Genomic DNA, 72,089 nt, shown 5'->3' with positions numbered 1-72,089 from the left:
TCATAATGAATTGAGGCATTCTAGGAGTTCTTCTTCCCTCTTTTTCTTCTTCATGAGTGTATGCCTGTGTGTGTATTTGTGTGTATGTGTGTTTTCTTTCTCTTTCCTTCTCTTGAATGAAGTTTAGCAGGATGCTTTCAAAAAGCCCTGAGGATAAATACTCTTTTCAAAAGTAAACAGAGTCACACTGACCTTGCCAAGAGAACACTACTGCTGACAAGCTGTGCTGTTTTAAGACTGCTTAGCAAGGGTCACATTATAACCAAACATTTTTTCCACCCTGAAAACTGCAACTCACGTGTACAAAGTCAGTGTAATTAATGAACCTCCTCAACAAAAACAATCTACTGTGTTTTAGCCCTTCAAAAACCAGTCTGAGTCGAGAAAAAAGCGCATGAGATGATGAAAATGGGTGGGGAGAGTAGAGGGGTGAAAAATTCCTCACCAGTTTATTTAAGGGCCGGATATGAGTAAGTTTAAAAGGCATCTGTTTTTGGTTTAACACAGGGGTTAGAGGTTAGCAGTCCTTGGCTTGGAGCGAGGTTGGTCAGCTCTTTAGACATACAACACGATAAGACTGCAAATAGCTCAGAGTGACTCCCTTGTGAGCACACACACACACACACACACACACCCTATGGGAATGCTGACTAGCAAGTCCAGAGACCTATGACTTCTCCTCTGACCTTGCCTGTTATTGGATCCAAGGGTTAGTAGCACATGAGGAACATTCTGGTGTGAAAAGGATACCTGAGCCATTAATAGTCGTGTACAGGAGGAGTGTGTTTTGGTACAGAAGAGCATATTTAGGTGTGTAGGTATACAATGAGTAGTTATCTGAGCTAGACGCAATTTGTCAACATCCTTACAACATCCATCAGTCGAAAGCATTAACAGATATTATTATTAAAAAAAAAAAAAAAGAGTAAAAATCTTCTCTTTTACTACAGCTATATCATCATGCATTTGACCCAGTCTCACACACACACACACACACACACACACACACACACTACAGAAATTGTTTCTCTAAAAACGTTGTGTAGTTTGCTTAAATTTTACTACATCTACATCATCATGCATCTGACACACACACACACATACACACACATTCTAGAGAAACTGATTCTCTAGAATCATGTAGTTTTATTAACTTTTACTACATCTACATCATCATGCATTTGATCCAGTCTCACACACACACACACACACACACACACACACTACAGAAATTGTTTCTCAAAAACGTTGTGTAGTTTGCTTAAATTTTACTACATCTACATCATCATGCATTTGACCCAGTTACACACACACACACATTCTACAGAAATTGTTTCTCTAGAAATGTTGTGTAGTTTGCTTAAGTTTTACTACATCTACATCAGCATGCATTTCACACACACACACACACATTCTCGAGAAATTGTTTCTCTGGAAACATTGTGTAGTTTGCTTAACTTTTACTACATCTACATCATCATGCAGTTCACAGATACACACATTCTCGAGAAACTGTTTCTCTGGAAACATTGTGTAGGTTGCTTAACTTTTACTACATCTACATCATCAAGCATTTGACCCAGTTACACACACACACACACACATACACACACACACACACACACTCATTCTACAGAAATTGTTTCTCTAGAATCTGTGTGTAGTTTGCGTAACTTTTACTACATCTACATCAACATGCATTTGACCCAGTTACACACACACACACACACACACTCACACACACTCACACATGCGTGCATGCCCAGATATGGTCAAAAAGTACGACTACAGCACACAATTCCAGTGACACTTGGTGAAGTTCAGAGGCTGCATTTTGTGAGATTCTCTCAGGAACGTCTTCTTCCTGCACCTCTTCCAAACATCTTATCGTCATGAAAGTGGAATTTAATAGTTTCATGGATGTGGAATCTTTTTGAAAACCCTAACTCTTCAGTTTGTTCTTCTTCTTATTATTCTTTTGCTTCCATCACCAGGGCTGGACAATACTTGAATAATTGTACTTCGTTACTATAATTAAGTGTTATTTTAGCATATTTATATTTTACCTGCGTATTAATGAAACTCACTGCTTGTACTCTTACTTAATTTTCCAAGAAAAAAATCCTTTTGACTTCTTACATTTTCATTTAGACCTTCAAAGTCCATGTTACAAATTACAGAGGCCTCTTCTTCTCTCATCCAGCTGATTTGCTATATATCAATCAAATGGGCTCAGTTTGGCATCCAATCATGTTCATCAATGTAGAAAATAACTGGTATCTGTAATCTGCTGTGACCTTCTCATGCTACACAATGTAGTTAGAGCTCGAGCTATCTGTGTGCATCTGAATATAGACTGCAGTGCGGAACTTGAGGATGAGCGTCCCTGCCTCGACCTCAGGAAAATGTTTCAACATGCTGGAGTAAGCAGACTTGTATAAAATAAGGCATGTCTTTACCTCCATCGAATTTGAAAAAGCATACTGAGGTAAGTTTCGCTAATTTGGTAACAGTAACTGGCTCTATTTAACAAAGTTAGCCTTTTCCTTTGCTAATGCCGGGTTAGCCTAGCACTGATTCCAGACATATCATTGGCATTAAAGCAAGAGAAATTCTAGCTAATGGTAAATATTGCAGACTTACAGAGTTCAGATGATGTGTTTAGGCAAACCAGAGTAGTGTGAGACAATTATAGATACATAATAAAAGTTACTTTTTGCATGCAAACGTGACCTTAACTTAATTTCATCTGTTAAAACATTTACTTTTTAAGAATACATTTAACAGTAGCAACATTTTTACTTCATTGGTGTACATTTTTTAGCTGGATACTTCCACTTTTAATTGAGTAAGACTCTGACATATTATCTATAATTATTACATTATCTTGAGTATAATTTCTCAGTAATTTGTCCACCCCAACATCCATCACATCTTCTGTGTGAGGGGTCATGGGTAGGTGTGTTCATGCTCTGCAGTTCCAGACTTTTGAAACTTAGTTATTACAGCCCTGCTTGTGTCTAATAGTAATTATATTTGTTAATTAAACATTTTTTAAATTTGCATTACTTGACTTGAGCAGGTCAATAGCCATCTCTGTTTTTTGTGTAGAAATCCTTTTGGTTTTTCCCATGATGATGAATGACGATTTTATCACTACAACCTCATATCTGGCAATAATAATAATAATAATAATAATAATTATTATTATTGTTGTTGTTGTTATTATTACTATTATATTTGTTACACATGTACTAGGAATTTGTCTTGGTAGTGTTGGTGTAACATAAAGGGACAAAACATACAAATATAAATAGAAACATATAAATAGTGCAAATAATACAATACCATGGTGCAAATACAAATAATTGAACCAGTATAAATAATACAGTACAACAATACTGTAAATACAAACAACATAAGATAATGCAACAATCCTGATACAGCTGTACAAATAACGCAAACTGTATAAATGATACAATTAAAACAAAGAAAGCGAAAAAGATGAATAAAGTAACTGCAGATATGTATGGAAAATGTACATACAGAGGCAGACTAATGGCAATTTCAAGTGTATTAACTGTATTGGAGTAGCAGTAAAAGTAATTTATTTATATTCTTTAGGAATAATGCTAATAAGTGCTTTAAATAATGCTTTGGAATTGCTAATAATTTTGATTAATAAAAATAGAAAATGATTTTTGTAAGAAGAAAGGTAAATCGTTTCTCTAACAGTTTGAGTGGGAAATATAGATTATATGTTTCGTCTAACTGTATCTGGCAAGTATTTGGTTCCAAATTTTAAACAATAAAAATTAAACATAACACCAAAAGACTCTAAATTTTGGTAAAAGCGGACTCATTGGTTATGTTGAGACGTTCAATGACGTTCAGTGTTTATGCAGTAAATATGAAATGAGTAATGTTGTAGCAATTATCAGGGAGTGCTGATAAAGAATACTACATTTTATTCTTCAGAGGTTTGTAGAGTTTTTAGAGAATCCTTATATACAGTAATACTGAAATGTGGATATTCAGTGCACGTTTAGGCTTCAAGAAAATTGTCAAAGTTCATTTCATAATAAAACATGCAAGCAGAAGAATGGTGACTGTCTTCTAACCAAGACCTAAACCTGGGTCATATTAATCTTTACAGATGTGTGTGTGTGTGTGTGTGTGTGTGTGTGAAGGGCATGGGGGCACATTTGCAGCCCCTCCAGCGAGAGGTCGGAGACTGCGTGTCCTGCGGGTGGTGTTTGTCACGTAGGAGAATCTTGTTATATACTCGCTGCTACTCACCACTGCGATAAGTCATCGTTATGGTGCTCCGACCTGGCAACCCAGTGATAAGGGAGCCATGTTCAATCACAGCAGCGGCTAATATTTCAAATTCTATATTGTCCGCCTCCAGCCGGACATACCGCTCTAACCTCTCTCACCTCTCTCTCTCTCTCTGCCACACAGTCACAGAGGAGGAGGTCTCTGTTTCTGATGAAGCTCTCTAGGGGCAGAGTGAACATTAACTACCCTGTAGTGTCACTGTCACTTCCAGAGACGGATGCTCACATCCTGTGTAGACTAGCACAGAGTGTGTGCCAAAGCATGACACACGTTCAGCTCAAATAGTGATATAAGTGAAGACCAACACTTTGGGTTGTGCTGTGCTAGGAAAAATAATTACTAATCCAGTGTGAAGTGGAGTTACCACCCTAAAGCTGATTGCTTTCCTACAACAGTGGATCCCAAAGTGTTTTATTCTTCTTATACCACAGCAATTTGCCAACAATTACAAATTTTCATTTATTTATGAATGACTTTTTATGCTATTATAGTTACATCTAATGTTGTGCAACATCCCTGAGACAGAAGCTAATAAAACAAAAAAACATCTTGTCGTGTTACAGAGAAACCGTAAAGCACAAAGTCCTTTACTGATAAACTTTCTGACTGTTACAAAGCACTGACACTGGAGACCAGAAATGTTAATCATTTCCATACAGAAAGCTTCACCATATCAATGGTTAGATATTTTTCATTGTTAAATAACTAAATATTTTTTAATCCATTTATTATCAGCCTTTGATTATGCGAGGCGTCCACCATACAAGTCTCTGTGCAAGATATTAATATAGAAATTATAACGTATTAATGTCTCGACGATAAAGCATCCCACTTCGTCAGAGCTGAGGAGATGCTGCAATTTGTCATGTGTGTGTACAGCTTTAGGAGACGGCAGTTTAGCAGGTGCATGGCGCTGTAAGTGCACCTGAAATCCAACACTAAGAGGATTAGAGTAAGAATTATATCTTTCTAGTAAATAATGCTACGTGAGCAAAGAAAGGGAGAGAGAGCAAAAGAAGAGAGACAACAGACACTAAATTAATGAGCTTTCATTCTGCAGATTCATCCTCAAAACACAAAATGAGAGTTTATATAAATATAAAAATCACAGGTGTTAAGTCCTCCACAAACAGGAACATTTAATAGGGTTCTGTTTGGAGGACAACGTTAGAGCAGATAAACACATTTCTAAATAAAATGGTATTTTTTTTATAACTCTAATCCACGAGTTCTGTAAACACATGAAAATTGGAGAGGTAATTTTTTTACCTCTTTCTTATAAAACATATCATGTCTCAGCCTGGAGGGAGCAGCAGATTCTTTTAAGCTGGTGGGCCATGTATTGTCACAACACAGGACACGAACAATCTCACTTGGACGGCAAGTGGAAGCAAAATGCTTCTTTTTATTACACCGACTCCTGAAGCATGAAAAAGCTCTCTCTTGCTTTCACTCAGGTCTGCTGAATGCCAAAGGTTATCGCGCTCACTTCATGAACACCTGGGCCCTGCTCTCGATAGCCTGGCCTTCTCTTCCTTCTCACCCCTCTCCATTTCCTCCGTCCCTGCCCCCTCTTTTTCCTCTTTTTAATTTCTTAATTCCTCGGAGGAGCCCTCCGTGACTACCTGGGGTCCTTAGCTGCCCACTCATGGGGAGCAAAGTGCTGGATGTTTACACCTGCTAGGCTGCATTCAATGCGTGGAGGCGGGTTTAGGGCGGCACAGCTGGCTCCGCCTCTCCTCCCCTCTCCCAAAGGAAACAATCAGACTGTAGCGGGCCATCAATGGGCCTCCCAGCTGGGTGCTGGGCTCATTGAGTGGAGAGGCGCTTGAGGAGAGTGAAGGGGATGGAGAGATGGGCGACTCCAGAGGCTGGAGAGTGACTGAGTTGGGTGTTCGGTTGATTTCAGCCAACAATCAGGGGCATTCCCAAACTGGTGAAGTGGACAGAGGGAGGGAGTGACGACAGGACTGATAGAGAAGCTCCAGCTGTGAATGTGTGTGAGCGACTCATGGGCTATAAAGAAGTTTGATATTGGAGTAAATCAAAAGCATTTATATTCATCTTCACTGTCAATCGAGTTTGATATTTACTGTTACACCACAGCACTGTTGAATTCTTGAATCTGATTGGTCAGATGGTGTTGATAAATTTTTTTAAATAATTTTTTAAATAATTTTCATTTAAAATTGGAAATAAACAGAAGATTTTTAGAATTTTCAAATATTTAAAACAAAGAAAGTAAATGCTCAATATCTTCAATTTTTAATATTCAAGATTCTGCACTAGGTTCCTATTTAAATGTAAGCAAATTTGTGATATTGATCATGTTAACTGCTTTGTGCAAATCTCAGATTTTCCTCATGCCTAATCTCTATTATTGAAGCATGAGCTCAGATGACACTCTGATGATGGTTTTGATCTAAAATGGATCATAAGGTTGTAGAGTCCATGCCAGCTCGAGTGCACACTATCAATAAAGCAGAAAGGAGACGTACCAAATACTAAGAACTCTGACATTCATGTAAATATTTCACTCTACTTTTCACTCAAATTGCTGTCAATAATATAATTTGTACGGAATAAATTAGAAAAGAATGCACAATAGAAGCATTTTCACTAGTCGTCTCAGACTTTTGGACTCCGCTGTATATTAAAATTAAAATATATTAATGTGGCCGTTCTAGAGTGTTATAGCTTCTATAGTAACAGCTAATTCACATGGACATTTATGGCAAGCACTCTACATAATTTAAGCCTTAAATTAAAAAAAAAAGTGCCATTATTTAATAAAGAAAAACATATGAGTGTTGGTGAAGCTTTCTGTAAGCAGATGTTTACTTAACATTTATGGAAGTGTCAGCACTTTGTAACAGTCTTCCACCTCATGAGAGTCTTCAGGACGGAGGACTTTTGTGTTTTGTGGTTTATTGCTAACATGATAAGCTACATATTTTGTCTTATTAACTTCGAGAGAGATAAAGTAGAGAGCATAGTGAGGGAACAACTGTGTACAGCTACTATAATGTAAGTGATTACATTAACATTAAATGTACAATTACAACATTAAATGTAACTATAAATTGTTAAAAAGTATGTTGTGTCCTTCATTAAATAAATCAAAAAAGTGAAAATGGTTAGCAACTTGCTGTGGTATAAGAGGAATAAAACACTTCAAGACATGCACAAAACACGTGTTTTTGGACAATCGACTTCAGGGTCATAAGAGAAACTCCACATCTCATCGGGCTGTATCACACCACCCTATCATTGATTATTTTCCTATACCAGCATGCCTTTGAACTGTTTTATTCCTTATATAACACTATCGCATGACTGAGGTTATGAGCAGAAAGACAGCTCAGTAACTATCGCTCCCACTCTTGTAATGTTACGTGATATAATAATTATAGGTGAGCTGATGTGTTCAGTCATCACAGTGTAATAGCTGCAAATCTGTCAGAAACCTCTCGAGGCTTGTCAAGATACATTTACTGTGGGACAAATGAAGGCACAGAGGGCAGCTTTCCAAAACCCCAGTCACCAGGGGAAATGTTTAGCTCAATCATGTTCTAATTCAACCGGATGGGTTCACGCAGAATCGCAGTAAAATGTAGGCACCCCACACAGGAGCCTGTGAAACAGGACAAGGTGTTTGTAGTGGAATACTGACAGATTCATGACTCTCTCTCTCTCTCTCTCTCTCTCTCTTGCCCTGGTGATGTCCCCCTACTGATACCTTCATCATGACACACACACATACACATATCTTTGTGAACTATAAGCCACACTCTCTCCTCTGCTTTAAAATGGACTGACAGTGCTCTTTAATCCAGAGGGTTTCAAAGGTTCACTCCTCCCTGAATACAAAATACACAGGTTTCTGAACTTTTGATCATGTTGAAGGGAGAGAGGAGCAAAAAAAAAAATCAAAACGTCTCTCAATAAAGTCTTCACATGATAGGTTCACCTATAGTTCACACCAGGCTTTTGTGCTTCCAGAAGAGTGATTCCTCAGGTCCTCTAAAAGACGGCAAAGTAACTACAATGCAACAGATTATCCTGCAGCCCATTAGACATTTCATTATATGTAAGCATACAAACATGTAAAACGTGAAGAATCTACCGATGCTGCCAAGCTTACATCTGTAAAATGCATCGTGATACATACATTTAATGCAAGATGAATAATAATTGCTTTATCTCAACATAACTCATATAAGAAACTTCTAGTCATAGCAAAGCATCGCCTCTATTTCTTCTACAGTAGAGTTCAGAAGTCTCAGGAAACTACTAAGAAGTGTTTTGTGTCCAGTAATTTGATCATTATTTCAAACGTAGTGAAAAGATTTACTCTTTTAGTGAATCTACTGACAGAGGAAGAGTTTGGCAAAAGCACTGCAGAACAGAAGATCACTGTTACATGGTAGAGCGAGCATCACATTAAACTCTCTCTCTCTCTCTCTCTCTCTCTCTCACTCTCTCTCACTCTCTCTCTCTCGCTCGCTCAGTTAAGAGGATCTTAATTTTGCTACACTTTTGGGAAACTCAACCCGAGTCAATTTATGACAATTATCTTGGCGTATTCGTGTGTTCCAATTTAAAATAAATATATTTAAAGCAACAATAAAAGAAAGTAAATAATACGTAAATGACGTGTGAACAGATTATTCTTAAATATTTTATAGATTCACTTTCAAAGGCTTGTCTTAAAGACAATTTTACATAATGTGTTTTTTAAATAAATTACAAATAAGCAGTTGTAGCTAGGGCACATATTGTATATTTCTTTAAAAAAATACAAATACTTTATATTAGGTATTAATACTAATGCCTAGATAATAGGATTCATTTATATATATATATGGATATATGTTCAGGTGCAGGAATTGTTTATTTGTTCATTGTTGGGGGGCTGAATTCACAGTAAACATTGTCTGTTAAACATATTCAAACCTGCCCCTCCATGGGAAAACAGCTGGGATGAGGATGGAAACACTTATCCTCCCCCCCTCCCATTCGCTTCTTGTTTATTTTTCCTCTCTCTTGACCGGTCAAGAACATCTCTTAGTTGGACACTCTTGTGGTATTTTTTTGTGACCCTCTCTCACTTTCTCATATTTGGTTTCCGTGAGAATTTTCAGGGGATGACAAGCAGTGTACAGTAGCAGGAATGTGGGATGCTTGGATAAAGAAAAAAAAAAAGAGTGAAGGACACTGGATTTTGCCGAGAGCTGGAGTTGGCTGAGCCTTGTGGATGTTGCCACAGTAGAGCAATCTGAACACTAATGATGCATGCTGGTTCCTCACTGTTTCCCCAAAAGTCTATTTTCACTCATTCTTTCACGCATTCATGTAACAGTGTGTTAATGAACGAAAGCTTGACATGCACCTGCTGTGAAATGAGAAGAAGGTTCATTAGCAAGTGACAAATAGGCATGAATATGATCTTGCATTGTCTGTTGCATTCCATTCCCCGAAGTCGAGTTGTATTTATACTGTGCAGAAGCTCTGTGCTATGAAGTCACACTAGTGTTACTACTGAGTAAGTAAAAAAAACATTATACTACGTACAAACCTTCATTAATCCCCAGCTAATGAAAGGATGGACTGATGAAAAACGAGCAACAACAAAATTCTGAAAATATACAAACGTCACACAACCTTCATATGATTTTTTTCACACAATACATTTATTCATGTGTACTTTTTACACCTTACAAATGATTCATTTACTTTCATTTATTTTCCAGATACGCTCAGTTTTCACCTGTGGTTTTATTTATCACATTTTATTGAAATGATATTATATGAGTTCACATATCATAATGAGAAATTGAGAAATGTATGTTATTGCAATTTTTAATTAAACCTATATATACACATACATACATACTTACATACATACATAAACTATTATATATATACATATATATTTTTATATATTATTTTATATATTATTTTATATTATATATATATATATATATATATATATATATATACATTTTTTTTTTCCTAACATCTCCATTTTTCCACCCCCTTTTTTCCATTACAGTTGGGGATAAAGTGCCATGTACACCACTCATCCAAACACTTCAAAAGATTACAACACTGAGTCCTGGAGGCATATTTTTTTAATAAACTAAAGAGTGAGAGTGTGTGTGGAATTTTACTAAACAAATGTTTATTAAGGTGGGTGTTGAAGAGGTGTTGAAACGTCTGAGAAGTGAGGGGGCGACGGAGTAAGTGAGGCTCCATGGCTCTGGAGCATGTGGGCAAAGCCTTGGTTTATTTGCAGATGTTATCAGGTCACTGCTCGAAGCGAAACCCAGATTCTCCCCAGAGACACACAAAAACACTGAAATGTTGAAGACACATCACACAAGGGGATCTTTAAGCTTGGAGATATTCCTAAAACTACAACTTTTTTCAGCAGGTTTTAGCGGGTGCCTCATTTAAATAGGACTACTGTGGCCAATCAGGGCAAAACACATTAACACACCAAAAATGACAGCAAATCAGAAAACGCAAGAAAACCAAAAACGCAATAGTAAATAAGAAACACAAAACAGAATGGGTAGATTCTTATCATTACTGAATATCACATGCTTATTGCCGATTGGACACAGACAAGTCTTGAAATTGATTGGTCAGAAGGTGTGCATTATTTTTATATAACCGTATAATCGCACGGCTCGGACAATAGTTCCGACTTCAACATAAATTATTTATATTAATATAAGATATATATTAATGCGCTCATTATTTTTTCAATAGTAACAGCTCATATACAAAGAGTTTTAAGGCGGATGTGCCACATAATCTCAGACTAATAATAAATGAATTAAAAAATATGTTGTTTAACAAAGAAAAACGTATAATCGTTGATGTGGTGAAGTTTTTGGTTTATTTAATATTTACAGAAGGAGACCGGGTGTCCGCGCTTTGTAACAGTCATGGTGCTTCAGGATAGAGGAGTTTATGCTTTTGGATTTCTCCGTAAAATGACAAGCAGCAGTTTTTAAGAGACAGAGAGAGAGAAAATGAGATGCTGGTAAAGGGATATATTACGGCTATAATGTAAGTGAGAACAGGAACTAACTTGTCTCTTGGAAGTTCCACAACATTAAATCTGACTATAAACTGTTAAAATGTGTTAAAATGTCATTCATTGTAATTGTTGGCAAATCATTTAAGCTGATAATGGTATAAGCGAATGAACACACACCAGATCATGCAGTTATGCAAAAGTTATGCACTTCGTTACTACTTATGTTATTACAGTGAGGAGTAATTCTTTCTTCTGAATAAACCTGGCATCTTTTCAGCATTCTCATACTAATATTAATATCTTGCAAAATTGACAGTGTATCTAAAATAACCTAGATAAAAATAAGCATGAATAAAAACATCAGTAGACTCATTTAGACTCATATTTCCTCTTACAGTTAACATCCTCCAGCTTGCAGTTTTCTGCCATCTCTCAGACAGATGCGTGCTGTAGCCAATCAGCAACGAGCAACAAGCCAATCAGCAACTGGCATTTTCAATAAGGACGTACCCTTTCTATTTTGAGTTAATGTTCTGAATTGCAGTCGCGTTTTTGGTTTGTTCATGTGTGGCACTTACGACCCGCTTACAGGGCCTAGATTTTTACACAGTATTCAGATACCGTCTCTTTTTCATATTTTGTTATGTTGCAGCCTTATGCTAAAATGCTTTCAATTTTTTTTTTTTCACATCAATCTACACTACATCAATCTATACCCCAGATATGATGCATACACAATAAATGTTTGGAGCATGTTTCCAAGATCAAAAGTATATATCATGACTATTTTACACACAAAAAAAAACCTAGTGACTTGACAATTGTAGGATCTAAGCCTGAGGAAAACTTCTATCAATGTATCTCTGCCATCATAACAAGCATTCATCATGATTAAACACAGGAAACAGCTGCGTCTTTTCCCCCTTTCTTCTGCATTTTTTTTATGGACAGAATTTTTCCTTTTAAAGCACACTTAATAACCTAATACTCATGAGCGTCTTCTTCTTGGGAACGTTATCTGCTCTCACCCACTTTTTTCTCACACTACTTGAGTGAAGTGGATTACTCAAACTAACAAAAAAAAAGGTGGTTTTCTGACATTTCGCAGACAAACCAGTCTTAAGGGTCAATGATCACTGCCAAGGAGGTTGAAGAAAGATTCATCATTCTCACTGAGATGGATGTTTGGAATTTCCCCAGTGCACTTCCTGTATGGTACATTAAGCTATAAAAACCCTATAAATGGCCGGCTGTAATTGAAGCGTGAGTATGTAGGAGTTTGAAGAGCCACACATCTATTAAACAATGTGTAGGAATTAGAAATGGGAAGGAAACGAGCTAATCTGGTGATTATCTACTGACACTCCTCTGAGTAAGCTTTATTAGAATAGTTATAAAACACACATGGACAGCTTTAATACCAGAACCAGATATATTCAAATGCACCAGTGTAGCTTTATTATATTTGGTAAAATACCCTGCATATGAATCTGGAGCAATATTAAATCTGGTGTATATTTTAGACCAGGCACAGTTAGAGAATGCTAACACACCAATTTCTAGTGACAATTACAAATTGTAGCCTTTAGGAATGGGATCTCTTCATACCATTATGAAGCATTGTAGCACTGTAATGTGATGTTGTTTAAATGCAACACGTTTTGCTGTAATAATTATCATGTGGCTTAAAAAATGCACTGAGGCAATATGTGACTAACAATGCGGCATGAGCGCGACTTCCTATCGTTGTTGTTGACAAAATGGTGAAGTTGACAAACGAGCTCACCACATCTGCCCCATTTCTTCAATAATGCTCTTTTGCAAAAGCAAGGAGTGTCATCCATTATGGATCAAGGACCTGAACTGATTTTTTTCCCCCCCTTGTTTGTCATGAGAACAATGTCAGTGTGCACAAGTCAAGGGGAAAAAGTCCTTTGTCTTTCATTCTGTTAATAAACACAGCACATTAAATATTTCATGTGGCGGGAAGCTCCAAGCTCGCGGCACTGACGTGAGACCCTCGCGTGCTCAGCTCGAAGCCGCTTTCCACTTTGGTGTTTGTGGGTAAACTCGCATACCACCAGCACGAGGCCTCGTCTATTCCTAACTTCTTTAACGAGGACTCGTCTTGAAAGCGCTTCCACCCTGAGGATAGACAGTTTGACTCGACTTTGTGTCTGTCTATTAATAAATTAGCCATTCTGTCATACTCTGCAAATGAAAGATTCAATTATTCACAGAAAGCAATGCATAATTCGTTCGGCGTCGTTTTAAGCAGCCTATGAATAATTTGGCTATTTTACTTTTGGCTAATTGAAGCTATAAATCTAATTGTCAGCGCTGACAGACCCGTGATGCCATTCTGCGTCAGAGGAAACAGTGTGTTTCCGCTTCCTGTGTTGCAAAAGCTAATCAGCGGCACTGTTTGAATATACATGCAACATTGTTTTTTTTTAAAGCGTTTTATTGGAATATAAATCACTCACTTATTGGCAAGAGGCAGGCGAGAGAGGGAAGGGGAGAGAATGTGAATATTTCTTTTGGCCTTTCCCCCTTTTTCCCATGCTTAGGAAGTGAGATGGGGATATTGTAGGCTTATTAATCAGTGGGAAACTTCTCCTTCACACTACTACAGAGGAAAGACAAGTGACAAAAGCAGCCACTACAGTGACACTTTTCAATGTGGTGTTGAGGCAAAACTTTTATTTTATTCCATTTTTCCCATCTGAAACTTTTCTACAATTAATTGCTACAAGATATCTATAAAAACTATAGCACCAAAAAGAGTATAAATAGCATGATTTATGATTTGACGAGTATATACCTTCACATGTAATCATTTAACCCAAGCACTCACAAGACAGCACAAAGTCTTGGGGGGAAAAAAACTGAATGATCTGGCTAGAAATAGGGGTGTTTAAATATCAATATCCCTCTATCCATCTTTCTCGTAGACATATACACACTCACACACACTTGACTGCACTTCCACCTCCGCTGTCTCAATTAACCCTTCGTTAAGCTCAGACCTCCCACAGCAGCCTGTATCAGGGAGCTGGGGCCGATTGGGAGATGCTATCTGCCAGAGAGATTACACTGCCACAACCAGATCAAAGAGTGCTGGACTTTAAGGCCTCAGTGATTAGCCCAAATTAAATAAAGAACGTCTGTTTAAACTTCATTAGCAGCTGGGCATTTGCTTCAGTAGAATGGGCACAACTCGAGCGCCGTTAATTAAATGATAATCCAAAAGGATTGTTCCCTAATCGCCTTCCAAAACATGATTTCTCCACCTTTTTTTTCAGCAGGGAGTAAGAGTCACTTAACACACTCCTGAGGTATTTTCATTTGCTATGAAAGTGTGTGAGTGTGGTCCTAGCAGGGCGTTTTCACACTTGGCCTGAATGTTTGAGTGTGTACCCAGGATTGATTCTTATAATCACTGGTTTGTTTTCCTTGCTTCTGAACCATGGATAGATTGCACAATTCCATATATTATGCACTGAGGTTTGTAAAAGAGTAGATACTAGATTCATTCAATTATTATTTTATTTTGGTACAACACTTTTTTAATGTATGGCATGTTATTCATCATGCAGGATGACCTGCAAAATGCTCGCACCACAAAGGTGAACTAATTACGGTGCTCCAGTCCTATAAGGTGTACCATCTCCTCTTCCTTATACCATAACAACGTGTTCCCCACCATCACAAAGTAAAGTGACAAGTTACAAGTGTTACTTAGCAAGAGTATATAGCTTCCACACCTGATGAAGACAGCACCACGGTTCAGTTGAAGCAAGCCCTAGACCGCCATCTTAAACAGGACCAGGGATCGGCTTCGCACTTCACCAAACATACCAACGGTCTGAGCAAACAGAAGTGTGAAAATGACCTTACAGCCCAAACAACAACAGACGAGAGACACTGAGACGCAGACAGAGAGAGAACAAAGTGGTGAAAGAGAGGACAGAGACAGAGAGAAAGAGAGAGAGAGGCTCTTTCTGATAACATCAGTTTAGCATGCTATTATCTAAAATGGTGGGAAACCACACTTGTGCACAGTCTGACATAAATCTTAGAGAGCTGTGGGGACATTGAATATGCATGAGCTGAAACTGATATGACACTGCTGGCACATTAATATTCCTGTCACTGGAGGTTTTCAAACTTTCAAGTGGATGACATGAGCGAAGCCAGTCTGGGGTCGCTCTAAAACAGGGCCAAAAGAACATGATCTATAATTAAAGATCTACAAGCCTGTGAACTCTGGCGGCAGGGAGTGCAGAGGAACGAGGCCGCGGACTTTGGATCATTCAGACGACTCAGTGCACGAGCAGACGCAAATGGAGAGAAGGATACCTATCCAACAAATTCTCTTGCAAAAAAAATAAATAACACAACAGCAAGATTGTATAATAAAGCAATTCTGGGAACTCTTTCTATGAAGCCTATATTCATGAAATTATAACTGCTTATAATTAGTTGTACGTTGGTAATGATTCCTTATAAACTCTAATAATGCCTAAGTTCTAACAATGTGCTATAGGTAATTCCTTGACAATCATCTTGTAACACCAGTGGAACTGTTCTTTATAATGCCAAATACTGTACTTCACAACCTTTATAACAGTAACACTGTCTATGAAGGTCAAATTTATAATGAACTACGAAGACATTCGTTTCATGATATAATGCTTTTCTAAGGTTTTACGCACATTGCCATAATTATTTACGAAAACGTACCGTTTTATGAATGCGGGCTTTACTGAAACTGTATTTGTCTTATGTCTGTGATTTGTTTTTGAATGAATTGTTCTTAGAACTACATGACTGTTCATAACTCACATATATGTTAACAGTAAAAACAAAATGTGGCCAAACTTAGCACTCTTTGGTCTCATCACTTAAAGAAAGTGGCCAACATGATTTCACCCTCCGCTAGCTAAGTTGCACTGTCATCCTACCAGCCAATCAGAATCCTCGCTAACCCTGTAATCAGGGCTCGTCTTGGATTCCCCTCATTTCTTAATCTAGCATTTAAGATTAGTCGTTCCTCTGTGGTGTTTATATTTGTGACTATAAATTGCAGGCTGAGCACAGCCAAAGCAAATCAGTCTGTTCTGGAGTTTCCCCCCATCTGTTTACTATCCTCCCTTCCTTCGCTTGTTTTCCATCTCCTCCCTCAATCCCATCATTTCATCCAAAGGGAGGAATGAATCTGACCCCTCGGCAAGGCCATCATCAAACTCAGAGCAGAGTTTATGCTTTGGGAGGTGTATCTTGTTGTATTGTTACTATAAAAGGGAATCAGGGTGAGTGTGTGTTCTCAGATGCACTGGTTTGAACTGGGTTTGGGTTGCTGAACTTTTACACAGAGTGAAAGGTTAGGAACTGATGAATTCCCAACTATCCATTTAATCCCGGGATGGAAACATTTTGTAAATGTTAAAAATTCCTAAATGTTTAGAAATTTGAGAAATGTCTTGGGACTATTATGCTATTTAACTTTTTCATTCATTCATTTATTCCTCTTTAGTAAGGTCAGAGTTGCAGCAGATCTGGAGCCTATCCCGGGAACACTGGGAATAAAGCAAGAATACACCATGGATGCAATGCCAGTTCATCAAAGGGCACCACGCACACACACGTACACACATGCACACACACACACACACACACACACTTTCACACCTAGGAGCAGTTTGGCATAGCCAATCCACCTAGCAGCATGTTTTTGGGAGGTGGGAGGAAACCGGAGAGCCCAGAAAAAACCCATATGGACACAAGAAGGACATGCAAAACTCTGCCAAAAAGGAATAGTAGTATATTATTCTCATGCCATTATTTACATGAAAAACAGCTCTGTTTAGACTCAGAATAAATTTTATACAAAGGATATAAAAACAATTCTGACTTGACAAGCAGCTTTCTTAGTGAAGATGGGCTTTCTGTTCACACAAACAGTATTTTATTTTATTTTCACTTTATTTTTGCTTTGTTTCATTTTGTATTTAATTTTATTTTATTTTGAAGTGTTAGATTAGCAGGCACAAAGTACCTTTAAGATTTTTTATTCTTTTAGGATTAAAGATTTTGAAGGAGAAACTGGGACGGATGTATAAATAACATGTACACAGTAAGAATAGGATAAGAGGAGAAGCACAGGGAGAGGGAGAGCAGACAGTCAGACAGGGGATGCTCTTTAGATTTATTTCTGTGCTGTAGGGGTCGACCTGGACGCCCCTAACATGTTGTTTACAGTGAGACTCCCAAGCCTCCCAAAGCCACATTACTGAGTCTCTATCCAGCACTATTCAGATCGATGGAGTTCACCTAGATCAATCTTCGCTAGCATTACATCTACGACACAAGGCAGAAGGTGTTTTTCTGCAAACCCCCATACACCCCCCCCCCCCCCCCCCACACACACACACACACACACACGCACGCACACACGCACAGACACGTTGATGTAACTGTAGCAGAAGTGACAGATATAAAAAGTGAGCCCAAATTGATGTGTAAATAACTGACTGAATGTATGAGTGCAGAAAAATGGAGAGCACTTCATCCAGAGTTATGGCCTTGAAAGGGAAATGCAGGTTACCATGGAGAGGTACTGCAGTGAGAAAAAGAGTGAGAGAGATCCCCATCAGCAGGATTGTTAACTGACATATTTCATAAATTGATCTGGCTCACACAAAAGTGGGAGAGTGAGCACATAGCCTAACCTTGACTATCTCTTAAGCACAGCGGCCATAAATAAATAAAACCAAGCGCCTTTGACAGGAGCTGCCCACAGTTCTCTTTTACGTCTCATCCTCTCTTACACACACACACTCACACACACTCCCTTTGTTTGAAATGTTTGTGAGCAATCTGGCCATTCATCATATGTTGCCATAGTCCACCCCTCATCTCCCCCACAAAAGTATCCATTTTGTCCCTCCTTGCTTTCACCCTCTTTGAGGATTCGGCAGCCTGAAAAGTTCAGTTTACTTGTCCAAAGGTCAGAAAACAAGAGATGACTTTTTCGTAACTTTATTTTTAGTTTCTAAAGAGAAACTCGACCTGAAACATATTAAATGTTTATATTAAAAATAATTTTGATGTGATTAGCGATGTAATGATGCTAGTTTATTGGTTGATGATTTATTTTTGTTATTCCTGTGAGAAGTTAGAGGTTGTATGCCATTAAACATACGTTAAACATAAGTTATGACAGTCAGGTTTTGTTGTTAGTCCAATATACAGTGGAAACGCTGGACTCATACAGTATATCCAGAATGCAATGCAGCTACATGACACAGTTGCAGGAGTTAATGATCTACGGTATGACAAGGGTGATGGAGATGATGACAGTGTTAGCATGAAAGCTGAAGCTTTGGAAGCTGATGTGTTTGTATAGAGTGTACAGATGAGGACACGAGAGAAGAGGACAGAGTAAAGGACTAAAGCGCTGCTGCACTACCAGCAGGTAATTGAACAGCAGTGTGGGTAATGTAGGAAACCAATAACCAAGGTGGAAATTGACCAACCCATCGATGAAAGGTTTAAACAAAATGATGAGAAGTTTAATTGTGGAATCAATTTTTTCTTTGTTTAATTTTGAACACCATTGAAGATCATGCTATGTATATTAATATGCAAGTTGTTCAAGGTGGATTAGAACAAAAAAGAATCTGAAAATCTTCATAAAAAGAGAAATCATTGAGTTATAAAATAAGAAGGTGGTTTTTTAAACCAAGGTGAGGTTGGAAACATATTTTGGAAAGGTCGGCAATGTTCTCCTCACATGGACAGGAAAAACAAACAAACAAACAATTTCACCAGTGTCCATCCTAACAGAACAAGGTGGCATCTCTGCTTGCCTGAAGAGAATATCTTCAGCTAACTTCTGCCAAGGTTAATGTGACCTAAACCTTCTAGTATATAAGGCAAGACATGCACCTCTGGATTAGCCTGCCCTAATAATACCAGCATACTCGATAGTAAGCGCTGAGGTCAGGACTTTAACCAGAGCAGAAATCCATCCTGCCTTTAGATGGCCTCTGGACACTCCGATTTTCTTTCTTTCTTTTTTCTTTTTTTTTTTTTGCCACATGCTGTTAATTTAGCAAGTTGGTGGATCCTGCCCGTGTCAGCAAGCTGAACTGAATGGCCAAATGTCACGGCGCTACAATGGCGGAGAGGACTCATCAGCCAGCCCTGTATCACTACATGGCAGCCACACAGGAAGATAATAGATTAATTTCATGAGAGTCAGAGCCCTAGAGCACAATATCTTTTCTTTCTTTTTTCCTGTTCTCATTCTTGCAGCTGTAAAAAAGTAAGAGGTTTTTGGTAAAGGAAAAAAGAGCCCCTTCAATTAGATCTGGACAGACACAGAGAGGGCACAGTAACCTCGACCAAGCAGGGAGACAGGACATATTTGTCATATAAAAAAGACTTCATGCCAAGAAACAAAAAGAAATCAAAAAGAAAGAGCTGCATTTAGTTTTGAGATAGTAATTAGCAAAGTTGACCAGTGGGCCATAACTGCAGCCCATACTGTCCTTCGACTCAGATGTAAGGAATCATATAATTTTGAATAAATGTGTTGTCATTACTTAAAGATTTTATTAAAAGATTTTATTGCCACCTCACAGCTCCAGGATCCCCGGGTCGATCCTGAGCTCAGGTTACTGTCTGTGTGGTGTTTCACATATTCTCCCTGTGTCAGTGTGGGTTTCCTCTGGGTTCTCCAGTTTCCTCCCACCTCGCAAAAAAATGCTGAGTGTTTTGGCTACACTAAGTTGCCCCTAGATGTAAGTAAGTGTGTGAATGTGTGTGTCGCGATGAACTGCTGCCTCATCTAGGATGTATTCCCGCATCGCGCCCATTGTTCCTGGGATAGGCTCCGGATCCACCATGACACTAACCATGATAAAGATGAATGAATAAATAATTAAGAACAAGTTTGAGAAAGACTAAAACATCAATTCAGAACCATATATCTAAGAATAGCCATTGTTTCTCTAAAATAGTGCTGTTTACAAGGATGACTGCTGCTGCAATAACGTACTAAAAGGCCTGCTAGGTCATTTTCCTGGCTTCCATGCCACACAGTCGGTCTACACTTTTCAGCCTTTTCAGTCTTTTATGAAGACCAAGAATGTGCCAGCCTCTGACGCTTTTAAAATGTATCACATAAAAGAACAGAACAAAGAATCCATTGGGTCATTCCAACCAATTGAGACGTCCAAGAAAACCTTGCATTATTATGCAGCCATGAAGCTTTTCTGGTCTTCACAAGATCACACGCATAGCTGACATTACTGCTCCATAATGCTCGGCATAAAGCGCGTGGCTGGAATTCTTCACCTCCTACAGTGGGATGCCACCCTGACCAGAGCAATTTACATGTGTGATGTCACCGCTCCATACAAGGGCATGGAATTGCTGGACGTGGTCATTATGTGTTCCATCAATGTCGTCTATACACTGCCTGTAGGTCATGCATTTTCTGTGGTCGGACAAAGCAAATACGTGAACGGGAAACTAATAGCTGATATTACTTTCTCTGTGTAACGTATTTCGAAACTTGCTGCTCAGGCGTATGCTGCATGTAAGGCAATTCTAATAAAATGTACTCACAGCAATGACGTGACAATCATGACACATAGTGCCGGAGGCTTTCAGCGATCTTTGAGGCGCCGGCTCTTCCTCTAAAGCACAGCTTTCCCATGTTTGCCTGTGAATGTTAACTAGATGGTCAGGGTGCTGTCTAAGGACGGCTTGGGCCTTCGCAAAGGGGCACCCTGCAATTGACACAGTCAGGAGGCAAAAGAAAGAGCAAAACAAAAGTCTATTCACAGCTGAATCCTCTTATGAACTCGCCCATCCCCCTGCTTTAAATCAAGAGGGAAAGAGAGAAAGGAAAGAGAATGAAGGGGAAAGGGAAGAAATTGGAAGTCTGAATGAAAGCATCAGAGCAATGGAATAAGGAAAGTGAGTGACAGGTAACTTTTCAGATGCCTTCTTTCTTTTTTTTTTTTTTTTTGCTTCTGCTTGATTCCATGTTCTTATACTACCATTACAGGTTGTGAAGCGATCTGCAATTGAGTGTTTACTCACATGACGATCCCCAGTGGTCTCACACTAGATGTAATTAGTGGCAATTTCATATCTATTACCAAAGATTCAGGTGAATAAAGACTAAAGATACCACATTAAAACTAAGCCCTTATCGACCTGCTTATTCTATTTCTCCGTAAAGACAATCTACCTCAATCTCTTGCCGTGGTTGAAAGTGTACACAAGTCTAGACCATAGTGTAGTGTAAAAGAGTGGACATCAACGTTAGGTCTCATGTGCAGACATAGTTAAATATATACAGTTTAAGACTTTGTATATGTACACTACACAATGCATTTTATCTCTCATGACAGTAAAATCAGCTACATAATTGACTTCCATGGTCAGGTTAGTTTAGTTTTCCACTTTCTGTCTCCTCATGAATTCATGCTTGTCTCATGATTAGCCCCCATCACCTGAGGATGAGAAGCCAGCGTGCCATTATTGTTCTTTAACAGCCCATAAATCCGCATGGAGATGTTTGCAATAGGGGGAATTTGGGTCAAAGGTCACCTTAAGCTATCCTTTGGCCCCCTCTCGCCAGATGGCACCTCCAACTTTCCCAGAGTGTCCGAGAGCAGCAGCCAGCTTGCCCACTTCTCTACTGCTTCAGGGGATGTTCCCTTGTGACTCACAGTGTAAACAAAGATTTCAGTTCTTTTTTTTTTTTTTGGTTCCATTACGTGTAAACAGGAAGAGAAACCAAACTCCAGTACATTTCAGTAGTGCAGTGTTTCATCAGGGGACCGCCTGTAGGTGCCTGCTGTCAGTCCAACCAACAGCAGACATCTTTCAAACAGTATTTAACACTGAAACCTCACTGTGCCTTGAATATGTGGAATTAATATAAGCGGCTTTTTTTCTCCCGCTGATTTGCTCTTTTCTGTAATTTGCCCTGCTTGATGACATATTTGCAAGCTAAATGGATTTTGCAAAGATGTTTAATTTCTAAGATTGTATTTCAAAGCTGAATTAGGCGTATTTATACTGGATTGAAGTGATATTAATGGAGATCATAATGAAGTAATCCATGTAAATCATCATATGAATATTGATAGGACCCCCCCCCCCCCCCACACACACACACACACACACACACACACACACACACACACACTCGACGTAAATGTAAAACATTGGTAAAGGGGGTACACTTGAACACACTGTCAGTAATTGAGGAGGTTTAAATGTGTGTCAACAGCAGTGCAGCTGCACGTGTATCTAAATCAATGGCTTTTTCTGTGTATACTGTTGTATTTCTTGTCCTAATTGCACTGTGTCACAGAAAGGTTGTTCTCGGAATACATACTAAAGTGGCTTGCTGATACAATTACCAAGCAAGAATGTGTTAATGCTGGATTATGATAAATGAACTAATCTCTGCATCTATGCAGAGAACTTACAAATTTTGAGATGCTGCACTATGATTTATACAGTAAAGTAGAAGGACCGTGACAGAGATATATATTAGTAAAGACTCTCCACTATCCATTACTTTGTCAGGAAGCTAGTGCTAGTTTAATCTCATTTGACTAGATCAAGAAATCTGCTCCAAATGCCTATTAGCAGTAATGCAATATTTTACCCTTTTGATTAACTCTCAAAGTGGCAACTAGCAAATGGCATACAAATGCCAAATGACAGACTGTTTTATATTTCTCATTTCATGACCTTAGTATTATGAGGTTTTTATCTCCCATTCATTCGTAACCCAGATAGAACCTTATAATCCTAAGGTCAAGATTTGTTATTTTCTGAGTGATATAGTAGGCTGAACTGCCTGCTCTACTTTACAAGACTCAGCTCAGCCCACTCCAAACTGATAAAACTAGTGTGAACAGGGAATGAAGCTGCCTTGATCCAAATGCGTCACTCAGGAAAGAGACTCCACTCAAAATGGTTTTATTTTGCTTTTATTTCAGGTTCTCTATCAGATCCGGAGCGAGGATACTGTCACAGTGCCGATCAGCTTTCCAACGGGTTCATGATCCCAGAGCGGCAGTTTGGAGGTGAGGCAGTGTGTGTGTGTGTGCGTCAGTAGATGAAATGCCTGAAAGGCGTCTGATTGTTAAGTGTGTCACTGTGATGGTGGTCGGTGTGGATTTACTCTATGTTGCACCAGAACCTCGCTCCTGAAACCAGGGCAAGCCCCCAGTGAACACCAGAAAAAGCACTCACCATGAGAAAAGCATAAGGAAAGGATAGAGTGTGGAGAATTTTTTTTTTAAGGACATCACTAACAAGCTGCATTGGTCACATAGCCTTGTCTGCACAGGTCAAAGTCTTTAGGTTGCACTTGAAAGAAGGTTGAAAGAAGACCTGAAAACCTGCCAGCCTGCAAAGTAACATCAAAACAATGATCTTTGTGGTGTGAGTAATGCATGTTTTACACAAGTTCTGGTGTGGTGATAACAATAACAAACACAGCAGTTAGTCATAGATCATAACCATGAGCTTCCAGATGTTTCCCCCCATAACTCTATAACCTATTAACATTCATTTAATGTCATAAAAGACCAGTGACCACACATAAGCAGGGAACATAAAATAATAGGTTATGGTATACTAGGATTACATGTTCTCATGTTCTGCATGTATGCAGTACTGTGCAAAAGTCTTTTATTTTAGATATTTATTTCATAATTTCTGCATTTTTTTAGTAGAAACTTTGTTACAGATTTTTATTTTCTGACTTCTACATTATCGAGTCAGTACAAAAACATTTATATTTCCAAACATTACTTTTCCAACATAAAAAATTAAATGTTACAGAAAACTGTGTGTATGTCAGTAAAGAAAGCAATATATTACGTAACAGATCACTTTTCAGACAGAAACAGAATGAAGGCTGCTGGGTTTCGCTGCAAAAATAAAACAGTCAACGTCTCCAGAAGAACTGTAGCTGATTCTCCAAGATGATGAGTCAAACTTACCAGCTCATTTCTTTATAAAACTACAAAGTGTACCTGAGACTACCATTTTTTTTAAATTAAAAAGCAAAGAGTTGTCACATCAAATGTTGACTTTTGTTACTGCTTTTAATAGTTTTCTTTATGTAGAAACTTTTAATTATCTGATCTTTTCTGAATAAAAATTATTAATTGCAAACAAATTAGAAAAAAAAAACATGGGAAATATTAATTGCTTGTAATTCTTTTTAATAAAATTATTTTTCATCATTGAATCTCAGCAACAATAATTCATTGTTTTTACAAGGTTTCTTGGCTGTGTTTTGCTTTTAATTGAGTATCAAGGCTGAAATTAACAGGGTTGAGGCTTTTAAATGTGATTAACTAGCAACCAAGTTAATGTCATGAGGATGTTCTAATGATTTACTTAATTAATTTTTTTTAATTAATAATTTACTTTCAATCTATTCAATTTGGGTAACAGGGTTGATAAAAAATAAGATAAAAGTTATTTATCTGAACCATGCACATAGGTTATTATGAAGGTTATAACGCCTATATTTAAAAAGTTACAGCAAGTTAAGGAGTCAGAGAGTTTTGTTATAATGCACATGCAACAACATAGTTACTCAGTTCCTTCCATCTGAACACTATGTTTATTATTGAACACATCTTCTATTTCCTCCAGCCTTGAGTCCAGGTGGCACAGCTCTATATGAGCACATTTTGGCCTTGATGAAATGTTTGAGGATTTCTTATACAAGGAGGCTAACTCTGAGATTCTGAGGAGAAAACAAACATCGATATTCTCTCAGTTCTGGCAAAAATAGTAGATAAAATTGAGAGAGCACCTTGAGTGAAAAGGGGGGGAATAAAGATGTCAGAATTGTCATTGCACTTGAAAAGGTGATTATCAGAGACAATGATCCTGTGAGTCTAGCTTTAAAAAAAAAACCTTCAGACTTGAATATGTGCATTACTCATAACCTAAACAGAAATAAATCATTTACTCAGTACTTCATATAACAAATATTGTACTGAATCCAAACTAACAACCCAAGTAACCCAGACATTTTTCGAGGTCGTATGGGTGAAATGTCTTGTAGTGAAGTTGAGAAATTAGGGCCTCCTGGATTTAATCAATATCTCAGCCCTGGAGGTGAGATGTGCTGCCATGCAGACTGGCACATGCAATGTGTCTTACTCACAAGCCATACAGGGAGAAAGAGAGAGACAAATCAGCCTCTTTACAAAGTGTACTTTGACCCAAAGGGGCTATTCACAATGTGTGAACAGCCATATTGCAGCAAATTAAGAGTAATGAATGGAAAAATTGACAAAAATATGACACAATTATTGTAAGATCTTATATACATCTTATATATATATATATATATATATATATATATATATATATATATATATATATATATATATATATACATACATATATAAAACTGAGACTGATATAAATAACTAATCTTTATCTGTTTGACAAATCCTATTATGTAGAGGAATATAAAATGTATATCTGACTTGCACACCATTTTTTTGCTCCTAAAACACATATGTACATATATTCATCCATATATATGACTATACGTATAATCTATATGTATATATATATATATACTGTATAAGGTGAGGGTGGAAGGAGTGAGCCACGGCTGGGCCACAGTAAAAGCACTGTCATTGCTGGGTGTGTGTGAGGGGTTTCAGCCTTTGGCTCTCTCTGTGCATTTTAACACACCATAAATCACTCTCGCAGCCGTCGCATGTATTACGTGAATGATATATTTTATTTACACTACAGAGGAAAACACACATGGTCGTTATTAATCATCTCCCACCTTTAATAATGATACAACTTCCACTCATTCATCAAATAACTTCTAAGTCCAGCCTTAACACGAGCACAGAAAGAAGGAAGGGAATGAGACAGACGAAAGAAAACAAACAGCAAGGCTAACAAGCAACCTATTCCTGGGGTGACGGAACAAAGAGATTAAATAGGAGCATTTCTCTATCACAGATAGCGTGACAATAAAATATAGATTACTTACCGAGTGCCTCAGGTTTACTTTTCTTCGAAAAAAAAAAAAAGTCTGCTTTCTTGTTTAATGACATTTTCAGAGTAAAAAAAAAAACAGGTTTATATTAACAAAGCAGTAAGAGCATGTCACTCTGTGCTACTCTTTCAGAAATTATTAAATGATGATGTTATGAGATACCTACTCATCTTCAAAAAAAAAAAAAAAAAAAGCAGACACATATACAGTTTCAGTCTGTGGCTGCATTAGTGTCAGAAGCCATCAAAAATACACTCAAAGAATGATAGGATCTGTATGAGACTTCCTCTGTAGTGCCTAAGAAAAAAAATGTCTTCCATGCACGACTTGAGCACTACACAGGCCTACATGTTGGCTCTGTCGAAACCGATTTCTCCTGTTATAAGAGCTTAAGCAACATATCTATCTTGCTGCAGACTTTGTAAATGATACTTAACATTACAGTGTGTTTGGATGGGTGCCAGATCACACAATATGGGGAAAAAAAAGTGGGCTGCGTAGTTTAGACGTATGCTTCATGGAAGTGAATGAGACAGAGGGGTGAGGAATGAGGAGAAGTTAAAGTATCTAATGTCTAATGTTTTGTTTTTTTTTTTCAAGCCCGGACTGGTTTGTAGAAGATTCTCAGGCTGTGGATAGTAAGTAGACAGATCTCCTGGGCTGTAGGTCAGTCAGTGGTTGGGATTTTTTAAATCACTGACCGTTCAACTGAGCTGAAGTCACCAGCCGGGTGGCCAAATAAAAGACAATGGGGCTATTTGACGCTAACAGCTTGAAGCCCTCCCTTCTCCCTTACATGAGCATTCTCCCACGAAACAAGCCCATGTTACAACACACTGATTTAAATGTTTGTGTTTTTCGACCCTTGTGTAACACCATGTGTTTACTATACATTGGGATTCCAGAAGCAAGCACCTCAGTGATTAATTACATGCCATGTGCTCAGAAAAGGGCACCGAAAAGCACCTGGCCATACACATAAACCAGAACATAGCGGAACATACTGGTGAAATAAAGACAGAAAAAGCAACGCAGTCTCACAGAAAAAAAAAAAAGTTCACACAACTTATTTGCAATACCTGTAATATGATGAATAGCAATATTCTGTCACAAGAACATGAATAAAGCATTCATCAAGAAAATTACTCAAGTAACAGTAAATAAGTTGTCTGGTGAAAACTACTTGAATAATTACTTTACAAATTATGCTTTCACATGTCTACACTCGACAAAACTACTCCAAAAATGAGCACCACCTTCATTATGGCTAACTAAGCTAGCTAAATGTTGTTGGGGTTTCAGTAGGTTCCTTATAGGTAGCTAGCTCATGTTCATACATTCACATCAAAGATGCCCCTTACACGTTATCCTGAGCATTACCTATATCCTCTAGCAGCATTTAGATAACACGACGGGGAATCACTACTGGATATCAACGTGACAGTTTAATACAGAGCTTTTATACTGTAAAACATCAAAACATCTGGCTAGCTTGTCTAGCTTACTCAGCTAGCCTGTACATGTTTCTGCAGGTTGGATATTGAGCTGTGAAATGTCAATATCACCACTGGTTTTGGCTAGCAAAAATTGCACATAATTATTAAGTTGATTCCTTTGAAGCATTTAAAATGGAAGATAGATGATAAATTGGGCCAGGGATGCTCTTCTGTCTTCACTGACTCACTCACTGCTGCCTACTAAAGCATTCGGCACCTGAAGTGTAGTCTTTCAGCAGGAAACGGCTTTATTTCCATTAGGTCCTGAAATTGAATTATTAAAAATTTGCACATATAGTCTTCTAATATTACCATGACACCTACTGCAATACCCAGAATCCTTCTCACCTCACAGCCAATCAGAAATACACAGAACCAACCAGTCACCATAGACTTTCTGAATTTGGGTAATTTCGAAAGCATGTTCGGAAGGTGGAACGCGCCAAGGTCGTGTAAGTTGTAGCGTCCTCGCAGCCAAACAGAAAATAGATTTGGATTGTGCCATCTCTGTCTCTTGCTTTTTCTACTGCACATAAGTATGTGCATGTTTTTTTTTTTTTCTGTGAGACTATGTTGGACAAAAATAAAAACACTGAAGAGAACTCTTGTGAAGCTTGTCATTATATTATGGATGCACTCTGTCATGACCTTCAGAGCATGCAGGTTTAATGAAGCAAACATGCAATCATATAAAAAAAAAAAAAAAAAAGAAAAAAATGTTCCCATTTTTGTGCGCAATCATGCAGTAATAAAGCATGATAGAAGCAATAGAAATAACATTTGCACAGATTCAACTAATGTCTATTAAGGAGGTTAACTGCTGTGTTTAGTGACAAACTGAGGCTTCTTCATCTTATAAAGGTGACAGCTTCTTTTTATCGTCTTTCTCCTGGGAAGAACTACAAGAAGTGGGTTTATAAGGCGGTATAATGATTATGCAATAAACCTGATGAATCCCTTTATACAGAGAAATGGCATAGGTGATTGTGATTACTGTGGGCTTTCTTTACTGAGACAATGTAATTCAGATGTTTACGACTATTTCAGGTCTATTTCACCATCATCTAGTTATGAGTTATCAACCCATCAGCCCAACAGCCCAGCAATTAGGAAAAAACAAAAAACACCTCGAATAGTGTGTGAATGTGCACTGATGACTTTATGAAGCCTCTGACTGTTCAGAGAGGTACATGTTTCTATACGAGCGTATATAATAATATTCACTTTCTGAACTCTAATAATCATTCTAATAGTTTAGATGATGTCTTAATGGTACTATATTATTTCTCCTCACAAATATAAATACACTTGTTCCTTTTGGGAAGTTAAATAAGAATCTATATGGTTTTTGTCCATAGCTTATGACAGGTTTTTTTCAAAAGGTTGTTTTCCGTCTAAAGTATAGTGTTCATGAATACACTTGTTAACGATCATTCAGTGTGTGAGGTTTGAGAACTTGATCCTGTAACATCTCTCAAATAAATAAGAAGAAACCCCCAAACGGAGCACCAAAGCACTCTGTCGTCTGAATTTATAAAAGTAATCTAACACAGTGGTACAGCGGGTAGTGTTGCTATCTCACAGCCCCATGGTCCTTGGTTCGAAACTAAACTAAGGTTACTGGCTGTTGGAGTTTCCCTGTATCTGCGTGGTTTCCTTCAGGTTCTCTGGGTTCCTCTTATCTCGTACAAACTTGCTAGTATATCAGCTGGCTACACGTGAAGATGTGTGTGGTGCCCTGAGATCCCCAACCTGCCTTTTGTCCAGTGTTCCCTTTATCCTAACCAGGATAGAGTGATTACTAAATGAATGAATAACTGAATGCCTGCTGAGTCATTGTGGGGGTTTCTTTTTAAAATAAATCTCATCATTTTACAAGCCGTATCTGAAGAGTGTTCATGAAGGAAATCAGCCAAATACATGATGCCGGTTTTTTTTTTTAACCATTGTGATAACCGACCCTGTAAATCGTCTGTGATCACAATCTTCACAAATGCCCAGCACTCACAATAAATAACCATTAACATTATTTCCCCATTTTCCTATTTCGCCTTCTCAGATTCACTCCTCTTCCCATTTGCGCAGATGATATATTAAAATCTGTGAGCCGATAATCCCATTAATATAGCTCTTGTCTGTATTACATTTATTTTCCTCCTAATCTCCCTCTCCAACTTCCCCTCGCTCTCCTCTTGTCCCTTGGCTGACCCCAGCCCACAGATCCTCCTCTCCAGCCTGAGAGAAATTTAGATTGATACCAAATATAATGGCCATTTGTGGGTTTCATAACAAGCTTCCCAATGGTATGATCAAGGGCGGTTTACCCTGACTGACCACGTCGGCCTTCTTTCCACGTGGCTGAGGGCAAACCTAGGCCAAACTGAAGACCTCAGGATTTAGCCTCTGTGACGTTACAGAGCTTTATGATTTTCTAATTCCCAAATAGTTACTTTAAACACATTAAGCATCGCAAAATATTTGCAGGACTGATGACCAAACGATCAAGTATCTCATTCTCGGAATTAATGCCTGGACAGATGTCTGGCTGGAATGTCTGCAGAGAAGATGGCTGAACCACCAACACCACCACGCAAGACTAATCCTGATGGGAATCCTTGTCATACATGCTCTAGTAAAGGTTTATGGTTCTGCCCATGAGTGTCATCCTTATGGCTACACCAACCCCAGATTTTCCAAACCCGTAAACCCATCAGTTCCACGGCTAAATCCAAATGAATCAATCCCAAACCCTCAGCCAGGCACAGCGACTCTCCCAACCATCCAAGTGGAGACGATGTGAACATCGTGAATGCAGTCAGCCTAAAAATGATAAGTTAGTTTGTATGCATGTACATGCAATCCTCTTTACATGCAGAAGGGGAGATGGTGGAGGCTAGCTCTGCTAAGCCCAGAAAAAAGGAGTGGGTATAAAAAACAGACAGTATGATCCTGTATCTAATGAAACCATGTAAGTAAGGGGAAAAAAATTCTATAGTACATATTTTTCATGTCAGCAAATTATGCGGTGAATGTCAACGATGCACCTAATTATACAAAGATCACGTTAACACACGTGTTATTATATGACTGCTAAATGTTTACAGTCTGTAGGTGACAGTCCTATTCCAAGCTGGTCCATATAATTCCACAAGTGTTGTTTCTTTTCATTAACATAAACATACTAGTTGTGGCACTAGGTACACAGTATGATTTGTTTTCTTTGTGCGAGACTCGAGCTTGTTTCGTCGAGCGAGGAATTACCCAAGCTGAGGGAAACATTTGCTCTAGTTAACTCCTCTAGAGGCTGGTGCAGGGGACATGTCAGCAAGTGAGGGCTGGACAATAAAAGTGAGCCATTGGCTGCGTAAGTGAAAAGTTTAATGTGGCTTTCACTTTGGCGCATAATGTGTCGCGACCGATGAAGCATTTCCCATGGTTCACAGGGCTCTCTGTCAGCGGTGATGTAAAAAGGCCTAGAGGCAAAGACCTGCGTCTGGCCTTTTCAACTGCTGCCACGCAGTTTTAATTTGCGCCTCGGTGGAGAATTGAGGGGGGGGATTGGGTGAAGGGAAAGAAGGAATGAAAAAGAGGAATGTGTCTAATGAGCGAATGTGTTTTAGCCAAGAGAAGAGAGAGGAATTCAACTAAAAGCGACAAAGGAATTTGGAGAATTTTTAATGAATATGAAACCAGAAATTGGCTTTTATGTTTCAGTTTTTGAATAGGAAGTGATAAATAACAGAAAGAAGTGGAAACATATACAACATTTCACATACCTAATATTATACTGATCATTATATTTTAATTTTTAATAAATACTAGACCTTTTGTTCACATTCAGTACTGTACTACTAAAAACACATGTCCACAACCTTGTAAAATGAGTGCGTCTTTATGTCCACAGAAGGGATTTTTTTTTTTTACATTAAATTTACTGTCTGTATAAAAGAGGGAGATCAATTCTCTAAATGTTTGCCAAAAGCTTCACTCCTACTTAAAGACCAGCCAATCAAATGTCAGACATACATATATAAGCTGAATAAAAGCTTTTATTAAAGCATCTCGTGCAGAATCATGGATGAAAGGAGGTTTGAACCGATGCCACTTCATGGACCTAGAGAGATCAAATCTTGAAGTGGAGCAAAGAGTAATTGTGATTGTCCTCACTGAAGGTCCAATCACACATCCATTTCTATTTAAGGTCAAATATGTATGAAGATCAGACAGTGAGCGAAAGCAGAGAGAGAGAGAGAGAGAGGCCTCAGGGTTCTGCTATTGAAGATATCCTGGGCACGGTCCAAACGAAGCTCTGGCTAACTTTGTGCTCCATGCAATTATAACTATTTCACATAATTAGTTCTCTGTTCCATGACCTGATCAAATGTAATTCAAAGTCCAGCGAGTTAATTGTACTTGAAAAGATACAAAAAAAGAAATTCTTGAATAATTGCATGTCATTACTCTACTGTACTACTTTGGAAGATTTATATTTTACTCCAGTGTTATTGTAATTGAATACTTGTATTCTGCATGTCAGTTTACAAAGGGAAAAAATGTACTTTTTACTTCCTGCATTTTCATTTTGACCTTCAATGTACTTCTGAAATGCCATGATATATTTTTTCTATTTTTCTCTTGCCCAGCTGCTATGCCAAATAGTTATTGTTTCACTTGTTATTATTATTATTATTATTATTATGTGCATTTTTTAATTATTAAACATTATTCAATGAGCAACCCAAATTTACAGTTTGTCTGAAACGGCATAATATAAAAAATGAGCAATTCAGATATGAAATAAAGAAATTTCATATTGAAATTGCTCATTTTTGATCAGCAAAATATATTTACCATTATATTTACTGTTGAATAATTGAGCAGATTCTTGTCTCCATACTTTTAACTAAAAATTTGACAAAGTACCCATATTTAAGTAGAGTTTTCTATATGTTTTCTACCCCTGGTCTGGGATTGCCACAAATTCATAACAGTGCTTGTTCAGCACTGATGCAGTGTTTTTATGTTGCTCTCTCTCTCTCTCTCTCTCTCTCTCTCTCTCTCTATCAGGTGTGAAGCCACCCCATACTTCAGCCCCACCGCATGGAGGAAATGAGGGGGAAAATGATGATCTTCCTTCCAGGCCTGCATTTTTTTCCCCTCCACCGCTTTTCCTTCTTTCCTCGGAAGGGATTGTCTGCCAAGAAACAGGCTCTCCAGCCAGGATGACAGAAAATCGAGGCTGTGGTCGGTGAAATCCTCCTGTGCATTGGGGCCTCTGTCTCTAAACACAGGGTCAGGTGTCAGCCCTGAGCTGCCTGCCAGAACATAGTATGCTTTAAAAAAAAAATCGGCCTGCCATTGTTTCTCTGTCAGTGTCAATCCAATTATGTCGCACGCAAAGCGCTGGCAAAACAAGCAGAGAGGTATCGATCCAAGCCGGCCCTCACCTGTGGTTAAACTTGTGGGCTTGAGAGAGGATTGAGAGGTTAGTGTGTACATCATATTGAATGGCTTAGAGGACTGCTGAGAGTTACACTGAATGCATGCTTAATAAATAATGTGTAATTTATCATTAAAAACAGTAAGTGCTAGTGGACCTTGCAGTACTTCTTCTTTTTAATAATCCTACATCTTACATCATAAATAAAGCCAGGGCAAATTATTTACTCCACACTTTTATAATATGCAATTTGGTATTTCCAGTAGATGCTAATATTTGTGATTATTATATGTACAGGAGAACCAGCACAACTGTTACACATTTGTTTGCTCCAAGTGCACAGACACAACAGTGACGTCTTTATGTTCATAGACAAGTACATCATTTGTGCGTGTCTGTTTAAAAAAATTGCAGAATTCATCCAGACATGCTGGGGATATTTGTGAAAAACCCATTTTCTCCCAATTCTAATATTATTTTTTTCCTTACATGCTCCAAAACTGAAACTGGAAATTGAACTTAGCTCTACATTAACTGTTAGCATAGTTTTCAGAGTTTGTGCATGCTATTTCTGCTTGCAAGAAGTTGAGAAAGCATGGGCACGACCTGTGGTACCATTATAACACCTGTTCTAATTACACAGCATCTTGCTTCAGAGGCTCTCAGACGATTAAGGGCTGTGAAAGGTGGCAGCACCGAAACAGAAAAGACACACACACTAATTTCGGCCCTCGTAAAAATAAATTGCAGTTGATTCAGAGGATATAAAGACCTATTATTTATCCTATTTTTTAAATAACAGAATTATATTTAAACCATATTAACCATATACCATACCATAATAATCATAATTACTATGATATAATTAAAAAATGAGAAGAGAAAAATGAAAACAAAACAACAAAAAGGACGACGTGGAGTTCTGCGTCGATTATCAGTCGATTACACTGCACGTTTAAATACATGATCTGTGTGCACTTCTCCACATGATGTACGTGTAAGATTCCAGCGGTTTTTAAGGGGCTTTCAGTTGATTAATGCAATGTTAGAATCCTGCCGCTTTGAAGATGCAGTTATAACACAGGACTCACGGATTTCAGTGAAAATGTCCAGCCCTCGCTGACGACATGAACAACCTTGCACTTGATGAAAGAAGCAAACGTGCGTGATGTTATGTTATGTGGTGGGAAGTATGAACAAAGCATTGTTGAGTAATTTAACTCAAACCAGAAAAAAATTACAACTGTACTCTACAGCATCATCATTCATCAGCTGATTTGGCTTCATTGGTTAAAACAGTTGTTTATTTTGCTGTGCAAAATATATTTGTGGGATAATATCCATAGTGGTGTTAAGTAGCTGCAAACTAAATGCATTGGCATTTTGAATTATTCATATTAACTCACTGGTCTAGTGCAGCAAAGCAATACATACTAGAGTTTTCTTCTTAGGCAATGTGGTCCTACACTGTGTATATCTGCACAGCTACAGTGCTTCCATAAAACGATGCCTTTACTGCTGGTGGCATTACGCTGCTTAGCTGCATCATAAAGGGAGAGTAATTCATCCATAGTAATAAGGCGAAAAATATGGAGAACATATATCCTATATAACAATATACCTCGTCAAGATAAATTAAACATGACTCCATGATTTACAAAGTACACCTATAAATTACCGTAATATTTAATGAGCAAAATATAGCAGAGAGGTGACGCCGAAGCTCCTGCGCCACAGAGGCTGAGTGTAATAAATGTGTGACACTAGGAGGATGGGTCCTGCCATAGTGCCACAAAGTGCACTGTATCATTCGAATACCAATAAAGCCGGGGCTGGCCGTAGGTCTTTGGAGCATAAGGAAAGTTATGGAAAATATTTCTCTCCCAAGGACATGGCACCAGATGTGCAAAGACTTATGGGAGCAATCATAGGTGGCCAAGGCTTGGGCTCTGGGGCCTTATTAAGTTAGGCTGCGTTCCAGCACCTTCAACTTATTAAGCTGTCAAGAGTTGCAATGATTAAAACCAAAGAAAGGTCACAAGTGGACCTTCGCCATTGTACAAAGCCTGATATTTTCTCTAGAAGCACAGGGCCTAATGAAGACATTTTACTTCATATGCACAGGTGGGATTTGATGAAACGGCCCTTTAGTGATGAGCTGCTTTTCTTTCTCTTTCTTTCTTACCACATCTGAAGTGCTTCAAAAGTTTTTACTTTTTTTTATTGCCCACTCTTGCCTCATCTCAGGTGAAACTCTTAAGAAATTCATTTAGTTTAAAAGACACAATGAATAAGAGAGAGTGGTGTAAAGGAGAAATATTAAAACCAATTTGCTCATCCAAAGCTCCAGAAAACGGCCTCCTTTTCAGATGACGATCATCCTCCGAGATCAAAGTAACGTGGACCTGCCGCTTAGGTACGCGGATGGAGGAGCCAAAGCACGGGTGGAGCTGTCTGCTAAATATCAGTCCCTTGTTGTGTTGGTGGGATTTTAGCACCTGTCAGCTCCACGCTGACGTCCTCCAGAGATTAAAGAAATGTGGCACTGTATTGAAAACTATTGTAACTCTTAGCATCCATGACTCCATCTGAAATTTATTCACCTGTCATCCTAGATGATGCCGTGCGTCAAGTGGATTGGTTTGAGGTTGGATGGAGAGGGCAGCCCACCTGGCCGAGATTCACAGAGTACTGCCCAGACAGCCACATCTATCAAGTGACAATGATGCTCTTGTTTTATTCACTGCTATTTCAGCTCAGACAACACATCACTCGTAAAATCCGTTCTGCATGAGTCTGATCTGACATCTCCACAGCGAGTAACTCACCAGGCAATAACACAAAAGTTCACTAAACTCTATATGGCGTAAAGAAATATTTTCACCGCAGAACGTAACACGTGCACCCAGTTCATACGCGGTTTTCGTGAAACAGCTCTCAATATTGATGAAACAAAATGGAAAGGGGAGGAGGATGGGGCACCTGTCTCATTTCAAAGTGTGTCCTTGACATCTTTGTAGATTGGCTTCTTTTCCTCTCCCTTGCTTTGCCCAGGACACTGTTAGAGCTGCAAAATTGCCTATGATAGATATGTAAAAAGGGGGTCATAAAGTCCTCTGTCATTTCATTGGTTTGAGCAGACATATAGGTCTGCAAGGTTGCTAGAGGTGGTATATGACCTCTAAAACTATTTTCACATATTGAAGAGCACACATTGCTACGCGAGAACAGCCCATATACGAGGGACTTATTTAGCTGCTCTTGAGGCTAGTTTAGCTGTCAAACTGAATTGGGAACATGGCAGCAAATATGGGTTAGGAGCACATAGTATGTGATACATTATCACATATATTTGCACTTAACTCTTCAATATAACATTCTGACATTACTTCTGTTGGCGACCCTCCATGATATCCATCATCAATTCCTCCTTAGCAGAAGACACCTTCAGATAGCAGTGTATATTTATCTTTATTTTTACCATTCAATTTCATTTTTAACACTGGCCTATCACAACACACCAAATCCAGCCGGCAAATGGTACAGCGTACAGGCTGTAATCAGAAAATAAAAGATGAAAGTTATTTTAACCAAAAGGACCCACGTATAAAGTCAAAGCCACAGAGATAACACTTCCTTAGGCTGCAAATGTCCTAATTACTCCTACGTGCCTCACAGGTCAGGTAGTGCTGCCAGTGCTAGCTCGCTACCACCAGAGCATTCTGCATGTCGTTTTCATGACATTTCAGTGTACACGGCTAAATGTTCCCACTTCTGCCCTGCTCTTCCTCCATGGATTCCATGGCCTACATACAAGTTTTTACCCTAGGCCTATGGAGCTACTTTGTCTTTTAGAAGAACTGAGAAGAAGAAAGGAAGCACATGATTTCAAAAAGGCGGGAAATACTCACAAGCAAACATCAAATATTACTATAACTACTGAAACGTCTATATTCTGTACATATGCTGATTACACTTCATAAATTCTACCTTATGCATAAGTTCTACCTTATGCTTTGGAGATTAAACTTAAAATTATATGTATATATATATATATATATATATATATATATATATATATATATATATATATATATATATATTCTATTTAACCATCTGTAGTTTGACAGTGCACTACTAATACTTTTGTGATATTTTACGTGTTTGTTCTGAGGGATCCATCAGCATTTTGAAACATCTCGACACCTTGTTCTCTTTCTCTAATAGCTCCCTGGGTACTCTTTGCTCCGCTTGAATCAAATTGCCTACAGAAATCTGCGCTGCTTCCCGTCTCGGAAATGCGAAAAGATATGCAGAACACGTCACTTGAAAGCTCAATACTCTCATGTTTTGGCTTTTCTTTTAAACAGTCTGCTTAAAGACATAAATAAATATATAAATGTCAAGAAAGAAACTTTATAGCCTCTGTACTTGTGAGTTTGTGCTCTGGGCAAAAAAAAGTAGAAGAACTAGAAAACCAAGCTATTGTGCTAAGCCTCCCTTGCACAGAGACTTATCACCATGGAGTTGCTAGATGGAGCTTCACAGCATGTTTTTGAGTGAATGTAATATGTAGAGATGTTAGAAATTGCATTTTTATTACAATGGGGGCGTGAGAGATGCTCATTTAGAGAGATAAGCATTGAGGGGGCGTGCTTGGGAGAGGCCTGCTGTGCTAGCATTTATGCTTGTTTAATTCAGTGCTCAGATAGCACCATCACTTCTTATTGGGATGTACAGCATGTGAGATAGCAGGTGATGGCATTTAAATACATGAAGCTACTGGCTGTTTCTTCAGGGATAAGTATTTGCACATCATATTGTCTGCCTGTGGGCTGGAGAGTGCATCCTTCTAAGAAAATACTAGACCGTGAAACAAGGCCTTGATGTAACATTTCTAGTTCAACTCATAAGAAGAGCAGAGAAAGCAGGTAAGAAGAAAAATCATACTCACATTATGTGACTTTGGTATCATTTAGAAAGCATAGGATTTTTGCAGGGTTATGGTACACTGCAATACACTTCTAATGCAAGCTTACACAGCTGTGGATCATATTCAGTTGAGTTCAATGTGTGTAGTGAAGAGTTAATACAGAAATTGCACACTTTGGTGTTCAGACCACAGAATAAAGAATTATGCGCTATTTACTCAAGTGAGTGGAGTTTGACCAAACTGAGGTGCACATTAATTATGCAAAATTCAGTTTTTCTTGTGAAATATCAACTCAAAAGATGAGGAATATTAGTTTTCTCTCTCTCTATCTGTCTCTCTATTAGTTTGTTTTTCCCATTTTTTCTCCCTGTCAATTCCCACCCACTATCCAGCTCTACCCTATCATAAAACAGCTGCCAAGTAGGAAGGCTGAAGGCTAATACACACTTCCTCTAAAACACATAAAGTCAGCCAGCCACATCTTTACAAACATCTTTACTCCTCATGCTGCATCACAGGGTGGTGTAACACACTTAGAATAAGGCGCTATCTGCCCTCTTCCACATACCTGAGTTCCCAGTGCTAATTTGCTAGTGTCACTGTGATTGACAGGGAGAAGAGAGTATAACATCCTTCCCACCCTAAGATTTTTTTGTTCTCCTTTGACTCCTGGACACAGAGAGATTCAAACTCACCATCTCCCAACAATAGAGTGAATCCTTTTCTGTTGTGCAACTCGGGAGCAGTTCCAATACAATTAAGCTAAAAAACTATGGAAGGTCAATCAAAGGCAAGATTAAATGTCTAATAGGTGACATTTTATATCCTTCAATTTTTTTTAAGGCTTAATTATAAGTGATTGTTTTAAAGGTGATGGTCTGGATGCTTCTGAATAACTCCTGCCAGGACAGCCTGAAAACCTCAGAGGCTTCAACTGTGCAGAGGTAATTTCAGTAATCTTAATAGGACGCCCAGAAATTCAATTGAAGCACCTCTCTAATGCGACGCTAAAGATGGGGAACTTTCCCAGCGTAAATACTGAGCTATCTTTTGAAATAAGTTGGCGATATTAGAATGTAACTCTAAGCTACTAAATGCTAGTTATTATGTAAAGAATTAAACATGACAGTTGTGCTGTTTTAGGAAAATAATCACTGACAGGATGGTGTGATGTGATGTGTGAAATGTTTTATTCCTCTTATACCACTGTGATTTGCCAGTGATTAGAATTTGAATTTATTAACATTAATAATTAAACATATCATACTTTTTATCCATGAAAAGCAATACAGTTACAATGTACTAACACTGGAGACTCCTTCCAAAAATGCTAAATAAATGACATCTCACAGAACACCTCAACATATCAAAAATGACATGTTTTTTAATTCATTTATTCATTTATTTAATATAAACCTGTGATTATGTCTTGCAGCTGGCACTACTGTCAGAGCTGCTGTTATGGAAAATTAATCAACACTTTCTGACCAATCAGAATCAAGCACTCTGGTATGCAGTCAACTCAGTGTCTTATTCCAAAGAATTAAAATCCTATTGAAATAACTTTTTTTAATAGAGAGGGTGCAGTGAAAAAAAAACTGCTTCATTATTCTCTCACAAACTGCACTAATAAAGATTTCAAATTCCTGCCCATACGCAGAAAATCTTTGAAAAAAGTCAGGAGTGGTAATGATGGAGCAGTTCAAAAAGGTAACCTTGTGCACATCACCTATTATGGCAGGAGCTGCAGAGCACGCAGAGCTCCACTGAATAAAAAAAATCCCTGTGGAAAGAAAAAAACACCCAGCTGAAGAAAAAGACATGAAATATATAAATAACATGAGCAGGTTCACTCAGAGTTCATTCAGGGAAGGCCAGTGGTAAGACAGGAGCAGAAAGCGGGAGAGAGAGAGAGAAAGAGAGAGAGATAGAGAGAGAGAGAGAAAAAAACATTCCCCTCTCACTCTCCTACTCTTCCTCTTTTGAGGAAAATGCCTCTGCTCATAGGTGTTGCTAAAATGATTAGCTGCCAGCAATCAGCCCCTTGCTGAATCAGCTTTGAACTGGTCAGGGCCGACTTATCACATGACCAGCAGGCGCGAGGCCCAGCGCACCGCTTCCTGCTGTCAGACGAGAGCTGCTTCACTGCGTGCATAATTCCTCAGATGGGTGCGATGAGTTCACCGTCTGTGAAACCAAGAATCAAATTGGAGGGATTGCTGACACATAATCGTTTTAGGATGGAGAGAGGGCCTCAGCAAAAACTCTACAGTCTTGGAGTGTGCATCTGAGAGTCTACACACACACACACACACACACACACACATCCCACTCACTCAGACCCAAACATTATTGTGGTGTGAGACAGACAGAACCAGGTCAAGCTCAGAGGCAAGGCTTAGCCTGTTGTTTCTGACTCCCTGCTAAACCTGGGTTCAACACTTTCTAAAGGATTAGCAGAGACAGGATGTACTAGTGTGTGTGTGTGTGTGGGTGTGTGTTTGCTTACACTTCCCAATTAAGATGACTCATCCTGCTCCCTTGCCTCTCTCCCACTAACACACATACACGTCCTATTGAGCTGAATCAAGCGTCAGAAGTGAGGGCTTTCCAGCTGACATTTTTTATTCTGGTTTTACCTCTGAAAGCAGTCAAGTCACTCAATTTGTAGTTTAACACGTCTGTTGACCACAAATACCTCGTCCCGGAGGGATCTGGAGACTGAACAGTGACCCCACAGTCTGGGCTGATCAGTGCGTGCCTTGCCTGTTCTCGCCCCGCTTGCCCAGCTGGTCAGCATCATGCCATCACTTCACACCCTCTGCGTGCTTCTCCCTCTGTCTGCACCGCGAGGGACTTGGACGTGTGCTTCACACATTCCTTTACAACTGGGTAACTTGTCAATAAGTGTGTGGGATATAAACCACACAGGAAAAGCTATAAATGATAAAACCTTACTATGACTAATTTACAACAATACAATGGCACTACTGAAACTGTAAGAAGTTTGCTTTTGCTACAACCAGGGAATATGAGTACATTATTCGGAATGAACAGATGTGTTCTAAACAAATACAAATACAGATACAAATAGCAGGTGCACTATTCACTTTTTTAAAAAAAATAAAGCTTGCCAAAAATGTCCATAGGGCATCTAGTTGAGACTAGAGGTGTACAACAAGAGACGCAACAAAACCTTATGCGAGTGGTCATATCTGAAGCTTGTGGGACAAAGAAAGACCACATCCATTAATGTGAGTGTGAGTTGCTGCATGTGGATTTACAAGGTTCATTTATTCATCCTTAGTAACTGCCTGGTCAGTGTTGTGAAGGTTTAAATTAGACTAATACATTGTTTATATTTTGGAAAATACAACCAAGTAAATTCATTCGAAAATATAGCAGGCAATTACAAATAAAAACTGCGCAAGGAGCATATAAAAAAAACACTCTCCTGGTCTTTTTCAAGGATTTAGTAATGCAAATAATCACTCTTTACAACTGTGGTGAGCAGAAAAGCATATCAGCATGCACAAAATATCGAACTTTAAGGTGGATGGGCAGCAGAACAGTAGAAGCAGAACAGTAGAAGGCCACAACAGCAGAAGACCACATTGGGTTCCACTCCTGTCAGCCAGGGACAGGAATCTGAGGCTATCATGGGCACAGACTCATCGAAACTGGACAGTTGAAGAAAAAAAAACACCTGGTCTTTTTCCAGTCTTCAGCTGTGCACTTCCAGACCAATTATGAAAAAAACTTTCAGGTTTATGCACCACCAACGTTGGGTTTAAATCCAATTAAAGATTCATATATGAATATTTGGAGCACTCAATAGATTCAGATACAATACAAAAAATGACATCTTAGCAAGTGGAAACAGTCACATTTAACTAGTATTTCCTATTATAAGATTATAATAAACAATTTGATGAGAGAAGTCAGATGAAAATGGCCAGATTGGTTTGAGCTGCCAGGAAGTATATAGTGACTCAAATAATCATTCTTTACAACTGTGGTGAGCAGAAAAGCATCTCAGCATGCACAAAACATCAAACTTCAAAGTGGATGGGCTACAAGAGCAGAAGATCACATTCGGTTCCACTCTGGTCAGCTAAGAACAGGAATCTGAGGCTATCATGGGCACAGAAACTGAAACTGGACAGAAACTGGACAAAGAAAAAAAATCACCTGGTCTTTTTCCAGTCTTCAACTGTCCAGTTTGGGTGAGCCAGTGCCCATGATAGCCTCAGATTCTTGTTCTTGGCTAAAAGGAGTGGAACCTGATGTGGTGTTCTGCTGTTGTAGCCCATCCGCCTCATGGTTTGATGTGCTGTGCATGCTGAGATGCTTTTCTGCTCACCACAGTTGTAAAGAATGATTATATGAGTTATAGATTTCCTGTCAGCTCAGACCAGTCTGGTCATTCTCCTCTGATCTCTCTCATCAACAAGGTGTTTCAGCCTGCAGACCCTCCGCTCATAGGATTTTTTTTTTTTTGCACCATTCTGTGTAAATTCTAGAGACAGTTGTGTGTAAAATTCCCAGGAGATCAGCAGTTTCTGAAATACTCAAACCAGCCCATCTGGCACCAACAACCATGCCATGGCTAAAGTCACAGAGATCACACTTTTAACCCATTCTGATGTTTGATGTGAACATTAACTGAAGCTCTCAACCTATATCTGCATGATTTTATGCACTGTACTGCTGCCACATGATTGGATAACTGCATAAATGAGCAGGTATACAGGTGTTCCTATTAAAGTGGAAGCTGAGTGTATTGGATTTGTCTTATAATGGGAAATACTAGATATATTTGACTATATTCAATATATTTCCACTTGCTAGGATGCCATCTTGTATTCAGTGTAGTGTCATTGCCTTACGTATACTCCTACATACAACATTATAGACAGATAAGAATCAGGAAAAAATGGACAAATGAGCTCATTCGTTTACTACAGTTGCTTTTTCCCTCATCAATTTATGTCCAGTGTACAGTCATGTGTGCTGCTCTGCTCCACTCAGTCAGAATAAGTGCTAATGGCTGCATGTCACTAACACCTGAGCTCATATGCCTGTTTGTTTGGCACACTGTCACTTCAAATCACTGGCAGGAAGCAGGAATACACACTGGCATAATGCCCTCAGGGAAGTAATAAACATTGCTCTCATACACACACACACACACACACACACACACACACACACACACACAGTTAACTCTCCCATTACAATCAGCATGCCACAGCCTCTCAGTGCTTATTGGAGGTCATCGCAGAATGACAGCCGTCACTGCTCCCTGATTGCCCCTGTGCGGGAGGGAATTAAAGACAAATAAACCACTGGTAAATGGTGGGAGAGGGTGTGTGTGTGTGTGTGTGTGTGTGTGTGTGTTTGAGGGGGGGTGAAAGATAGGGAGAGAGCAAGTTATTTTCATTATGTTGTTCATTGCAGAAAATCCAGGACACAGAGAAACAATAAATATTAACAATAAAGAATAAATAAATGAATAAAACACAACTGTAAAATAACAGTGGGGTTTTTGTGCACTGATGTTAACATGCGAACATCACAGTATATATATTTATGTCATACTGCCGTTATTATGCTTATATAACTCATTAATTGTTCCATTTGATATTTCTATTCTGTCTCAAAGGAGGCTCAACCGTGGAAATGAAAACCACAATGAGTACTTTGGGAATTTTCCCATTTCTCACACAAATCATTCTTAATTAAGTCTATTTTAAAAAAAAAATCTTGATGAAATGCAACTTGATCGGTGTAACAGTTTATACCTGACAAAACTTTCCCTCGGTGTCTGTAATAGGTCTAGATCTGAATTATCATGCATCATTTTTGGTCTGTCCTCCATATTACTTAGCAGTTGATTTGAAATGATCTAAAATACCTAAGCCTTTTGGGATTTGTGAGGAAAACTGAAGCAGTCAAGCAAATGGTTGAGGTCATTACTGACTTGAAATTTAGTAAGTTGTTCCGTAAATTGTAAATACTTCCAGAAATGTTCATTTTCCATGAAGTCATCTATCATTCAGTCTCAGCCAGACTTAAAGGTAATTTGATTCAGTTTTTCATTTTACTCAAGCAGAAAGCCCAACTTCACTGAAAAAGCTGCATCATATGTCCAGCCAAACCTTTCCAGCATTATATTAATCTGATAATCTGAATTGATATTAATAACACTCATAGAAATATAACAAAAATGCTCACAAGTGTTTTACCCCCCCCCCCCCCCCCCCAAAAAAAAAAAGTTGAATCGTTCCTCATATATCCAGATCACTTGTAATTAACACCAGCTCATAATTGAACATACATTCATCTAAGTTTTGATTCCTAATTTAATAGGTAATTTAACTGCTTCTGGGATCCATTTAACTGTGTCACTGATTATGAATAGCATTATTTAGATATTAGCATGAGCTCTGATTTATTCCAATTAATCCTACATGCAGTTAAATCTGTACGTACATGACTGAAAAGTGTTCAACAGCGCAAAAAGACCCTACAGTACTGCCTCTATTACACCCTACAATACTGCCTCTATTACACCTTACAGTACTGCCCCTATTACACCCTACAATACTGCCTCTATTACACCCTACAGTACTGCCCCTATTACACCCTACAATACAGCCTCTATTACACCCTACAATACAGCCTCTATTACACCCTACAGTACTGCCCCTATTACACCCTACAATACAGCCTCTATTACACCCTACAATACTGCCTCTATTACACCTTACAGTACTGCCCCTATTACACCCTACAATACAGCCTCTATTACACCCTACAGTACTGCCCCTATTACACCCTACAATACAGCCTCTATTACACCCTACAATACTGCCTCTATTACACCCTACAGTACTGCCCCTATTACACCCTACAATACAGCCTCTATTACACCCTACAGTACTGCCCCTTTTACACCCTACAATACTTTCCCTTTATACCCTACAATACTGCCTCTATTACACCCTACAGTACTGCCTCTATTACACCCTACAATACTGCCTCTATTACACTCTACAATACTGCCCCTTTACACCCTACAATACTGTCCCTTTATACCCTACAATGCTGCCCCATATACACCCTACAGTACTGCCCCATTACACTCTACACTACTGCCCCTATTACACCCTACAGTACTGCCCCATTACACTCTACACTACTGCCCCTATTACATCCTACAGTACTGCCCCATTACACTCTACACTACTGCCCCTATTACACCCTACACTACTGCCCCATTACACCCTACACTACTGCCTCTATTACACCCTACAATACTGCCCCTATTACACCCTACACTACTGCCTCTATTACACCCTACAGTACTGCCCCTATTACACCCTACAATACTTCCTCTATTACACCCTACAGTACTGCCCCTATTACACTCTACAATACTGCCTCTATTACACTCTACACTACTGCCCCTATTATACCCTACACTACTCCCTCTATTACACCCTACAGTACTGCCCCTATTACACTCTACAATACTTCCTCTATTACACCCTACAGTGCTGCCCCTATTACACTCTACAATACTGCCTCTATTACACCCTACAGTGCTGCCCCTATTACGCTCTACAATACTGCCCCTTTACACCCTACAATACTGTCCCTTTATACCTTACAATGCTGCCCCATATACACCCTACAGTACTGCCCCATTACACTCTACACTACTGCCCCTATTACACCCTACAGTACTGCCCCATTACACTCTACACTACTGCCCCTATTACACCCTACAATACTGCCCCATTACACCCTACACTACTGCCTCTATTACACCCTACAATACTTCCTCTATTACACCCTACAATACTGCCCCTATTACACCCTACAGTACTGCCTCTATTACACCCTACAATACAGCCTCTATTTTGCCCTACAATACTGCCCCATATACACCCTACACTACTGCCTCTATTACACCCTACAATACTTCCTCTATTACACCCTACAATACTGCCCCTATTACACCCTACAGTACTGCCTCTATTACACCCTACAATACAGCCTCTATTTTGCCCTACAATACTGCCCCTATTACACGCTACAGTACTACCAACCATAAAGCCACAGCAAGCCAGTTGCCAATCTGTTCAAACTGCTGCTCATGCTGCATCACAGGGCAGTGTAACACACTCAGAGGAAAGTGCTATATGTCCTCTTCTGCATACATGAGCTCACAGACTCCTAAAATTGGCTAGTGTCACTGTGATTGACGGGGAGAGACAATAACCTCATCCCACCAGAGCACAGCCAATTTTACTCTCTTGGCTCCCAGCCATGGATGTGGCATTGTCAGGATTTGAACTTGCGGTCTCCCGATGGAGGAGCCCTGCTTTAATATTCCAGTTTAGCTCAGGTTCCATAGCAAATATTAAATGAACATTCTGGCATAAAACCGGTGATCAGTGTTATTTGTTATGTTATGTAATATCCCGTAGAGCAGTGTTGCAGCTCTCAGGCTTAGTGTTTTGGCAGAATTTATGACATTGTATTGTTATTGCATTTGCATCCATCAGTGTTCTGTCATTTCAAAATCCAGCATGCATTACACAAACACATAAAGCAATTATTGGGAATTGCCACTGTAGTCAATCCTACACCACTTACACCAGGAGTCTTACTGGTGCGGGGCAATTCTAAGGCTGGTCATGGCAAAGGATCATTTTTCTTGATCAAAGATAATTCAGTTGAGTCATGGTGTCATGAGACATTGAGTCATGCTAAATACAAAGGGAAGAAAGCTAAAGGTCTTGTCTAGAAGTGGTTAATGGATATAGGAAAGGATGTTAATATGTCAGTTAAAATATGTCTATCTGAGTGTGCAGTCAACACTTCAGATTGAAGAATTATTAGAGCCAAATTATAAGGATATCCTCCAGTTCTAAAGAAAACTATGATCTCATCTTTTCTTACCACACTAAACAGAAGCCAGAGACACGTTCCTCATCCTCTCAGTCGTAAACAATGTAGACTTAAATATCTAGCATGTACTCATTTTCCCTTTTAGTATTTCATCACTCATGTGGTTAGGCTTGTGCACATAGCATTATCAATTTAGAATGCATTCTGTACCAAACATGAAGTATATTCTTAGCTACTTGGATCAATTTAATTTGAAAAGCTTATCAGTATGCTTAACAGTATGTTGTGTCTGGCTAGATTTGTGCATCTAATGAGATAGAGCTCACTAGTAAGAAGAAACTATAAAATTTCACATTGGTAGCTCAGTGGTTAAGACTTTGGACTTGTGATCGGAAGGTCGTGAGTACAAAGGCCATAAAATGTAAAAAAAAATTTAAATTAAAGCTGGCATCCCCAGCAGGTTTAGTCAAAATCTATTTCAGCACACAAAATGCATCATAAGGAACAAGTTTTCCTGTTATTCAAGGAAGGAAGCATTTCTCCAAAGAATATTGTGCCACCTCAGAGTCCTTTTAAGAGTAACAGTGAGACGGTGAAAACCTGTTTCCTTGAAACACTGGATTAGATACTCTAATGCCTCTAGGTGTGAATGAGTGTGTGAAAGTGTGTGTGCATCCACACCCAGTGGAAATCCACCATGACCTCAGTGGTCAAATAAATAAACGAATAGTCCTTTATAGAGCATGAAAATCCCTGGTTCTAATTTCTACTTTCTTCTTTTGCTTTTTTACATGATTTTTTCTTTTTTCTTTGGACAGTTAATAGTTGTTGTTGTTGTTGTTGTTATTCTCCACTTAAATCAATACAAATGTCCAGTGGTGAACAATCATAATGGTACATGGTGTACAGTCTATGAGTGTCCTGATCAATAAGAATGTTTGATATCAGAAATCAATTCTAGAGCAAGATTTGTGACAGAAATTATGATCTCTCTCTCTCTCTCTCTCTCTCTCTCTCTCTCTCTCTATCCTCCATCTATCAAACTAGGCCAAATGCATGAATAGCAGCCCTTTGGCTCTTGTGAAAGCTTCTACTGACTTTCAAAGACCTCATCACTCACCTGATTATAATATCTTGAGAAGATAATGCAATAGATTACATGTAATAAGATGAGTCTTTTTTCTTATACTTCTTAATATACTTTTTTAAAGCACTTATCATTATGGAAAAAAAGTCTCTGCTTATTTTAATTACTCAAAAATTACTTGCCAAATATGTGATAGAAGTGAAATGTGAAATTCGCCAAATCTTACTCTTAAAGGAAACACTATTTGAAAGACAGCAAAGTAATTAAAATGGTTGGAGAGTCCACATGGACTAACCTACCTTGAGCAACCAGGACAAATCCACTTCACGCACTGTTGCAACGGGCTTTCGTCAGTGCCTTGTTTTTGGCGTGTCTTGCACTGCAAGTGCACTCTGTGCTTAACACGTGTTCCTGGGTGGTTAGCATGCAGGACGGGCACTGTGCCATGGTGACTTCTGACCCCGGTGGAGAGTCTGTGTGTTGGCCCCTGAGGGACGACCGAGCCGTAATGGTAATTTTAGTGGGAAATCTGCTCTCTGGAAGAAAGGTCGTGGTATCTGCATAAGCCTCCTTGAGCCGGGCTTAAGGTCCTGTCGGCCTTCCACTGCGGAGCAAACACCCGTTTTGCCTCTGCAAATTCTCTAGACCTAACACCCCCCCCTCCACCTCCACCCATCAACCCAATAGCCGGGCAGTGGAATCAGATGAAGGTCGGAGGTCAGGTGTATATGAGTGTGTGTGTGTGTGTGTTGTGGCTGTTGCATGCAAAATTTGAGCACGTTTTTACATCCTGAGGAAAGGGGCTTACAGTGTGTTTGAATGTCTGAGTGATCGATGCTGTATTTAGGGCCCGTCTCCACATACACACACACACACACACACACACAAACACACACACTGCCTCAGTGTGCTTCAGTAATGAGCCTGTAGGCTAGAGGCTGGCAGATGGGAGGCCACTGCCACTGCAAATGTCACTCAGCTGTGGCAAGAAGTATTAGAGAGGAACCGCTCCTCAAATCACAAGAGAATAAGCATATGTTGTTTATGTCCCTTTGTTTGCTTTTTGACTGGAGTTTCCCCCCACCCCATTTTTTTTTTATTTATTTGTAAACTTGCTGTCATGTGCTGGGTCGTCAACAGCTGGCTTTGTTAGAGCGATGTGTACTGCGTAAACTCAGCAAAAAGAGTGTGAAACTTCACATACTGCAAAACAATGAAAAGCCTGACCGTAAGGGTGGTGGAAATAAGGAACACAGTGTTCTGGGCCTGCAATACATACATTCTAGTCAATTACAACCAATGACACCACAGTGCTGCTGAATTCTTGAATCTGAATGGTCAGAAGGTGTTGATTAATTTTCTGTAACAACAACCTCTGACAGTAATCTAATAAGTTCTAATATGTTATTATTTCTATATTAACCACGCTACATAATCTAAGACCAACAATAAAGGGATTAAAAACATGTTATTTAACAAAGAAAAATGTATAATCATTGATTTTTTTTGTAGGAAAACCCACTTTGTAACTGTCAGTACATTTTCCGTCATGGGAAAGTCTTCAGCACAGAGGACTTTGCGCTATCTGGTTTCTCAGTAACATGATAGGGTTTTTTTTTTTTTTTACTTCAAGAGAGAGAGAAAAGATGCTAGTGAGGTAATGACTGCTCCCTCACTATAGCTGCTATAACGTAAGATACACAAGAACAGGAACTAACTTGTCTCTGATACGTTCCAAAACATTAACTGTAACTATAAATAGTCAAAAGTGTTGCGTGTCACTGATTAATAAATGAATAATTGTAATCACTGGCTAATTGAAAAGACTCTATATCAATTTCTTGGTGGTAAGAGTTGCTCCGCTTCATGCCAGACCACATCACACCACCCTGTCGTTGATTATTTTCCTATAACAGTACAGCCCCAAGTTTTTCATTCCTTACTCCTTATTCCTTACTTATTTATTTTTGTACTCTATGAGAAATTCTTGCATTGGTATTGACTATAGGTTTTAGTTTATTAAGAACAACACTTTCCTATACTTCATGCAGTAATGCACTTACTGTGTTAGTAATAGAAGTATAGTCAGTACTGAAGTTCCTCCACGCAAGTGCTCCAGAGTTTCAGACAGACAGATAGAAAGAAAGAGGAGGGGGTGTGAAAGAAGGAGATAACTATTAATTTCCCCTAGATCGCGTCATTACTTAATCATTCATACTTGACGAGAGCAGTCCCGTTTAACAAGAGCTTGTTTAATTACAGAGAAACATATGTGCTCCTATTTGGCAAGAGCCACCCACAGGAAGCTTGAGAGTGAGAGAGACGGAGAGAAAGGGAGGGGAAGCAAATCGTTTCAGCTAGCGTCACAGAGAGCGACAGATTTAAGGGCCATGGTGACGGAGGGAGTCGGGCCCATCTTAAATTGTGTTTTCATAACAAAAATAGTGTCAGGCTTAATTTCCCCCTCTGAAGCCATTTAACAGGGGAGTGTTTTGAAGTGGTACAGAAGGCTGCCACGAAACGTGATCCCGGGAGCATTAACCATATTTTCAAACATGTGGGAACGCTTTCTTTCTGACATAAAAGCCGACCTGTTCCCGAGAGGCCAGGACACGTCCAAACGATGTTCGCTTTGACAACTCTCTGTGCTGCTTTGTACGGATTTAGCCTAGAGTCTACGAAGAGACTTTGAAGCCATTGCTTTGTCGTCAGGGGAGAGGCCCTGTAAAGGTCAATACCTCCACTGATTATGGTGCTATTAATGAGAAGTGGTCTGTAAGCCCCTGCTTCGACCCCATTTTAACACGAGTGATGTCTGAAAGGTGTGAAAAGACTTGAACCCTACTTGAACCTTACCTTTTAATTTGTGAAAGAATGGGTAAACTATCATTTTGTGTGCTTTGGCATCATGTGGCCTTATATCATTACAGTGCAGCATTCTCTGCTTCCTGACATCCTCAATCTGTTCTTTATGGAACAGGAAGGCTACTGTATGACTGTTCTTCCAAAAATCTATCTATCTATCTATCTATCTATCTATCTCTATATATATATGATTGATAAAAAAGATATCAGTTACCATGTTCCAGCGCATTCTCAGAAATAAAGTCAACAAATTGTACTATTCCTTGTCACTAGGATTGGAGTGGTACCATTAAAGGTACTTGTTTGTAGCTTTAGTGTGTATCTTTTACCTGGGAAGATGCACGTGTTGTACCTTTAGTTAGCTTTAAAGGTGTGTCAGTTGTCCAATGTAAGATCCAATATACTTTAAATTACTTTTAAAAGTACACTATAGTCACATTTCCAGGTGAAAGATATACACTAGGGATGTAATCCAAGATGAATACATTATTTGGAGTGAACAGATATATTTTTTTCACATCGTATCTGGTTGAGTTGTGACTACAGGTGTGCATCACATGACCAGGATGTTTATCTTCATGGCCTGCAGTGGTCATATATTAAGCTTGCGTGAAAAAATCGGACACATTAATTAATGTGAACGTGATGATGCATTTACAGCGATGCTTTTACAGCATACATTCATTCATCCATTCATTCTTCCTTAGTAACTGCCTGGTCAGGGTAGCAGTGGTGTAAATTAGGCTAGTAGTTTGCGTAGAAGTAGAACTAAATTTGTAAATGTAGCGTGTGTGAAGAGGCAGGATGCACGTAAGTAAACTCAGTATGGTGTTTATTCAGGGCAAATCAATATAATATAATCATCATAATTCCAGGCCAATGATAGGCTAAACTGAAAACGAAGGAACACCAACCAATGACAAAACAGGGGCGGAGACAGGAGAGTGAAAACAAAACAAATGTCGCAGTAAAAGTCTGAGCAGCGCACTTCTGTGCTGTGAAATGTGATGTGTGCTGAAGGGATTTGTAACAGGAAAATATCGCAGGCAGGTGCAAACAAAAAAAAAAACAGCTCTGCGCACATCTCTTTAAAAAAATGACATTATATAAAACCTTCCATTTTAGGCCACGCCCACTTTGGTGTGAATATGGATACAGATAGAGATATGAATATTTAGTGTGCAAAACAGATACATTTGCAGATACAGATTGCATTACACACCTAACATATAATAAAGGTAAAAAAAGATGTACGCTTGATGGTAAAACCCCAGCGACAAGCAATAGTAAAGTTTGGTACCTTTGTTTATAAGAATGCATGAAGGAATGTCTTAACTCTTCAAAGATAAGCCACTGTATATCTCCATGCCTAGCCAACAAAGGCTGTCTGCCCATTGCACATCTATAAACACAAGGCAGGAATAATTCAATAAAGCACACAGTGTGAAACATTGCTTGGTATGGAAAAAGTCAATGGGCTCCAAAATCAATGTACTCGTAATGAATGACGATAGATTGCTCGGTTTAATATTACACCTACCGGTTTGGGAGTTACAATACCTCCACAGAATAAATGTTAACCTATAATCCCTCCACTAGGATCTGCAGTACTGTTTGCCGGCTGCTCCCTACCCCGATACGTGAACATTGATTCTCTTTTATCGAATGCCCAAATGCCAAATGCAACTAGATTGATCATTACTAATTAAAAGCACCCTGAGCATATTCTTTTATATAACTAATCATTCCCACTCATATTGTAGTAATACAGAAACAATCTGTAGGAGAGGAGGTGAATTAGGCAAAGCATTTCAATTTAATTTGCCATCTCTCGTTTATTTTCTTCTCTTAATTTCGCTGAGGTAGTGCAGCAGGCTTGACCCCGACCCCTGCTCTCAACCTCTAACCCTTGACCCTGACACATCTGACCAGTCACCACTCTCGGGGCAGCAAATTAATAGAAGGGCCGTGCCTTGTTAATTGTCGAAGAGATCGGCTAACTGATTCATCACCTCAGTCATGGCCATTGCTTTGGTTTGACCCCTGCGAGATCCCATAGGGCATCTGTAAGCAAACCCAGCTGTGCTCTTGCCTATAGCTGACTACCCTCTGCGTGTCTGAGCCATAATTATTCAGTATCAGCCCCCTTATTAATCAAACCGATGGCCTGCATTTTAAATGGAAATTGCGGGATTAATATAAGCATTCATTTTGTCAGGGGAAAACGTGATGGCTTTAGCTCTGCTGATCGAATTGGAATAAAAAAGCAAGGTAAGTGAAGGATCTGATTGAATTAAGGACAGGCAACCCCCCCAAACACACACACACACGCACACACACACACAAAGTGGTCATGCGGCTGTTGAAGAATATGGACAGCTCCATTCGTAAATAATTAGTTATCTTGTCTTTGCATGATGATGCAATACGCACCAGTGATGAGGATCAGCGCAACTTACATATGAAGAAATCATGCCAATAACAGACACACAAAACCTGCCTCATTAACTTATATCTCTCTCTAAATAAACTCTGAGCCAATTAGAGGTTGTGCCAAGATGACAGAATGGTCACGCCAATTATCCCGTAGCTTAACCCCAAGATCAACAAAGCAAGACAGTCATAAACAACATCAACAAAGTGGGGCAGCTCACTGAAAGACTGCTGTGTTCCAGATTCAAGGATTCTATTTTCGAGACAGTGAAATCACATGTCAGGATTGGCTCTGCTGGCGTGCAGGTCTCGCAATAAATAAAAAGTCTCATTGCATTATGCATTCTGTGATTGATTAGATTATGAACAGGTGGGCATGCATAACATCATTGATTTTCTCATTGTTCACCCCTGACAGCTTTGCCCTGCCACCCCCTAACTCTCTCTTACGACACCCGACAATCTCGAAAACACACACACACACACACACACACACAAACACACAGACCACAGATTGACGGACAGATCAGATCGGACACAGCTGACAGCAGCATGTGCGGTCCTATCTGGTATTTGGAGGTGCTGTTTGTTCAAAATGACAAAGATGCAAAGCACTCTTTGCGTATGAGTTGCCTCCAGTGCAGGGAGATGGGTGATAGCAGGGCTGCCAGCTCTGCAATCCTGCTCTCTGATTACCATCAGGTCGAGCCGAGGTGCTTTCTCAAAGCCTGTCATTTCCTGTCATTTGTTTGTCAAGTGAGGGCAGGCTAACCCCCGCACCATGAGTGTCTGTTCGGGAAAACGCATTGAAGTGCATCTCCTCTATCCTTCTTATTGTTTGTCCTCGTTCAGGTAGCATTTCCTGTACCTGACATGGTGTTTGACACTTTGACAGTATTTGGTGGGCAGGAGATACCAAACAGACAGAATTAGAAAACACAGACAGAATTAGAAAACAACTTGTTCGAGATGTTGTCTGGTGCTATGGTGTGTCACGGGTTATCACTGAAGTTAGTGTACCAAATGCATTAACAATAAAAATGGTTGATGTAAGGAATAATACATGACAGACCGTACGGTTATACCAAAATAATCCACACCATGGTGTTGTGATACCGCACCGAAGTGGATTATTTTTGTATAACAACACAGTCTGGAGTGTGTTATTCTGCTTGCACCACAGTGATTTGTCAATGATTACAATGTTTAATTTATTAATAAATCACAGGGCGTCTCTCTCTCTTTCTCTCTCTCTCTCAAAAACCACAGCTTGTCATTTTACCATGAAACCAGAAAGGATAAACTCCTCTGTCCTGAAGCTCTTCCTGTGCTGGGAAACTTTACAAAGCATCTTGACTGGTACAAAGTGCTGGCACCCAAGACTCCTTACATAAATGTTAAATAAATATTTCCTAACAAAAAACTTCGCCACATCACCAATTCTTTTTAAAATCATTTTTAAAATCTGTTTCTTCTTAGTTTTAGATTAGGTGGAGCATCTGCCATACAAATCCCTGTGAATTTACTGTTACTATAGAAACAATAATGTATTAGAACCACCGCATTAATATAAACCTATCATTTACAAGCTTACAGCCAGGACTACTGTCTGATCTGTGCGGTTATACTAAAATAACGTATACCTTCTGACCAATCAGATTTGGGAATTCAACCATGATGTGATATAAGGCTATTCATTATTAGATACAGAATAAATTAACAGCATGTCCCAGTGTTTTATTTCTTTTCTACAACCAATTTAGTGAAGATCGACACTTTTAATCACTTATGTTTCATTTAATTTTTATTTGAATGCCTACAAGACAAGTTAGTTCCAGTTATAACTTAAGCTATAAACTGTCATTTGTTCACCAGATTCTTTTTTTCTCTCTCTTAAAGTTAATAGGATAAAAAAAAAAACAGAGCTTGTCACAAAGCACAAAAATGTCCTCTGTGCTGTAGACAAAATGCTGACACTGGTACAAAACTCTGACACAAAACTCTGACACTGGTACAAAACACTAATACTGGTAGAAAAAAACAGTGACACTGGTACAAAACACTGACACTGGTACAAAAAAGACCACTGACAGTGGTACAAAACACCAACACTGGTATAAAACACTGACACTGGTACAGAATACTGACACTTGTACAAAACACTGACACTGGTACAAAACACTGACACTGGTACAGAATACTGACACTGGTACAGAATACTGACACTTGTACAAAACACTGACACTGGTACAAAACACTGACACTGGTACAGAATACTGACACTGGTACAGAATACTGACACTTGTACAAAACACTGACACTGGTACAAAACAATGACACTTGTACAAAACACTGACACTGGTACAAAACACTGACACTTGTACAAAACAATGACACTGGTACAAAACACTGACACTGGTACAAAACACTGACACTTGTACAAAACAATGACACTGGTACAAAACACTGACACTGGTACAGAATACTGACACTGGTACAGAATACTGACACTGGTACAAAACACTGACACTTGTACAAAACAATGACACTGGTACAAAACACTGACACTGGTACAGAATACTGACACTGGTACAGAATACTGACACTGGTACAAAACACTGACACTGGTACAAAACACTGACACTGGTACAGAATACTGACACTGGTACAAAACACTGACACTTGTACAAAACACTGACACTGGTACAAAACACTGACACTGGTACAGAATACTGACACTGGTACAAAACACTGACACTTGTACAAAACAATGACACTGGTACAAAACACTGACACTGGTACAGAATACTGACACTGGTACAGAATACTGACACTTGTACAAAACACTGACACTGGTACAGAATACTGACACTTGTACAAAACACTGACACTGGTACAGAATACTGACACTTGTACAAAACACTGACACTGGTACAAAAAACACAGACACTTGTACAAAACACTGACACTGGTACAGAATACTGACACTTGTACAAAACACTGGCACTGGTACAAAAAACACAGACACTTGTACAAAACACTGACACTGGTACCATACACTGACACTGGTACAAAAAACCACACTGACACTGGTACAAAAAAAGACACTGACACTTGTACAAAACACTGACACTGGTACAGAAAACACTGATACTGGAGACTCCTTCCACAAATGATAAACAAACAGGGAGCTTCACCATATAAAATTTATACAACTGACACTGACACTTGTAATAAAAAAAAAAAAAAAAAAAAAAAAACACTGGTACAAAAAACACTGGAGACTCCTTCCATAAATGTATATATATATATATATATATATATACATACACAGTTTTTCAATCTGTTTACTAGTATTACTAGCAGTTGCTTGGATTATGTGGAGCACCAACCATATATCTTCCTGTGTTATTTGTTAGTATAGAAACAATAACATGTTAGAGCGCATTAACATAAACCTGTGATTTGATTTACTACTGTCAGAGATTCCTGTTAGGAAATTCATCAACACCTTCTGACCAACCCGATTGGAAAATACAGCAGTGCAGTGGTATAGTAATAGAAACATATTAGATAAGAAGTCAGTCCGTTGTTTTATAACGAGTGCCTGGATTTGATTACTTGTGTTTACATTAGGTTTAAAACATTTATAAGAGAAGTTATCTCTTATCTAAATTAAACTCGCAGGGGAGAAAAACGAGAACATCATACCAATCAGTGCTGCATAAGAATGCAGCCTGTGGAGGTTCACTCTGACAAACGTGGGAATCTCTTGCAGCACTTTCCTCTCCATGGAAACTCCAAGAGGAGGAATCTAAAAAAAAAATGGATGAGTGTTTGGAGATGTTTTGGCCTGGTTGAAACAGTCTTCCCATAGTTTAGAACTGATAAACAGTTATCTCAGCTTCTTGTCACATCAATCATGTCTTGTTCTGTTTAGATGCTGGCGCGCTTGTGCAGTTGGAGTAAACTGTGTATCACCAAGACAAATGAAGGACATGCTGCATTCAGAGAATATGATGCTCATTCCTGTAAAAAAGAGCTGGCATGTGTTTCAGCTGTACGGTGGCTGTATGGAAGTCCATATATCCATCAAGGCTGCAATAACAGCACACATGACAATACACATCTTCTGCACTTACTAATAAACTTGTTTTTGTGTAAAGGCTGTTGAGACTTGTAGAGAAAATTGGTCGGATTTTTTAACCTTGACTTCATGTAGGTTAGTCATCTTTGGCTTGGTAAAGAATAGAGAATGTCTCAGTTATTCATCGAATGGTATTCAGAGGCTTCTACTGGCAAAGTATTTTCTGAACACTCCAGTGGAAAGGACTGATTACAGAAATCCACATGTATCACAACAATATAACAGTAGAATTTTAGATGATGTTGTGCCATTTATTATTGTGAGTTGTAACTTTTAAATTTGAAACTATCTATTTTATTTTATTTTATTTTTAAGCATTGAATATGAAGTTAAAAAGTTTAGGAAAGTTTAGGAAAAACATATTTCCCCATCTCAGGCAACAATATGATTTTTACAAGGTTTCTTTGGTGATGATAGATTTTGCTGTCAAATGAGGATTTTTTTTTTTTTTTTTTTTGGGGCTAGCTAGCATTCTTTTGTGGCTAGCTAGCATTCGTGCAAATGGCATGATGGCATTAAAACATTCAAATGAGTGATATTAAATTAATTACTTACTGTCAATCTATAATTTGGGTTACAGTGTTGTACCTGTCAGTAGGTTTGTCAGTCAATATCACACGATCACTGAAAATAAAGGGGGGAAAAGAATAAGAGAATTTACTTTTCTTCTTCTTCCCATGATCTTCCCATGCTGCACTGGTGCAATTTCCTGTTATGGAATGGAATATTTCATAAGGTTGAATGTGTTCAGGTAAGAGTCTTGAATAAATATAAAAAATATTTATTTTGCATAACCTCTAATAGATGGCTCATGTGACGCGATGTTACAAGCATGAGTTGTTAAATGCACTCACACATTTTTCACACAAAATTATGTGATTATATTTCAAGGTAAAGTGTAGTTATAACATCGTGGAGCAGCTAAAATGCTGTTTTCTAAGTAGTGTAGAGGGATTTTTGTTAATGTTTTAAACTATTTATCTAATTCATACACATCAGTAGTTGTGAAGGACTTTTCTCATGTATAAAATGTCCTTAATTTAATTTGGCATACATACCAGTGGAGCATAAATTGTTGAATTCCCGTCACCTCCTGCAAATTTCCATTGATGTGAAATAGCTGTTTACATTGTTTGCAATGTATGTTCAAGGATTTCAAGGCTTTGTAAAACTGCATATCAAAAGACTCATCACTTCCTGCAATATTTCCAACATAACAAAGGAAAAAAAAATACCCAGAGACGCTAGCGCAGCCCCAACACGTTTCTTCCTGATAAATGTTGTCATTAATGTCAGACTATCAGTGGACATGACTGAGGAGAAGCTGGGCCTCACAGAACACCCCTGACCAGAAAAAAAGCAAGCTGGGAGAGAGAGAGAGAGAGAGAGAGAGCAAAAGAGAACAAATAGTTCTGATTAAAGTCAAGGACATTCCATACAACTCTTCCGTCGAAAGGCATTCATCATGGGTGATGTTGATCCTCCCAATGCTGTCCACCCTGCTCTTGCCGGCTGAAGGGAGAGAGCCTTGTGCTAACAGAGACATACTGCTGTGCTTATGTGGTCAGTCAGCACGTAGTCCACGCCAGGCCAATTGGAATATATGAATCCCAAGTGGGTGTTTAGAGATGCTAATGGAATGGATGCTGGCGTAGAGTTTCTTCACTGATGTATAGTTTATTGCGGTTTCAGGAATTCCCATGCACTTACTGCACATAGCCAGAGGTGAGATTTAGTAAACGCCTCATTCAATTACACAGATTATATCTTTATAACTTATTAGAACTGTAGTGACAGTGTGGTAATTGACAGGCAGTGATGGCGCACTAACCCTTTCTCAAATAACATCCAGTAATGTTGTGACAGCACTGATATGCCAGCTGCCACTGACTCAGGAAATTGGGCCTAATAGCTTTATGGCAGTTTTGTATTATCCAAAAATAGACGGAAAAGCGCCAAATTCTGTCTTACTGAAAGATTTAGCGATTAGGGTTCAGTGTAGCATACTCTGCCCTTATACCCTCGACTTTTCATCACGCAGGGAATAATAAGCCCTGAGAGTAGTAATATTTTCTCAGTACACAAACACACACACTTAGCCTCGCTCTGTAGCGATAGCTTTCCATGTCATGCTGTGTAATATTACCCACAGAGAATCATAAAGAGATAGCCAAAATTGAAATTCTGTCATAGTTTACAAAGTCTAATCCAAACATCTGTTCTAATGACGGGGGATTTGTGGTGGATCTGCGAGTCTATGGGAAAAGCAGGGCACTTCACTTCGCTCACACAGTTTGATCTAAGAGCCAAAAGCTTCCTGCTAATGTAAGCAAGTTTCCTTTGGGATTGCTCTAGCTAGAGCCACTCTCCATTACAATTCAGTCTTTCAAACATGGGCTACAGGTCAAGATGAAGAATAACAATCATCCACAAAAGAAAAAAAAATATATCCCAGTAAGGATACCAGTATTAAAATAGGACTAAATAAGAAGCTAACAGGTTCAAGAAAAAAGAGAGTGATGGCATAACAGATCACAGGACCGAAAATAGCATCGGTTCATAAAGTAAATAACGTGAAATGTCTAATAAGCCTCTATGTGTAGCCTCCGCTTTAACAGGAACATGTCTCGCTTCTCTAATATTCTATTTTTACGAAGTCATTATTCCATTCCCAGTTGTAAATCCTTTTTTAAACTCCAGTGTCACAGAGGGAGAGAGACGTGTGTGATTTTAATCAGAGAGGCCTAAAGATTTTCCCACTGCCTCACATCCTCCAGATGTGGATGCCAGACTGGAAAAGGTTTTTACTTTGAGTCAGCCATGTCTAACAGAAAGTCAAGTGGGAGATTATTGGGCCACACTCAGTGGTGCTCCTAAACACCCGGCGTGCTCAAATATTTTGACAGTCATAAGAGAGGCAGAATGGATCAGTTACTATGCAAAACTACAGAAGTGTGTGTGTGTGTGTGTGTGTGAGAGAGAGAGAGAAAGAGAAGGAAAGAGAGAAAGGGAATGAGGGAGAATGTGTGGTCTACGTCTGCACAACTGAAATGAGACAGAGGCAAATGAGAGGTCGTCATTTGTGTAACCGTAACAGCAAATAAGCTTTATAGTCTCAAAATACAACACTCATGACAGACTTATCAGGCATATAATGATATTTTTTCTGTCTCCATCACATTTGAATTTGCTCTTGCTCTGCTCTGCCAATGCCAAATTATTTTTTAGAATAATATCTCAAATATATCAAAGAGATTACTGACTATGTAACTGATGGCTCACTAGACATTACCAATAAATGCGACTAAACTTGAAATGGAAGGCAACCATTAAATACAGGACACAAAGTTATATCACTATGCCATGTTTTATCTCTAAGTTCATAGAAAAAAATAAAGAATTAAAATTCTGTATTACACTGATAAATTCATTGAATGATTTGTTTACAGATGTGCCATAATGTCAGTGACAGTAATGAATGGTACACGTCGAGGGGAAATAATAGGCTTGTCTTTAGACGTGCAGGTGTCATTTATAACGTCACCAGATATCTCCGGGAAAAGAGATTGAGATACTAGTACTAATAAAGCTGTTTTATTTCACATCCCTGACTTTTGCAAAGGTGTGTTCTGCTTTAAACTTCCTACTCTGTTCACTATATAGAAATGAATGCCCACTGATTAAGTCCAGTAACAAGTGACCAAGGCAAATGATGATTTTTACAGCACTAATGTTAATTTGTTATATCTCATATTGTAAAAGATTCTTTTTACCTCAAACATTAGTAAAGTAAATTACTTATAACTCTGCGCCAATGGTATGGACGGGGATGCCTCTGCTACTGACATGTCTAGTCCTTCTTGTTACTAATTTTTATGCCTTGAGTGCCCTTAAAATATACTTTTAAATATATATCTATCAAAGAAAAACTATTTGGGACATTTGAGCTTGCTGTGACCATGATCCTGTTTGGATCAATTCCAAAATGTAATTAGTTCCTCTGCTGGTTACAACGATAATTCCATATAAATGCTATGAACATCTTACAAACCACTCATCCTTGAGATATTGTACTAATGAAAAGCTTGGACGGACAGACAAATACTGTTTGCAGCCCCGAGCTTTGGTGAGGCCCCTTGACAGTCGATACTTCATTCAACTTACCTTGGAAGTGTGATTAATCAGAACCTGAAATCAGTCATTTTCTATGTGTATAGTGAATGTTATAGATGTAACGAACAAATAAGTCTGGATGTCTTTTGAGCTAAAGTAAGGTGGGAAATTACAAGTTACGACCTTTAGTTGAATGCAGTTGCATTAGTCCATGAAAATTTCAAATCTCAAAGGGCAGAACCCCAAAACCTCAGATGGGTTATGTACAACGTTATACCAGGAACCCCAATAAAGGGACTTGTGCAAGTTAATTTAGAATTGTGCGCTTTTCAAACTAAAAGGAGCTTACCTGTCGTGGATATAATCTAATACCAAAATAATTAAGGATAACAACTGTAGGCTAAGCCATAAAGTAATGTAACGCTAGCCCAACATCATTTTAGGATGCAAACAGCTAGCTAAGAAGAAGAAGAAGAAGAAGAAGAAGAAGTTTTATTTGTATAGTGCCTTTCCACAAGCTCAAGGACACTTAAAAGATTTACATCAATACAGTACAATTAAGCATACCATACGATTCACTGAAAATACATTTCAAATAAATATGTATTAAGCTGAGATCTGAATGCAGGTAGAGAGGAAATATTACGAAGTGAGAGGGGTAGTGAATTCCAGAGCTTGGGAGCGACAACACAAAAGGATCGGCCACCAATAGTAGACCTTCGGGAATCTAGGAACTGACAATAAGCCAAGTTCAGATGATCTAAAAGACCGAGTGGGCAAGTATGGGTGAAGTAGGTCTGATGGATACAGTGGTGCAAGACCATTTAGAGCCTTAAATGTTAGTAAAAGAACCTTAAACTAAGAGTTGGCACTTGGTTTGGAGCGCATAATGTCTAATTGGGAAGCTTGACCTAGCATGGATATTATAACACTAACACTTCCAGACAGTTATCCTGATTTTGTATAAAGGAATCTGGGTAGCATAATGGTAATAATGGGGCCCTTTGCATTTTTCCTGCCTGAGACCCTCACAGACCCTACAATCACCTCTGGGCACAGTGTCAGGTTAGAGAAAGAAAAACATTCCAGTGCTCGACTGTTGGTTAACATTTTATATGAGTCACTTTAACCTGAACAGGACAAACTGATTAATCAGGAAATGTATATAATACTTCAAATGACTCTCTGATTTGAAATGACTATAAATAAAGCTTCTGTGAATGACTGTTATTGCATTTAGCTCTATATTGGGATCTAGTATCACCATGGTGATAGGACTTTGAAACTTTGTCTTTGTGGAGACATTAGACTGTGCAGATAAGCAGGGAAGGGTTAGTAATTATACACCTCCAAAGTGCATCCATATGATAGGAGGTGTATTTAATAAAGTGGAAAGTGTGTGTATTTTCGTTATAGGTATCAGATCATTGAGTAATCTTACTCACCTCTCCTCTGAGTGCAGCAAGGAGAGTGAGATTTATTTATTTATGTATCTATTTGTTTCTTTATTTGTTTTTTTTTTCATTGTTTTACTGAAGAAATGTATTAAGAGTATATAGAGAGAGATTTGTCCTTGAGTAGATACATTTCCAGAACATACCGAAGTATATTAATAAAGTATTTTTTACTTCTTTACAATATAGCACAGCACAAAGTTATGTGATATCTCACTACTTACAGCAAATGTACAGCATATTAACCAAAGATAAAGAAAACAAAGAAGAGGCTTCACCCCAAATCCTCCCAAACATGTGAGCAGCTGGATTTCAGATGAATTTGGAACAGTAAAGATTTACATTCATTCATTCATTTTTTTCCGCAGATGTGTTTATCTAAAGTTTATCCGAAGTGAAAGAATCCAATTCGACCACAGAGCTGAGCAATAAAGGGTTTAGAGTCCTGCTCAAGCTCACAACCTGAGGATTACTAACACAAAACCTTGACCACTGGACCACTGAGTTAAAACAGCTCATGAAACAAGTCATGAGAGCAAGAATGAGTGTATGAGAGAGAGAAATAATAATGCAGAGTATGAACCAAGTGATTCTGTCTATAGATCATGTACAATTTTTGATTTTTCTAATTAGTGCATTGTGTAGAGATGAAATTAATCCAGAGTATTTCAAAGAGTGAGGTCTGATCGCAGGGAAACAGATCACTCAGGAGCAAACCGCACACAGGATCACTGAAATCTGCTCTGGTGGCCTGAGCAGCACTTAACTGATAATAAAACAAGGACGTAGCAGGAGGTAAAGAGGTAAAGAAGCCCTACCAAATCAAATAACAGGTCTGTTGACTTACATGGCATCATTAACTCCTATATGAAAACATTTATATATTCATCTTCAGTAAGTGCTTTGTCCTGGTCAGGGTTAGAGTAAGCCTATCCTTATCCCTGGATTCTATCCCTGAAACACTGAGCATGAAGCAGGAATACACACTGGATGGGTCACGAGGACATCAGGGCTTCATTCACACACATCATTCAGAAGGGCAGTTTAGTGTAGCTGATCCTCCTACCAGTTTTTGGGAGAAAACTAGAGAACCTAGAGGAAACCTGCCGGAACATAGGAGGAAAACGCACAGAAACTCGACATGGATAGTAAACTAGGCACAGGATCAAACTGGAGACTCTGGAGCTGTGAGGCAGCAATGCTACCTGCTACCTGCTGCCAATGTGCTACAAATTCAATATATACTGTATTTATTGGGTTTGCTAATAGTCTTTGTAAAAACATAAAGACGTAGGAGAAAATCTGCCTCTACCCTATCAGAATAATTATAAAACATTATAAAAAAATTAGATCCATTTGCTTTATATACACTCATATCTCTCGAAACCTTCCTAACACAAATTAAGAACAGATACAGAACCCTTGACCTGACAACAACTTCATTACTGAAAGAACAAAATGTCATTATACAAAGAAGGGAAAAAGAAAAGTGGTGACACAATGAATATTATCACTAGCACTCAGTCTCTCTCTCTCTCTCTCTCTCTGCCTCTCGTGCTGACAGCCAGCGTTTTTAATTCTGTAATCCACACAGACAAGATGTGATAAAAACAGCAGAAGAAGCTGCTCCCTAATCGCTTACTAATGGTTATGACAAATATCTGTCTGTGTGTCTCTCACACACATATCTACACAAACACACACCAACACAGTAACAAACCTCATTAGCTTAGCTTTGGGCATGCAAAAATCCTTTAAATCGAGGATACTTGTTGTTTAAAAGTATGTCATCAAAGATTTTCTGGGGAATTTGAATTATTTTTGGTGATTTCCTTTCATTAATTTTGACTGAATGTTGAATGCTTGAATCTGATTGGTCAGAAGGTGTCGATTAATTTCCTATAACAGCCTCTCAGACTGTATTGTTAGCTGCAGGGCAAATCAGAGGTTTATATTAATATGCTCGTTCCAAAACATTATCATAGGAACTAATTTGTGTCATGGATATTCTACATCATTAAATGTAACTATAAAAGGATAAAAGTATGACATATCAATTGTTAATAGATAAAAAAAAATGTTAAATTGTTATGGTACAAGAAGAATGAAACACTTCAGGACATGCTTTTATAGGAAGATAATCAGCTTCGGGCATCACACCAACTTGTAGTTGATTATTTTCCTAAAACTGCACACCACATTGTGTTTTATTCCTTACAAATACATCAATTGACATTTTTCTCCTTCACTGCAGATGTAATGCAGCAGGTCTATAATAATATGACAAAAATTCTTCTCTGTTTTACTTACGCGTGTTTTGTAATCAGGTGTAGCAGGGTGATCCTGGGTGCGCTTCCATTAGAAAAAGGGTTGGGCTGCACAAAAATGAAACATACTGGGAAAAACGATCTCTTGGATATTTCATTTAATCAGTGTTTTTAATCAACAAAATCAAAATAAAGCTAAATCTATTAAACACATTTAAAGTCAGTTATGTTTTGCCAAATTAAGTCATTTTCATAATCTTCATATTATAAATAATTTTATCAAATAATAATCAACAATTCTTTAATGTACGGTACTGTGCAAAAGTCTTAGGCACCCTACTTCTTTTAGTACAAACTTTGTTATAGATTTTTAATTTATGACTTCTACATTATTGATTCAGTACAAAAACAGTTTAGATTTCCAAGCATTAGTTTTCCAGCACAAAATTAAATGTTACAGAAAAATGTTTGTCAGTAAAGAAAGCAGCATATTACATAAGAGACATTTTTCAGCCAAAAACATAATGAAGGCTGCTGGGTTTTGCTGCAAAAATAAGAAGCAAGTGTGACAGTCAAAGTGGCTGCTTCTGCAAGATGCTCAGTAAAACCTACCAGCTAATTTCCTTATAAAGCTGCACAGATTGTACCTAAGACTACTAATTTCTTATTAAAGCAAAGAGCTGTCACACCAAATATTGACTTTGTTTCATTTATTACTGTTTACTGCTCTTCATAGTATTTTTTTTAATGTAGAAACATTTAATTTCATTATTTTTGAAGGCGTCTTTGCTCTACAGCATTTCATTGTATGTGCCTAAGACTTTTGCCCAGAGCAGTAAGTAAGAAAAGTTGCTTGAGAGAAGTTCTTACTGTTTCTCTCTAGAACAAAATGGGAGCACCTATGACACTCATGCCAAACGGGCCTGGGCGTAGCTAAGGAGGTAAATCTTAATAAATCTCACTAGTTTGAATAATACCTCAACACTCACTACAATATCTCTGGGAAATTTCAAAGATTGTATCATCATTGTCCAATGTCAAGGATTGTCAGTGAGTGTAATGCTGTGCAGGAACAAGCAGGTTTAGCTAACACAGAAGAGAATGACTCCCTGACCCCACTGACCACATCTGCGAATAACATTGTATTTATTTCAGATCCTTATTGATATTAAATCCATACATCATTAAAATGCAGCATAATGTTATGTTAACATATATGCTAATAATTTATTGTAGCTTGCTAGATGTTGCTTATCTGTGTGTCTTTTATGTCTGATGGGGAGCTTATTCAGTTTATATGTAGATAGTGGTAGCTGCATTATTGTATTTTCTGCTAATTATTCCAAAAACTACCATCAGGAAGGCGATTCTGCTCCCTGATAACCAAAACTGCACGCCATCGAAAAAGCTTCTTTCCACCGGTGATTTCTGTTATTAACCAGGCTGGCTAGAGAGCATTCAGTGATCATTCTATTCCTGCTTCCTGCTCTAGATACTTGATTTATTATTATTATTATTAAATATGAATCGTCATTACAACTTATTAAAGACATTATTAATTATTAAATATTGTCATTAATATATACATATCATTGCTATTATTATTATTTATTATATAATCACACTCAGTACCACTCTGTTTTATGTACTCTGAACAGCATTCAGCTGCTACTTCTACCTTCACTGTAATATAAATTACACCTGAGTCTACAAATTTCTGCTTAAGGTGCAATAGTTGGATATTAGGATGGTAATTGTGTTGTGGGTTTTAATGTGTGTGTGTTATAAACTGTGTTGAATGTATTGTGTAGTGACCAAACCCCAATAAAAATTCCTAATACATGTAAATGTATATGGCGAATATAAATGATTCTGATTCAGTAAAAAGTCATTAGGTCTAAAATGGCCATTGTCTGGCTCCACTCCTGTACAAGGGCAAAAAGAGAAAGCAAAATGTTAAATATATATCCGTTCAAGGTGTCAAGTTTTCTGGGCATTCTGACAACATTCCCATAACACAGAAAAGTTTTGATTACTTTTTGCCTACCTAAGAATGATGTGTGAGCATGAATAATCCTGCTGAATACGACCTGAACCAAGACTTCAGCTGATATCGCATGAGACAGATTGTAGTTCAAGGTCAGTATCCTGCATAATTGGGCCACACCTCTGTTTTTATAGCAAACTCCGCCCCACTGCATGAGCATCACAAGTCTGTAGTTACATGTGAGGTATGAATTTCCATATTATGTCCTCACTATGGACATGCACGTCCTCTCTGAATATGGCGCTAATTTATGACCAAGAACATAGCAACAGAGTCAAAAGTGGGGGGAAAAAAATAGCAACACACTTGTGTTAACCAGCAGATTACACCTTCAGACCTGTGACTCAAAGCCTTTGGTCAGACTGAAGGCAAAGCTGCTTTTAGACATTTTTCCATGCTTCCCTCATAGCTTATGGAGTCCAAAGTAGGGCACACAAATCACTATTGTCTCACTGTTATTTTGCAAGGATAGCCAGAGAGAGATAGAGAGGGTCACTTTATATTCAGAGTGATAAAGATTTATTCTCTGGCCTTCACATTTACGGGCGTGTTTGAAAGTTCCTACACGGCACACTGACAAATGACACATACTTCTGCCTGACGAGAACACTGTAGTCAAAACGACCTTCTCAGCGAGGACAAGCGTCCTGCTCATTCACATGTCTTTCAGTGGGCACAAAAATGCCAAAAGTCGGGAACTTAATAATGAAGAAAGCAAATAACCTTCAGTGGCATCGACATTGCCTCCTGAGTTCAGTGAATTAAAGCAGTTCCTACAACTCATTAGGTATGACACGTGTACTTTTGCAACATGGCTGCTAAGTTATTGGCTTTCTCACATGTCAGGGAAACAAGTGTCTGGAGACTTATGTAATATACTTCTAGTGCATATATCCATGTCACATTTACACACAGAATGTCTTTTGACTTTGCAAAGTATTTGATTACCACATATTAAAACATTAGTACTTTGCTGTAAAACCGTTGTCTGCAATCACAGCATAGAGATGTGTACGGTTTCATTTTGGCCTTCCTCTTGGCAAATCATCTTCAATTCCCCAAGGTTACAAGGGTCCCTCTGATGAACTAGCAATTTCCTTCATAAATCAAGTCGGGATGTTGACTAGGCTATTCAAGCACCTTCACCTTCTTTTTTAGGAATCAGTCTAGAGTTATTCTGGCTCTACGTTTGGGGTTGTTGTCTTGTTGAATCATCCATCTTCTCCAAAGATTAAATTTTCCTCTAATAAGTCCCAGTACATCACTCCATTCATGTTTCTTTTCGAAGACATGATGCACCACCTCCATACTTCACTGTGGATATGGTGTTCTCAGGATCATATGTGCAACTCTTCTTTTTCCAAATGATGAAATGAGCTGAATTAATTGCCAAAGAGTATTTCTTTTTTGTTTTGTATTTTGTTCCAAAAGAGTTCTGATTTGTCTAAATGCTTGTGTGCAAATTTTACACACACCTCTGTGCTTCTTTTGTAGCAGAGGAGTTTTGCATGGGGGTGTAGGGATGGAGATGATTGCAGTACAGTTCAATGCTTAATGTTCTCTGTGTAACTGTAACTGTTGTTCCTGCTGCTTTCAGGTCATCCTGCAACTCTTTTCAAGTGCCTGCTGCTTCTCTCTTACCTCCCTTATCATTAGTCTGAGGGCGTTTTGTGAAATCATTTGTGGTGAACGTGTGCAGGGACGATCAGTTGTTCTGACAGGGATATTTGCGGTCAGAGCTTTTTCCAGTGTTGTTTAGTAATGTTTAGGAACTTTAGGAAGCTCCTTCACCTTCACCATGATTGCAACCTGTTGGAGGAAATGTCCAAAACAATGGCAACATCTTTTAGGATGACAGCATGTGCAATTTGCATGAGCATATTGTTACAGCATTCACTTGTGTTGTACCACCTCTGATATAACACAAGCTTTATACTGAATTAAACACGTTTTGAGCTCAGTAAGATGGTTGGTGATTCTGTACACATAGAAATATGGATCAGCGAGCTGCAAACCAGTACTTCCTGGTCTGTGAAAAAGTACCTACTCTCAAGCAGGAAGTAAAGAATTTTTTAGTTCATGGGAATTTAAAAAAAACAGCCCTGTGCCTAAAATGGCTAAGACCCTGACAAATTAGCTTGGTTCCTGCAATGGAAACACATCCTATGTGGGGTTTGAAGATGCACAATGGTTAAGGTAGCAGATGTCAGTAGAAGGAGGCCATTTCATGAAGCCAATTATTCCACTCCAGGTGCTGCACCATCTTGAAGCTGGATCTTTTTTGCATGACAAAGCATGCATAAGGTTTATGCAGACTGCATGTGGTCACCAGGATGAAACAGCACGCAAGCTCCTTTAAAGCCTTCCCTCATCTCGACCCGTCTACAGCAACCACTCTGAAGAAACAAAACTTGCTCATCTTCAAAGCACTTAAAGCAGTGCCAAAAACGAGACAAGCTGCGATACAAAATTGTAGGAAACCGGCAGAGAGACACCCCCCCCCTTTTTTTTTTTGAATGCTGAATCAAAACAAGGCGCTGCCATCATGGCGTCTCCCTGACGACACCTAAACAACTTCACAGATAATTCGGCGTAAGAAAAAAAAAGAGCAAAAAGGGGATCTAAATGAGTTAAGCGATTCTGAGGTCAGTTTTCACTAATAGTTCTCCGTAAAAAAAATAAATCAACTGCAAAAGGACGTGACCTTCCCTTGACCCCCACAAAGTCTGCAGAGAAATGGTTTCCTGTAAAGAAGTTTATCCGAGGGTACGCAAGATTAATGAGAATATTTTCATTGGACGCCTCCGTTCCCCGCCTCGCATACTTGGAGGCGATAAGATCAGATTATTTATTGGGCTCTCTTCTCCAGGTCATTTGCTATGTTAATTTTTATGAACTTCATGTTGGCTTTGTCTCTGCGTTTGTGCTCTGCTCTGTGCGCACCTCAGGCAAAGGCGGGAAGAAAGAAGGATTTGTGTACTTAGCTAACGCTCTGCCAAATTAGTCACCCATGCCGATTATTTCTGCCATTCATGGCTGCTACGCAATGTCTAATTTAAGTTGCACTGTGTGAAATTCAATTCTATTAGCCGAGCCAGAAAAATAAGCACCATGTTTGCGGCACCTTCTGCTTGTTTGTGAGGTGATAATGAATCGTTACTTGTAACAGATCCGTTTGACTTGGGTCCTAGAGGCAGGAGACGCATTCTCTGGTTAAAGCATTTGAATCTGATGCGCAGTGTGGTTTAAAAGCAATAATTTATAGTGACGTGATGTATTATAGTTCAAACCAACGTATATAAAAATGGTTCGAGGTGAAGTCGGCACCTTCTAATGCTTCCTAAAGCACAGCGTAGCTGAAAAAAGGGAACAGTGAGGGAAAGCAGAGTGTCAGTCATCTGGCACAGACAAACCTGTTTAAGAGGATAACTTTAGTATCCAAGCCTTCATGGATAATTCATGTATAATTACAGAAAGCTTTCAAACAGGTTTAAATCTTGGTTCCTCCTATTTCTCCTTCACACTCACACACACACATACACACACACACACCATCATTGTCATCACAACAGAAACAACAACTGTTAAAGCCAGGTTTTAGGCGCACATTGCAATTGATAGTGATAAATATTAAAATATAATGACTGTAAATTTTAGAATATAACCTCTCTCTCTCTCTCTCTCTCTCTCGCTCACACACACACATACACACAACCTTTTTTTAATCAGAAAAAAGTGAAACAACAGAAACAGCAAATGTTAAACTTGATATTTATATTGACAAATGTTAAAAATATAATGACATCTGACTGTAAATTTGGGAATGGAATATAAAAATGATGTATCATCTCTCTCTCTCTCTATCTCCTGTCTTTTTTCCATCTTACTTTTGTTTCTCTTCCCACCCTTCATTGCCATGTTCTTTTTTTTCTATTTCTTCCTTCTTATTGTTTTTTTTGTTCAACTCTTTCATTTGACTCTTCTTTTATTTTCATATTCTCTTTCTCTTTTTTCTATTTTTGTTCAGTCCTTTTAGCTATTTCTTAATCTTTTTTCTCTCCTTCCTCTCTCTTTTTTCATCTTTATACACACACGCACACACACACACACACACACACGCACACCACAATCACTGCACACTGTTAATTTCAGCCTCATTCACATCATGCCTAATAATTAAGACCATGCAGAGATTTTGGTTGGGGGGGTGTATGTGATTGTGTGTGTGTATGTGTGTGTGTGTGTGTGTGTGTGTGTACAAGACAAAAGAGGTTCGCCTCAAGGTCAACTACAGGTGAATGTAGGGTCACCTGGAGGTCAGCCAAGCTTCTAGACGGGTCAATAATGTCCCTGTCCTCATATGGGGGTTGCCTTGGCCTCTCATCAATTGGCCAGC

The sequence above is a fragment of the Pangasianodon hypophthalmus genome, chromosome 24 (genome assembly GCF_027358585.1).
Source record: "Pangasianodon hypophthalmus isolate fPanHyp1 chromosome 24, fPanHyp1.pri, whole genome shotgun sequence".
NCBI classification, from domain to species: Eukaryota; Metazoa; Chordata; class Actinopteri; order Siluriformes; family Pangasiidae; genus Pangasianodon; species Pangasianodon hypophthalmus.
This window is presented reverse-complemented; position numbering follows the sequence as displayed.